Here is a 72,089-nt window from a genome sequence, read left to right as displayed (position 1 = left end):
TTCTGGTAAAGATGGGGCAGAGAGTTGCTCAGCCCTACCAACCTTTTCAGGAAGGACATCTTGAATTGGGGCTATAGCCAGTACAGCCCCACTAACCTTTCCATTGGAATTTACCATTCTAGAATGGATTTCCTGTTCAACCTCAGCCCAGGCTGAGATTTCCAAATCATTACCCAGTAGACAGTCTACAGGCAAGTTTGGTGACACTGCCACTCTCTTTGGGCCAGTGACACCTCCCCAGCTGAGACTTACTACTGCCATGGGATGATTTGTTTGGATGCCATCAATGTTTGTTACCTGGTATGTGGCACCTGGTAAAAGTTGTTTAGAGGGGACTATACAGTCAGCCACCATGGTGATGCTAGCCCCTGTGTCTCTAAAAGCTTCAACTTTCAAACCATTGATGATGGGTTCTTGTCTATATTTGCTCAAGGTATTTGGGCAAACAGAGAAGTTGGCAAACCCCATGCCAGTCTCATGAACAAGATTATTTGGGGATGGGGACCTGGATAGGCCAGGGTCCCCTTGGGCTCCAAAAGTAAACCCACCCAGATTCCTGGGTGTGCTCCCACTTCCTGGGGGATTACTGCTGACAGTAACAGGAGGTGTTGGAGCTGGCTTTGGAGGTATGTTTTCTTTATTGCCATTTTTGGGACAACAGCTGTCTGTTTTGTAATGCCCAACCTGTTTACAGGCATGGCAATAAGGCTTTTTCTCTGTTGAAGAAGTGTCTTGGGACCCACCCCCCTTCTTGGAGTTTTGGGGCCCTGGGGAAGTGTTTTCTTTACCTTTATCCCCACCCTTATCTTGAGGCTTGGTAGACTCCTTCTTCTGGTTATTGTCCTGATTCTTAGGCCTAATCCTGGTTCTGACCCACTTATCTGCCCTCTTTCCCAATTCTTGGGGAGAGGTCAAATCTGAGTCCACCAGGTGCTGGTGTAAGAGCTGGTTCTGACAATTACTAAGGATCTGCTCCCTCATAATCAAATTATACAATCCTGTGAAGTCATGTACTTTGCTGCCATTCAGCCAACCCTCCAGAGCCTTAGTTGCACAATCAACAAAATCAGTCCAGTCCTGAGTCTGTGTCTTCTGGGTATCTCTGAACTTTAACCTGTACTGTTCAGTGGTTAAGCCAAACCCATCTATCAGAACACTCTTCAGGACTTTGTAATTGCTGGCATCCTCATGTCTGACAGTGAGGAGCCTATCCCTCCCTTTCTCTGAAAAGGAGTACCATAAGATTGCTGCCCACTGTTCCTCAGGAACCTGCTGTACCATGCAGGCTCTCTCCAGAGCAGTCATCCATTTGTGGATGTCATCCCCTTCCTGATAGGGGGGCACAATCTTTGTCAGGTTTCTACTATCATAGGACCTGGGTTTCTCTTTAGGAATTTTGCTGCCACCAGTGGCATCTAAGCCACACAATTTTCTTTCTCTTGCTAAAGCAAGTTTAGCTTGAGCCAAGGCTACCTCTTCCCTTTCTATTTGGAGTTGGACAGCCCTCATCCTGGCCCTATGCTCTTTTCTCTGGGAGGAAGTCATTCCTCTTTGAGATTCTCTTGAGGCACTAGAAAGGTGAGAGTCCCTTGATAGAGATCTCTCCCTTCTATTGCCTGGGAGAATTAGGTTATGAGATCTGGGGTGGTGCTGGCCTCCTCCATTCCCATGTAGGTCCAAGTTGGCCTGGTTAAGGCTGGCAACCTGTACCTGGTTTCCCCTCTGATCCTGATCTTCAGGCTCTTCTAAATCAGAGCCTTCCTCTTCCTCTTCCTCCTCCACTACATCATCATCTGGAAGATCCTCATTCTCAGGGGAGTTTATCCCTTCACCTGATTCTAAGGGAGCCTGACTCACCTTATCTAGGTCATCCTTTTCTAGGAGAGCTATTAGGGAAGGAATGGTAGGGCCTCTGCCCTTTTTTAGCCCCCTGGCTGTGCACAAGGCACTCAGGTCTTTGTGGCTAAGGTTGTCATATCTGGATGTTGTCCCTATAGGATCAACTTCTACAGGAGCAGAGCCTGAGGGCCTACCTGTATCAGACATGACTGCTAGTGAGGTGTAAGTGGTGCACTTACCTACACTAAGTGGTTTCCTACTGTACCTTGCTAGTGAGTTGTAGTCAGGGTGTGCTAATCCCTTTAATCTACAACTACTAAGTTCAGTAGAACTTAATATGCTAAGCTTTTGATTTATATGTACCTAGAGGTACTTGATGTGATCTTTCAATTTGATAAAGATTGCAATGGTAAAACAAACAGCAAGCTCAAATCCGCACCGCTGCACACCAATGTGAGAAGTTGGCCTGATATGTAGTGTTTCCAATTCTGGAACCACTGGGTATCAGTCCAAACAAACCCCAAAGATGTCTGGTTGTAAGTCAACCTTGTTAGACAAGCTATCCTAGTGGTAGCATGGACTAAGCAGCCTAAAGGCTAAACTTAAGAGGTCGTGTTAAGCGAGCTGTTTTACCACATACAATCCTGTAATCAAATGAAAGGACACCACACAAGTATATATTGTAAAAATATATGTATTTATTTCTAAATTACTCCCCAGTACTCTTTATGAGGAAAGGGGCACAAGCGTTAAATCAAAAGCACTGTTAAACATATAAAGTTGGCACAATTATGGCTGAGGGCGGGGGGCCACTCAGACCATATACTAAAAAAATGGTATAAGTAACACTTATCGAGCAATGGTTAGGCCTAGGGCCTAGAGATTCGCTGGGAGCAGTCAGGACAAGCAATGAAGAAGTCGGGAGTAGCCCACAGGAGACGGGTGCAGCACGGAAAGTGCGGCGCGCACCAATGTAAAGTCAATGGTGCGTAAAAGTTAGTTAAAGTGTATTAAATGATACTTCCGCTGAACCTAGGAACACAAAACTTTAGACACAGACCCTAGAGGTGTGTACCAGTGTAAGGACACCGGCGTTGCAAAGTTACCTCACCCACAGGCCGTGGGTGCACAGGGTCGAAGTGGCGTCGGGTTCTGTCACGCAGGTTCTTGGTGCTTGGAGCTGTTGCAGCTGCAGGCGCTGTGAAGCAGAAGTGTCCGGTGCGATCCGAGGGTGGATCGAAGTAGAAAAGTACCTGAAAGCAGAGGGGACAGAGTCTGGGTCACTCAGCAGTGACCAGGGTGGAACCAGGACGGAACCAGGCAATGTCGGGCGCAATCAGGCGGTTGTCGATAGGCTTCTCTCCGCTGTCACGTGGGCTCTGGGGCATCTGCGACGTCCAGGAGCAGGTCACGATCTGTCCCACGTAGGCTCTCGCCGTCAGCACCGTCGGCTTCAAGATTGCAGCAAACAGCACTTGGCAAAAGCAATCCACGCGGAACCGGGAGATTGCTTATCACTCGAACCAGGAGGGTCAGAGTGGGTGCTCCTTTTCACAGGAGCTGGTGCAGATCTGGAGCAACCAGAAAAGCAAGTCGTATTTCAAGTTTCGTCGGCACAGGGGCCACAAGCCAGCTGGCAAGTGACCGGGCCAACGCGTCGAGCGCACACAAGCAGAAGGGCCCCACGCAGCACTCGTCGAGTGTGGAGGGGTGAGCTTTGGTGCAAGTGGAGCTCGGGGCTGGGGCTTCTCAAACCCCGGTGCACAGCTTCGAGGGTCACTCGTGGGCTGCACGGTCAGCGTCTCGTGGCCTTTTCAAGATGGCGTGCCCCACGCTTCCGGTCGCCTCCACGGGTCTCAGCTCTGCAGGGACTGTGGATCGGGCAGGTAGAAGGCAGGCAAGCTTGATCTCGTCGATCTCTGTCGCTCGAGTTCCGGCGGGAACTGCAACAAAGCAAGGGTCGAGGGCTGGATGGTGCCTGTTTGCACAGGGTGGTCACTCCTTGACCACAAGGGAGATTCTTCAGTCTTCTCACGTCGTGTAGAAAGTCGAAGGGTCCAGATTTCGTTTCTTATGTTTCTTCAGGATGATCTGCAGTCCGTTGGGACTGCTCCCCCTCTTATTCGAATCTAGGGGGTTGGACATCCTGCTAGGTCCCCTCCTATGGGTGGGACCCAGGAAGGGGGTGGTTACACCCCTCTCCTTTGATCCTGGCCGCGCTGGGACAGGGGCTGGGAGGCCCCAGAACCGGTTTGGCCGGATCCTGCAAGGGGCAGCCTTGTGCTCCCCAGGCAGTGTCTGGTTTCTTTGAAACCTCCCTACTCCAATCCACTATCTCCTGTCTGGGGTGGTTTGACACCGCCCTGTGACAGGAAACTCTTTGTCCAGGCCTCCTCTGCCGGGTTTCGGTCAGCAGCAGGAGGCCAGACCCGTGTCTGTGGCAGGGGCATCCATTTTGTGGATCTGAGGCTCATTTTAAATCAACCGCGTTTCAGTAAAGTAACATGTCTTCTCCCTCTAGAAGGGTGGAATGCTACCCCCGTCGCCAGAACTGGCGAGGGGGTAGTATTCCAATTCGTATGACACCTTACACGACATGTTTTGATAAAGCCAAACCAAAGTTGCTATATAACCGCGAGGATTATAAGGCGCTTAAGAGTATATGGTATGGCATTATCCCGGATCAGCTTAGGGAGTTGTTCCCGACAGCTGCAGACAGGCTCAGCTCATGCCAGAGCTCCATCTCACATAAAACCACGCACTCTGCCTCCAGGATTGATGAGGCCTTCCATAGGAGTGGCTCACAGGTTATATATGTGTCCAGATATAGGTTTAGATATAGGTATACTATATCTAAGCAAGGGGTGATTACACCCACTTGCCCCAGCTGAGTGATCAGCCAGTTGTGTCAATTTAGATAGCCAGCCAGGGGTGGCAAAAGATATGCTGCAGCCCCTGGTAGGCCTTGGATGCACCTATGCCCTGGGCACCTATAGTGCTCTGTACAGGGGCTGATAAGGTGACCCAAGCCAATCTAGTTATGCACCTAGGGTACATGGAATCCATTTTACAGAGAGAGCAGATAGCCTGGGGCCCTGATTAGCAGGGAACCAGGCCAACTAAGTCGAAAACCAGCTAAACACAGGGCAAAAAATCTGGGGTAACCATAGTCAGGTAGCCACCTTCCTACAGCAAGAGAGAGAAAATTGTGTGGCTTAGATGCCACTGGTGGCAGCAAAGTTCCTAAAGAAAAAGACAGGGCCTATGACAATAGAAACCTGACAAAAATTGTGCCCCCCTACAAGGAAGGGGATGATATCCACAAATGGATGACTGCTCTTGAGAGGGCCTGCATGGTACAGCAGGTCCCTGAGGATCAGTGGGCAGCAATTTTATGGTACTCCTTTTCTGAGAAAGGGAGGGACAGGCTCCTCACTGTTAGACCTGAGGATGCCAAAAACTACTCTGTTCTGAAGAGTGCTCTTATTGAAGGGTTTGGCCTAACCACTGAGCAATACAGGTTGTTGTTCAGAGACACCCAAAAAGCACAGACTCAGGACTGGACTGATTTTGTAGATTGTGCCACTAAGGCTCTGGAGGGTTGGCTGCAGGGAAGTAAAGTTTCAGACTATACAGGATTGTACAATCTTATGATGAGAGAACAGATCCTTAATAACTGTCAGAACCAGCTGTTGCATCAATACCTTGTTGACTCTGATTTGACCTCTCCCCAAGAATTGGGAAAGAAGGCAGACAAATGGGTCAGAACAAGGATTAAGCAGAAAAACCAGAACCAAGGTGACCAGAAGAAAACAGACCAGAAGGGTGGGAATCAGAAAGATAAAGAAAAGGACCAGAAGTCTTCAGGCCCCCAAACTAGCAATAAGGAGGGGGGTTCCCAAAATGGAAACAAGAAAAAGAAGAATGATGGCCCAAAGAAACCTTGGTGTAATACCTGCAAATCAGTTTCACACTGGGGCAGTGAATGCACTAAGAAAAATCCAGTCCCCACCACTGCAGCTCCTAAAGCAACTGCACCCCCTAGTACAGTCAGCAGTGGTGGTACACAGCCAAAGGGTTTAGTAGGGTTGACCCTGGGTACTGAGGTGGAATCTGGCCTAGTCAGAATCCCCACACAGGCAGTTCTCCTATATGATGTGGACTTATCTTTGCCCACTGCAGTAAGCCCCAGTAACCTGGGCAAATATAGGCAGACTCCCTTAATTAATGAGAAACTGGCTCAGGCCTACAGGGACACTTGTGCCAGTGTCACAATGGTGACACCTGGCTTTGTGGACCCTGGACAGATTGTACTAGGTGAAAGTTACCTAGTGACCAATGCAAGCAACTCCACTACTTCCCATAGTGTGGCTGTTGTGAACTTCTCCTGGGGGGGGGGTAGATGGCCTAAAGAAAGTTGTTGTGAGAAGTTGGCCTGATATGTAGTGTTTCCAATTCTGGAACCACTGGGTATCAGTCCAAACAAACCCCAAAGATGTCAGGTTGTAAGTCAACCTTATAGACAAGCTATCCTAATGGTAGCATGGACTAAGCAGCCTTAAAGGCTTAACTTAAGAGGTCGTGTTAAGCGAGCTGTTTTACCACATACAATCCTGTAATCAAATGAAAGGACACCACACAAGTATATATTGTAAAAATATATGTATTTATTTCTAAATTACTCCCCAGTACTCTTTATGAGGAAAGGGGCACAAGCGTTAAATCAAAAGCACTGTTAAACATATAAAGTTGGCACAATTATGGCTGAGGGCGGGGGGCCACTCAGACCATATACTAAAAAAATGGTATAAGTAACACTTATCGAACAATGGTTAGGCCTAGGGCCTAGAGATTCGCTGGGAGCAGTCAGGACAAGCAATGAAGAAGTCGGGAGTAGCCCACAGGAGACGGGTGCAGCACGGAAAGTGCGGCGCGTACCAATGTAAAGTCAATGGTGCGTAAAAGTTAGTTAAAGTGAATTAAATGATACTTCCGCTGAACCTAGGAACACAAAACTTCAGACACAGACCCTAGAGGTGTGTACCAATGTAAGGACACCGGCGTTGCAAAGTTACCTCACCCACAGGCCGTGGGTGCACAGGGTCGAAGTGGCGTCGGGTTCTGTCACGCAGGTTCTTGGTGCTTGGAGCTGTTGCAGCTGCAGGCGCTGTGAAGCAGAAGTGTCCGGTGCGATCCAAGGGTGGATCGAAGTAGAAAAGTACCTGAAAGCAGAGGGGACAGAGTCTGGGTCAATCAGCAGTGACCAGGGTGGAACCAGGACGGAACCAGGCAATGTCGGGCGCAATCAGGCGGTTGTCGATAGGCTTCTCTCCGCTGTCACGTGGGCTCTGGGGCATCTGCGACGTCCAGGAGCAGGTCACGATCTGTCCCACGTAGGCTCTCGCCGTCAGCACCGTCGGCTTCAAGATTGCAGCAAACAGCACTTGGCAAAAGCAATCCACGCAGAACCGGGAGATTGCTTATCACTCGAACCAGGAGGGTCAGAGTGGGTGCTCCTTTTCACAGGAGCTGGTGCAGATCTGGAGCAACCAGAAAAGCAAGTCGGATTTCAAGTTTCGTCGGCACAGGGGCCACAAGCCAGCTGGCAAGTGACCGGGCCAACGCGTCGAGCACACACAGGCAGAAGGGCCCCACGCAGCACTCGTCGAGTGTGGAGGGGTGAGCTTTGGTGCAAGTGGAGCTCGGGGCTGGGGCTTCTCAAACCCCGGTGTACAGCTTCGAGGGTCACTCGTGGGCTGCACGGTCAGCGTCTCGTGGCCTTTTCAAGATGGCGTGCCCCACGCTTCCGGTCGCCTCCACGGGTCTCAGCTCTGCAGGGACTGTGGATCGGGCAGGTAGAAGGCAGGCAAGCTTGATCTCGTCGATCTCTGTCGCTCGAGTTCCGGCGGGAACTGCAACAAAGCAAGGGTCGAGGGCTGGATGGTGCCTGTTTGCACAGGGTGGTCACTCCTTGACCACAAGGGAGATTCTTCAGTCTTCTCACGTCGTGTAGAAAGTCGAAGGGTCCAGATTTCGTTTCTTATGTTTCTTCAGGATGATCTCAAGTCCGTTGGGACTGCTCCCCCTCTTATTCGAATCTAGGGGGTTGGACATCCTGCTAGGTCCCCTCCTATGGGTGGGACCCAGGAAGGGGGTGGTTACACCCCTCTCCTTTGATCCTGGCCGCGCTGGGACAGGGGCTGGGAGGCCCCAGAACCGGTTTGGCCGGATCCTGCAAGGGGCAGCCTTGTGCTCCCCAGGCAGTGTCTGGTTTCTTTGAAACCTCCCTACTCCAATCCACTATCTCCTGTCTGGGGTGGTTTGACACCGCCCTGTGACAGGAAACTCTTTGTCCAGGCCTCCTCTGCCGGGTTTCGGTCAGCAGCAGGAGGCCAGACCCGTGTCTGTGGCAGGGGCATCCATTTTGTGGATCTGAGGCTCATTTTAAATCAACCGCGTTTCAGTAAAGTAACATGTCTTCTCCCTCTAGAAGGGTGGAATGCTACCCCCGTCGCCAGAACTGGCGAGGGGGTAGTATTCCAATTCGTATGACACCTTACACGACATGTTTTGATAAAGCCAAACCAAAGTTGCTATATAACCGCGAGGATTATAAGGCGCTTAAGAGTATATGGTATGGCATTATCCCGGATCAGCTTAGGGAGTTGTTCCCGACAGCTGCAGACAGGCTCAGCTCATGCCAGAGCTCCATCTCACATAAAACCACGCACTCTGCCTCCAGGATTGATGAGGCCTTCCATAGGAGTGGCTCACAGGCTATATATGTGTCCAGATATAGGTTTAGATATAGGTATACTATATCTAAGCAAGGGGTGATTACACCCACTTGCCCCAGCTGAGTGATCAGCCAGTTGTGTCAATTTAGATAGCCAGCCAGGGGTGGCAAAAGATATGCTGCAGCCCCTGGTAGGCCTTGGATGCACCTATGCCCTGGGCAACTATAGTGCACTGTACAGGGGCTGATAAGGTGACCCAAGCCAATCTAGTTATGCACCTAGGGTACATGGAATCCATTTTACAGAGAGAGCAGATAGCCTGGGGCCCTGATTAGCAGGGAACCAGGCCAACTAAGTCGAAAACCAGCTAAACACAGGGCAAAAAATCTGGGGTAACCATAGTCAGGTAGCCACCTTCCTACATAACCCCCCCCCCAAACGAAAGGAGATAAGGCTATCCTTGGCCAGGTAAGCCTATATTGCCTGAGTGGCCATATAAGGAAGTACCTGCACTAGCATGGGTACCCCCTGTCTCATGGTCCACTAAGCAGTCCCTCACCCTAGGGGTATTAGAGGGTCTCCACCATAGGGAATCACTACCTTGGGTGTGTTTATGCAAAGTTAAAGGCTGGTTTGGATATGGAGTATTGAAGTGAGGCTCCACTATTTTTGGGCTCAACTTCCTCCAATTATCTTCCACCATATGTGCCTTTCTTTCTTCAACTGAGTTGCACTGAGCTCTCAGGGTCAACCTCTGGCTGCCTAAAGCTGGAGGCTGGGTCCCTCTGTTTGGCTTGCTGGAGGGACAGTTCAGGTTTGGGCCCTTTGGGTCCCAGGTTTGGCTGTGCCCAACAGAATCCATCTGTGGGAGGTCCCTAACTGTTTTTAAGGGGGCTCCCTCAGGAGTTTTTAAAGTTTTCACCTTACTAGGCCTACTAGTTTTGGTGCCCCTAATCTGTTGATGGGGGTGCTTTATTTGACAGGGGGCCCTCTGGGTCTCACTGTCCTTCTTGTCCTCTGCAGCCCTGGGCTGACTAAGGCAAGGTAGAGAGGGGCAGGTTACCTGCTCCAGACTGGATCCCACCTGAGAAGGGTCCACTGCCATCAGAGGCTCTGTCAGGCCAGGCCTAACAACCTCTGGGGCAGTTCCTTCATCAGGGGTAAGATCAGTTCCCTGAGGAGGCTGATCCTGTCCTACTGTCTGGTGAGGGGGAGATTTCTCTTCCTCCTCCATGCTCTCAGTTTGGGTGGAGTGATCCATCATTTCAGGCTTCACAACACACATATCTGTTTGAGTTTGGGCTGTGGCCATCACAGCCCCACCAACCTTTTCAGGTGGAGACTCAGTTTGGGTTTCTGCTGTTATCATAACAGCTTTGCTATTCTGTCTTGGAAGAGCTTCTGGTAAAGATGGGGCAGAGAGTTGCTCAGCCCTACCAACCTTTTCAGGAAGGACATCTTGAATTGGGGCTATAGCCAGTACAGCCCCACTAACCTTTCCATTGGAATTTACCATTCTAGAATGGATTTCCTGTTCAACCTCAGCCCAGGCTGAGATTTCCAAATCATTACCCAGTAGACAGTCTACAGGCAAGTTTGGTGACACTGCCACTCTCTTTGGGCCAGTGACACCTCCCCAGCTGAGACTTACTACTGCCATGGGATGATTTGTTTGGATGCCATCAATGTTTGTTACCTGGTATGTGGCACCTGGTAAAAGTTGTTTAGAGGGGACTATACAGTCAGCCACTATGGTGATGCTAGCCCCTGTGTCTCTAAAGGCTTCAACTTTCAAACCATTGATGATGGGTTCTTGTCTATATTTGCTCAAGGTATTTGGGCAAACAGAGAAGTTGGCAAACCCCATGCCAGTCTCATGAACAAGATTATTTGGGGATGGGGACCTGGATAGGCCAGGGTCCCCTTGGGCTCCAAAAGTAAACCCACCCAGATTCCTGGGTGTGCTCCCACTTCCTGGGGGATTACTGCTGACAGTAACAGGAGGTGTTGGAGCTGGCTTTGGAGGTATGTTTTCTTTATTGCCATTCTTGGGACAACAGCTGTCTGTTTTGTAATGCCCAACCTGTTTACAGGCATGGCAATAAGGCTTTTTCTCTGTTGAAGAAGTGTCTTGGGACCCACCCCCCTTCTTGGAGTTTTGGGGCCCTGGGGAAGTGTTTTCTTTACTTTTATCCCCACCCTTATCTTGAGGCTTGGTAGACTCCTTCTTCTGGTTATTGTCCTGATTCTTAGGCCTAATCCTGGTTCTGACCCACTTATCTGCCCTCTTTCCCAATTCTTGGGGAGAGGTCAAATCTGAGTCCACCAGGTGCTGGTGTAAGAGCTGGTTCTGACAATTACTAAGGATCTGCTCCCTCATAATCAAATTATACAATCCTGTGAAGTCATGTACTTTGCTGCCATTCAGCCAACCCTCCAGAGCCTTAGTTGCACAATCAACAAAATCAGTCCAGTCCTGAGTCTGTGTCTTCTGGGTATCTCTGAACTTTAACCTGTACTGTTCAGTGGTTAAGCCAAACCCATCTATCAGAACACTCTTCAGGACTTTGTAATTGCTGGCATCCTCATGTCTGACAGTGAGGAGCCTATCCCTCCCTTTCTCTGAAAAGGAGTACCATAAAATTGCTGCCCACTGTTCCTCAGGAACCTGCTGTACCATGCAGGCTCTTTCCAGAGCAGTCATCCATTTGTGGATGTCATCCCCTTCCTGATAGGGGGGCACAATCTTTGTCAGGTTTCTACTATCATAGGACCTGGGTTTCTCTTTAGGAATTTTGCTGCCACCAGTGGCATCTAAGCCACACAATTTTCTCTCTCTTGCTAAAGCAAGTTTAGCTTGAGCCAAGGCTACCTCTTCCCTTTCTATTTGGAGTTGGACAGCCCTCATCCTGGCCCTATGCTCTTTTCTCTGGGAGGAAGTCATTCCTCTTTGAGATTCTCTTGAGGCACTAGAAAGGTGAGAGTCCCTTGATAGAGATCTCTCCCTTCTATTGCCTGGGAGAATTAGGTTATGAGATCTGGGGTGGTGCTGGCCCCCCCCATTCCCATGTAGGTCCAAGTTGGCCTGGTTAAGGCTGGCAACCTGTACCTGGTTTCCCCTCTGATCCTGATCTTCAGGCTCTTCTAAATCAGAGCCTTCCTCTTCCTCTTCCTCCTCCACTACATCATCATCTGGAAGATCCTCATTCTCAGGGGAGTTTATCCCTTCACCTGATTCTAAGGGAGCCTGACTCACCTTATCTAGGTCATCCTTTTCTAGGAGAGCTATTAGGGAAGGAATGGTAGGGCCTCTGCCCTTTTTTAGCCCCCTGGCTGTGCACAAGGCACTCAGGTCTTTGTGGCTAAGGTTGTCATATCTGGATGTTGTCCCTATAGGATCAACTTCTACAGGAGCAGAACCTGAGGGTCTACCTGTATCAGACATGACTGCTAGTGAGGTGTAAGTGGTGCACTTACCTACACTAAGTGGTTTCCTACTGTACCTTGCTAGTGAGTTGTAGTCAGGGTGTGCTAATCCCTTTAATCTACAACTACTAAGTTCAGTAGAACTTAATATGCTAAGCTTTTGATTTATATGTACCTAGAGGTACTTGATGTGATCTTTCAATTTGATAAAGATTGCAATGGTAAAACAAACAGCAAGCTCAAATCCGCACCGCTGCACACCAATGTGAGAAGTTGGCCTGATATGTAGTGTTTCCAATTCTGGAACCACTGGGTATCAGTCCAAACAAACCCCAAAGATGTCAGGTTGTAAGTCAACCTTATAGACAAGCTATCCTAATGGTAGCATGGACTAAGCAGCCTTAAAGGCTTAACTTAAGAGGTCGTGTTAAGCGAGCTGTTTTACCACATACAATCCTGTAATCAAATGAAAGGACACCACACAAGTATATATTGTAAAAATATATGTATTTATTTCTAAATTACTCCCCAGTACTCTTTATGAGGAAAGGGGCACAAGCGTTAAATCAAAAGCACTGTTAAACATATAAAGTTGGCACAATTATGGCTGAGGGCGGGGGGCCACTCAGACCATATACTAAAAAAATGGTATAAGTAACACTTATCGAACAATGGTTAGGCCTAGGGCCTAGAGATTCGCTGGGAGCAGTCAGGACAAGCAATGAAGAAGTCGGGAGTAGCCCACAGGAGACGGGTGCAGCACGGAAAGTGCGGCGCGTACCAATGTAAAGTCAATGGTGCGTAAAAGTTAGTTAAAGTGAATTAAATGATACTTCCGCTGAACCTAGGAACACAAAACTTCAGACACAGACCCTAGAGGTGTGTACCAATGTAAGGACACCGGCGTTGCAAAGTTACCTCACCCACAGGCCGTGGGTGCACAGGGTCGAAGTGGCGTCGGGTTCTGTCACGCAGGTTCTTGGTGCTTGGAGCTGTTGCAGCTGCAGGCGCTGTGAAGCAGAAGTGTCCGGTGCGATCCAAGGGTGGATCGAAGTAGAAAAGTACCTGAAAGCAGAGGGGACAGAGTCTGGGTCACTCAGCAGTGACCAGGGTGGAACCAGGACGGAACCAGGCAATGTCGGGCGCAATCAGGCGGTTGTCGATAGGCTTCTCTCCGCTGTCACGTGGGCTCTGGGGCATCTGCGACGTCCAGGAGCAGGTCACGATCTGTCCCACGTAGGCTCTCGCCGTCAGCACCGTCGGCTTCAAGATTGCAGCAAACAGCACTTGGCAAAAGCAATCCACGCAGAACCGGGAGATTGCTTATCACTCGAACCAGGAGGGTCAGAGTGGGTGCTCCTTTTCACAGGAGCTGGTGCAGATCTGGAGCAACCAGAAAAGCAAGTCGGATTTCAAGTTTCGTCGGCACAGGGGCCACAAGCCAGCTGGCAAGTGACCGGGCCAACGCGTCGAGCACACACAGGCAGAAGGGCCCCACGCAGCACTCGTCGAGTGTGGAGGGGTGAGCTTTGGTGCAAGTGGAGCTCGGGGCTGGGGCTTCTCAAACCCCGGTGTACAGCTTCGAGGGTCACTCGTGGGCTGCACGGTCAGCGTCTCGTGGCCTTTTCAAGATGGCGTGCCCCACGCTTCCGGTCGCCTCCACGGGTCTCAGCTCTGCAGGGACTGTGGATCGGGCAGGTAGAAGGCAGGCAAGCTTGATCTCGTCGATCTCTGTCGCTCGAGTTCCGGCGGGAACTGCAACAAAGCAAGGGTCGAGGGCTGGATGGTGCCTGTTTGCACAGGGTGGTCACTCCTTGACCACAAGGGAGATTCTTCAGTCTTCTCACGTCGTGTAGAAAGTCGAAGGGTCCAGATTTCGTTTCTTATGTTTCTTCAGGATGATCTCAAGTCCGTTGGGACTGCTCCCCCTCTTATTCGAATCTAGGGGGTTGGACATCCTGCTAGGTCCCCTCCTATGGGTGGGACCCAGGAAGGGGGTGGTTACACCCCTCTCCTTTGATCCTGGCCGCGCTGGGACAGGGGCTGGGAGGCCCCAGAACCGGTTTGGCCGGATCCTGCAAGGGGCAGCCTTGTGCTCCCCAGGCAGTGTCTGGTTTCTTTGAAACCTCCCTACTCCAATCCACTATCTCCTGTCTGGGGTGGTTTGACACCGCCCTGTGACAGGAAACTCTTTGTCCAGGCCTCCTCTGCCGGGTTTCGGTCAGCAGCAGGAGGCCAGACCCGTGTCTGTGGCAGGGGCATCCATTTTGTGGATCTGAGGCTCATTTTAAATCAACCGCGTTTCAGTAAAGTAACATGTCTTCTCCCTCTAGAAGGGTGGAATGCTACCCCCGTCGCCAGAACTGGCGAGGGGGTAGTATTCCAATTCGTATGACACCTTACACGACATGTTTTGATAAAGCCAAACCAAAGTTGCTATATAACCGCGAGGATTATAAGGCGCTTAAGAGTATATGGTATGGCATTATCCCGGATCAGCTTAGGGAGTTGTTCCCGACAGCTGCAGACAGGCTCAGCTCATGCCAGAGCTCCATCTCACATAAAACCACGCACTCTGCCTCCAGGATTGATGAGGCCTTCCATAGGAGTGGCTCACAGGCTATATATGTGTCCAGATATAGGTTTAGATATAGGTATACTATATCTAAGCAAGGGGTGATTACACCCACTTGCCCCAGCTGAGTGATCAGCCAGTTGTGTCAATTTAGATAGCCAGCCAGGGGTGGCAAAAGATATGCTGCAGCCCCTGGTAGGCCTTGGATGCACCTATGCCCTGGGCAACTATAGTGCACTGTACAGGGGCTGATAAGGTGACCCAAGCCAATCTAGTTATGCACCTAGGGTACATGGAATCCATTTTACAGAGAGAGCAGATAGCCTGGGGCCCTGATTAGCAGGGAACCAGGCCAACTAAGTCGAAAACCAGCTAAACACAGGGCAAAAAATCTGGGGTAACCATAGTCAGGTAGCCACCTTCCTACAGTTGTTGTGAGTGCAGACCTCCCAGTAGACTGTCTGTTAGGCAATGATCTTGAAAGCTCAGTTTGGTCAGAAGTGGAGTACAGGACTCATGCAGAAATGCTAGGGATTTCAGCTCATGTCCTTGCAGTGACAAGGTCTCAGGCTAAGAAGTGCCTTCCTGAACCAGTGGTGGATCTTGAAACAATAGACCAACCACAACCCAAGAGAAGGAGCAAGAGGGTTAAGGCTGTGCCTTCCCACTTGCCCCAGGTTGAGGATCAAGTTTCACAGGAAACTGATTCTGCAGTCCAAGAGGAGACTGTCTCAGATGAGCTTGAACCTGAACAGGTTGAGTTTCTGGGGACAGGGGGACCCTCAAGGGCAGACCTGGGGCAGGCCCAATTAGATTGCCCTTCACTTGAACCCCTCAGACAGCAAGCTGCTGCTGAGGCTGCAGGGAATGCTCAAGGTACCCATAAGGTGTATTGGGATGAAGGGCTCCTTTATTCAGAGGCTAGAGACCCCAAGCCTGGCACCACCAGGAGGTTGGTTATACCTTTGAAGTTTAGGGGCTTCCTTCTTACCTTGGCCCATGATATTCCCCTTGCAGGACACTTAGGCCAGAATAAGACTTGGGACAGGCTTGTTCCACACTTTCACTGGCCTCACATGTCAGAAAATGTCAAGGAGTTTTGTCGCTCCTGTGTCACTTGCCAAGCCAGTGGTAAGTCAGGTGGCACAACAAAGGCCCCCCTGATACCACTACCTGTGGTGGGGGTACCCTTTGAAAGAGTTGGAATAGACATTGTGGGTCCCATGGATCCTCAAACAGCATCTGGGCACAGATTTATACTGGTGGTAGTGGATCATGCCACCAGGTACCCAGAGGCAATTCCCCTGAGGACCACCACAGCTCCTGTGGTGGCAAAAGCCCTCATTGCAGTTTTCTCAAGAGTGGGCTTTCCAAAGGAGGTTCTTTCAGACAGAGGTACTAACTTTATGTCTGGATACTTAAAAGCAATGTGGAAAGAGTGTGGAGTAAACTATAAGTTTACCACACCCTACCATCCACAGTGCAATGGGCTTGTGGAAAGGTTCAACAAGACCCTAAAGGGAATGATAAAAGGTTTACCAGAGAAGCTTAGGCGGAAATGGGACATCCTTTTACCCTGCTTGCTCTTTGCTTACAGAGAGGTCCCACAGAAGGGGGTTGGCTACAGCCCTTTTGAACTTTTGTTTGGCCACCCTGTAAGAGGTCCATTGAGTTTGGTGAAGGAAGGATGGGAGTTACCTCTCAAAAAGCCTAAACTAGACATTGTGGACTATGTACTTGGTCTCCGCTCCAGGATGGCTGAATACATGGAGAGAGCATCCAAAAACCTTGAGGCAAGTCAGGAATTACAGAAAGCCTGGCATGACCAAAAGGCTGTTATGGTTGAGTTCCAGCCAGGACAGAAGGTGTGGGTGTTGGACCCAGTGGGGCCAGCAGCTCTCCAGGACAAATGGACTGGACCCTACCCTATCATTGAAAAGAAGGGAGAAGTCACCTACTTGGTTGACTTTGGTACCCCTAGGAGCCCCCACAGGGTGCTCCATGTGAACAGATTGAAAGCATTTGTTGACAGGGAGGACATGAGTCTCCTCATGGCCACAGATGGGGAACAGGAGGAAGAGAGTGACCCTCTCCCAGACCTGCTTTCCCAGAACCCTGATGATGGTTCAGTTGATGGAGTAGCCTTGGCAGGCAGCCTCACTGAGCAGCAACAGGTGGACTGCAGACAGGTGTTGCAGGCCCACAGACAATTGTTTTCACTCACACCCAGTCAGACTAACTGGTGCACCCATGAGGTGGACACTGGTGACAATCTGCCTGTGAAGAATAAGATCTACAGGCAACCTGACCATGTCAGGGATTGTATAAAGGCTGAGGTGCAAAAGATGTTGGAGCTTGGAGTGATTGAGCCATCAGAGAGCCCATGGGCTAGCCCAGTGGTCCTTGTGCCAAAACCTCATACCAAAGATGGGAAGAGAGAAATGAGGTTTTGTGTGGACTACAGAGGTCTCAATGCTGTCACTAGGACAGATGCTCATCCCATTCCAAGAGCAGATGAGCTCATTGATAAATTGGCTTCTGCCAAGTTTCTGAGCACATTTGATTTGACAGCTGGCTACTGGCAAATCAGACTAGCTGAGGAGTCAAAAGCCAAAACAGCATTTTCGACCCCTAGTGGACATTATCAATTTGTGGTAATGCCCTTTGGCTTGAAGAATGCACCTGCCACTTTCCAAAGGTTGGTGAACCAAGTCCTTGCTGGGTTGGATGACTTTTGTGCAGCATATCTAGATGATATTGCTGTCTTTAGCTCCACCTGGGAGGATCACCTGATCCACCTGAAGAAGGTTCTGGAGGCCCTGCAAAAGGCAGGCCTGACTATCAAGGCTACTAAGTGCCAGATAGGGCAGAGCAAGGTTGTGTACTTGGGCCACCTAGTAGGTGGGGGTCAAGTTCAACCACTGGAGAGCAAGATCCAGACCATACAGGACTGGGCTCCTCCAACTACCCAGAGACAAGTCAGAGCCTTCTTGGGCCTGACTGGGTATTACAGAAAATTTGTAAAGAACTATGGGTCCATTGTGACACCATTGAATGACTTGACATCCAAGAAGATGCCCAAAAAGGTTCAGTGGACAGTTAGCTGTCAAAAGGCATTTGATGACCTGAAGAAGGCCATGTGCTCTGCACCTATCCTGAAGAGTCCTGACTACTCCAAACAGTTCATTGTACAGACAGATGCTTCTGAGTTGGGGGTGGGAGCTGTGCTTTCACAACTTAATCAAGATGGTCAAGACCAGCCCATTGCTTTTATTAGCAGAAGGCTGACCCCCAGGGAGAAACGTTGGTCAGCTATTGAGAGGGAGGCCTTTGCTGTGGTTTGGGCCCTGAAGAAGTTGAGGCCATACTTGTTTGGTACTCACTTCCTAATTCAGACAGACCATAAGCCCCTCTTGTGGCTAAATCAGATGAAGGGTGAAAATCCCAAACTGCTCAGGTGGTCCATTTCCCTACAGGGGATGGACTTTACAGTGGAGCACCGCCCAGGGACTGACCATGGTAATGCAGATGGTCTCTCCAGGTACTTCCACTTAGAACATGAAGACTTATCTGGTCAAGGTTAAGTTTAATGTCCCTGCGTTTGGGGGGGGGTTATGTAGGAGAGTAGGGTCTGCTATCCTATGGTCACCCCAATTTTTGCTTTTTGCTTCACTGGTTTTTGACTTACTGAGGCTGTGGGTCTGCTAATCAGACCCCCAGCCTGCTGTTCTCTCTCTAAATTTATAATACATGTGCTATAGGTACATACCACAATTGGAAATGGACTCCTTGTCAGCCCCTGTACCATGCACTATAGGTGCTCAGGGCATAGGTGCCACCAAGGCCTACCAGGGGCTGAAGCATAGCTTTTGCCACCCCTGGCTGGTTCTTAAATTGACACAACTGGCTGATCACTCAGCTGGGGCAAGTGGGTGTAATCACCCCTTGCTTAGATATAGTATACCTATATCTAAACCTATATCTGGACACATATATAACCTGTGAGCCACTCCTATGGAAGGCCTCATCAATCCTGGAGGCAGAGTGCGTGGTTTTATGTGAGATGGAGCTCTGGCATGAGCTGAGCCTGTCTGCAGCTGTCGGGAACAACTCCCTAAGCTGATCCGGGATAATGCCATACCATATACTCTTAAGCGCCTTATAATCCTCGCGGTTATATAGCAACTTTGGTTTGGCTTTATCAAAACATGTCGTGTAAGGTGTCATACGAATTGGAATACTACCCCCTCGCCAGTTCTGGCGACGGGGGTAGCATTCCACCCTTCTAGAGGGAGAAGACATGTTACTTTACTGAAACGCGGTTGATTTAAAATGAGCCTCAGATCCACAAAATGGATGCCCCTGCCACAGACACGGGTCTGGCCTCCTGCTGCTGACCGAAACCCGGCAGAGGAGGCCTGGACAAAGAGTTTCCTGTCACAGGGCGGTGTCAAACCACCCCAGACAGGAGATAGTGGATTGGAGTAGGGAGGTTTCAAAGAAACCAGACACTGCCTGGGGAGCACAAGGCTGCCCCTTGCAGGATCCGGCCAAACCGGTTCTGGGGCCTCCCAGCCCCTGTCCCAGCGCGGCCAGGATCAAAGGAGAGGGGTGTAACCACCCCCTTCCTGGGTCCCACCCATAGGAGGGGACCTAGCAGGATGTCCAACCCCCTAGATTCGAATAAGAGGGGGAGCAGTCCCAACGGACTTCAGATCATCCTGAAGAAACATAAGAAACGAAATCTGGACCCTTCGACTTTCTACACGACGTGAGAAGACTGAAGAATCTCCCTTGTGGTCAAGGAGTGACCACCCTGTGCAAACAGGCACCATCCAGCCCTCGACCCTTGCTTTGTTGCAGTTCCCGCCGGAACTCGAGCGACAGAGATCGACGAGATCAAGCTTGCCTGCCTTCTACCTGCCCGATCCACAGTCCCTGCAGAGCTGAGACCCGTGGAGGCGACCGGAAGCGTGGGGCACGCCATCTTGAAAAGGCCACGAGACGCTGACCGTGCAGCCCACGAGTGACCCTCGAAGCTGTACACCAGGGTTTGAGAAGCCCCAGCCCAGAGCTCCACTTGCACCAAAGCTCACCCCTCCACACTCGACGAGTGCTGCGTGGGGCCCTTCTGCTTGTGTGGTCTCGACGCGTTGGCCCGGTCACTTGCCAGCTGGCTTGTGGCCCCTGTGCTGACGAAACTTGAAATCCGACTTGCTTTTCTGGTTGCTCCAGATCTGCACCAGCTCCTGTGAAAAGGAGCACCCACTCTGACCCTCCTGGTTCGAGTGATAAGCAATCTCCCGGTTCCGCGTGGATTGCTTTTGCCAAGTGCTGTTTGCTGCAATCTTGAAGCCGACGGTGCTGACGGCGAGAGCCTACGTGGGACAGATCGTGACCTGCTCCTGGACATCGCAGATGCCCCAGAGCCCACGTGACAGCGGAGAGAAGCCTATCGACAACCGCCTGATTGCGCCCGACATTGCCTGGTTCCGTCCTGGTTCCACCCTGGTCACTGCTGAGTGACCCAGACTCTGTCCCCTCTGCTTTCAGGTACTTTTCTACTTCGATCCACCCTTGGATCGCACCGGACACTTCTGCTTCACAGCGCCTGCAGCTGCAACAGCTCCAAGCACCAAGAACCTGCGTGACAGAACCCGACGCCACTTCGACCCTGTGCACCCACGGCCTGTGGGTGAGGTAACTTTGCAACGCCGGTGTCCTTACACTGGTACACACCTCTAGGGTCTGTGTCTAAAGTTTTGTGTTCCTAGGTTCAGCGGAAGTATCATTTAATTCACTTTAACTAACTTTTACGCACCATTGACATTACATTGGTGCGCGCCGCACTTTCCGTGCTGCACCCGTATCCTGTGGGCTACTCCCGACTTCTTCATTGCTTGTCCTGACTGCTCCCAGCGAATCTCTAGGCCCTAGGCCTAACCATTGCTCGATAAGTGTTACTTATACCATTTTTTTAGTATATGGTCTGAGTGGCCCCTGCCCTCAGCCATAATTGTGCCAACTTTATATGTTTAACAGTGCTTTTGATTTGACGCTTGTGCCCCTTTCCTCATAAAGAGTACTGGGGAGTAATTTAGAAATAAATACATATATTTTTACAATATATACTTGTGTGGTGTCCTTTCATTTGATTACAGGATTGTATGTGGTAAAACAGCTCGCTTAACACGACCTCTTAAGTTAAGCCTTTAAGGCTGCTTAGTCCATGCTACCACTAGGATAGCTTGTCTACAAGGTTGACTTACAACCTGACATCTTTGGGGTTTGTTTGGACTGATACCCAGTGGTTCCAGAATTGGAAACACTACATATCAGGCCAACTTCTCACATCATATATGTCATATGTGTCATATATGTCATATGTGTCATATGTCTCATATATGTCATATTTGTCATATGTGTCATATATCTCATATGTGTCATATGTGTTATATGTGTCATATATGTCATATGTCATATGTGTCATATATGTCTTATGTGTCATATGTGTCATATATGTCATATGTGTCATGTGTCATATGTCATGTGTGTCATATATGTCATATGTCATACGTGTCATATGTGTCATAAGTGTCATATATGTCATATATGTCATGTGCCATATAGGTCATATGTGTCATATGTCATATATGTCATATGTCATATGTGTCATGTATGTCATATGTGTCATATATGTCATATATGTCATATGTGTCATATGTCATATGTGTCATATGTTGTGTCTCATATATATCATATGTGTCATATATGTCATATGTGCGATATATGTCATGTGTGTCATATATGTCATATGTGTGATATATGTTGTGAGAAGTTGGCCTGATATGTAGTGTTTCCAATTCTGGAACCACTGGGTATCAGTCCAAACAAACCCCAAAGATGTCAGGTTGTAAGTCAACCTTGTAGACAAGCTATCCTAATGGTAGCATGGACTAAGCAGCCTTAAAGGCTTAACTTAAGAGGTCGTGTTAAGCGAGCTTGTTTTACCACATACAATCCTGTAATCAAATGAAAGGACACCACACAAGTATATATTGTAAAAATATATGTATTTATTTCTAAATTACTCCCCAGTACTCTTTATGAGGAAAGGGGCACAAGCGTTAAATCAAAAGCACTGTTAAACATATAAAGTTGGCACAATTATGGCTGAGGGCGGGGGGCCACTCAGACCATATACTAAAAAAATGGTATAAGTAACACTTATCGAACAATGGTTAGGCCTAGGGCCTAGAGATTCGCTGGGAGCAGTCAGGACAAGCAATGAAGAAGTCGGGAGTAGCCCACAGGATACGGGTGCAGCACGGAAAGTGCGGCGCGCACCAATGTAAAGTCAATGGTGCGTAAAAGTTAGTTAAAGTGAATTAAATGATACTTCCGCTGAACCTAGGAACACAAAACTTCAGACACAGACCCTAGAGGTGTGTGCCAGGACACCGGCGTTGCAAAGTTACCTCACCCACAGGCCGTGGGTGCACAGGGTCGAAGTGGCGTCGGGTTCTGTCACGCAGGTTCTTGGTGCTTGGAGCTGTTGCAGCTGCAGGCGCTGTGAAGCAGAAGTGTCCGGTGCGATCCAAGGGTGGATCGAAGTAGAAAAGTACCTGAAAGCAGAGGGGACAGAGTCTGGGTCACTCAGCAGTGACCAGGGTGGAACCAGGACGGAACCAGGCAATGTCGGGCGCAATCAGGCGGTTGTCGATAGGCTTCTCTCCGCTGTCACGTGGGCTCTGGGGCATCTGCGACGTCCAGGAGCAGGTCACGATCTGTCCCACGTAGGCTCTCGCCGTCAGCACCGTCGGCTTCAAGATTGCAGCAAACAGCACTTGGCAAAAGCAATCCACGCAGAACCGGGAGATTGCTTATCACTCGAACCAGGAGGGTCAGAGTGGGTGCTCCTTTTCACAGGAGCTGGTGCAGATCTGGAGCAACCAGAAAAGCAAGTCGGATTTCAAGTTTCGTCGGCACAGGGGCCACAAGCCAGCTGGCAAGTGACCGGGCCAACGCGTCGAGCACACACAGGCAGAAGGGCCCCACGCAGCACTCGTCGAGTGTGGAGGGGTGAGCTTTGGTGCAAGTGGAGCTCGGGGCTGGGGCTTCTCAAACCCCGGTGTACAGCTTCGAGGGTCACTCGTGGGCTGCACGGTCAGCGTCTCGTGGCCTTTTCAAGATGGCGTGCCCCACGCTTCCGGTCGCCTCCACGGGTCTCAGCTCTGCAGGGACTGTGGATCGGGCAGGTAGAAGGCAGGCAAGCTTGATCTCGTCGATCTCTGTCGCTCGAGTTCCGGCGGGAACTGCAACAAAGCAAGGGTCGAGGGCTGGATGGTGCCTGTTTGCACAGGGTGGTCACTCCTTGACCACAAGGGAGATTCTTCAGTCTTCTCACGTCGTGTAGAAAGTCGAAGGGTCCAGATTTCGTTTCTTATGTTTCTTCAGGATGATCTGAAGTCCGTTGGGACTGCTCCCCCTCTTATTCGAATCTAGGGGGTTGGACATCCTGCTAGGTCCCCTCCTATGGGTGGGACCCAGGAAGGGGGTGGTTACACCCCTCTCCTTTGATCCTGGCCGCGCTGGGACAGGGGCTGGGAGGCCCCAGAACCGGTTTGGCCGGATCCTGCAAGGGGCAGCCTTGTGCTCCCCAGGCAGTGTCTGGTTTCTTTGAAACCTCCCTACTCCAATCCACTATCTCCTGTCTGGGGTGGTTTGACACCGCCCTGTGACAGGAAACTCTTTGTCCAGGCCTCCTCTGCTGGGTTTCGGTCAGCAGCAGGAGGCCAGACCCGTGTCTGTGGCAGGGGCATCCATTTTGTGGATCTGAGGCTCATTTTAAATCAACCGCGTTTCAGTAAAGTAACATGTCTTCTCCCTCTAGAAGGGTGGAATGCTACCCCCGTCGCCAGAACTGGCGAGGGGGTAGTATTCCAATTCGTATGACACCTTACACGACATGTTTTGATAAAGCCAAACCAAAGTTGCTATATAACCGCGAGGATTATAAGGCGCTTAAGAGTATATGGTATGGCATTATCCCGGATCAGCTTAGGGAGTTGTTCCCGACAGCTGCAGACAGGCTCAGCTCATGCCAGAGCACCATCTCACATAAAACCACGCACTCTGCCTCCAGGATTGATGAGGCCTTCCATAGGAGTGGCTCACAGGTTATATATGTGTCCAGATATAGGTTTAGATATAGGTATACTATATCTAAGCAAGGGGTGATTACACCCACTTGCCCCAGCTGAGTGTTCAGCCAGTTGTGTCAATTTAGATAGCCAGCCAGGGGTGGCAAAAGATATGCTGCAGCCCCTGGTAGGCCTTGGATGCACCTATGCCCTGGGCACCTATAGTGCACTGTACAGGGGCTGATAAGGTGACCCAAGCCAATCTAGTTATGCACCTAGGGTACATGGAATCCATTTTACAGAGAGAGCAGATAGCCTGGGGCCCTGATTAGCAGGGAACCAGGCCAACTAAGTCGAAAACCAGCTAAACACAGGGCAAAAAATCTGGGGTAACCATAGTCAGGTAGCCACCTTCCTACATATGTCATATGTGTCATATATGTCATATGTGTCATGTCATATGTCATATGTGTCATATATGTCATATGTGTCCTATATGTCATACGTGTCATATATGTCATATGACATTTGTGTCATATATGTCGTGTCATATGTGTCATATGTGTCATATATGTCATATGTGTCATATATGTCACATATGTCATATATGTGTCATATGTCATATGTCTCATATTTGTCATATGTGTCATATGTGTCATATCTCTCATATGTGTCATATGTGTTATATGTGTCATATATGTCATATGTCATATGTGTCATATATGTCTTATGTGTCATATGTGTCATATATGTCATATGTGTCATGTGTCATATGTCATATGTGTCATATATGTCATATGTCATATGTGTCATATGTGTCATATGTGTCATATATGTCATATATGTCATGTGCCATATAGGTCATATGTGTCATATGTCATATATGTCATATGTCATATGTGTCATATGTCATATGTGTCATATGTCATGTGTCTCATATATGTCATATGTGTCATATATGTCATATGTGCGATATATGTCATGTGTGTCATATATGTCATATGTGTGATATATGTCATATATGTCATATATGTGATATGTGTCATATGTCATATGTGTCATATATGTCATATGTGTCATATGTCATATGTGATATGTGTCATATATGTCATATGTGTCATATGTCATGTGTGTCATATGTCATATGCGTCATATATGTCTTATGTCATATGTGTCATGTGTGTCATATATGTCATATGTGTCATATATGTCATATGTGTCATATGTCTCATGCATGTCATATTTGTCATATGTGTCATATATCTCATATGTGTCATATGTGTTATATGTGTCATATATGTCATATGTCATATGTGTCATATATGTCTTATGTGTCATATGTGTCATATATGTCATATGTGTCATGTGTCATATGTCATGTGTGTCATATATGTCATATGTCATACGTGTCATATGTGTCATAAGTGTCATATATGTCATATATGTCATGTGCCATATAGGTCATATGTGTCATATGTCATATATTTCATATGTCATATGTGTCATGTATGTCATATGTGTCATATATGTCATATATGTCATATGTGTCATATGTCATATGTGTCATATGTCGTGTCTCATATTGTGAGAAGTTGGCCTGATATGTAGTGTTTCCAATTCTGGAACCACTGGGTATCAGTCCAAACAAACCCCAAAGATGTCAGGTTGTAAGTCAACCTTGTAGACAAGCTATCCTAGTGGTAGCATGGACTAAGCAGCCTTAAAGGCTTAACTTAAGAGGTCGTGTTAAGCGAGCTGTTTTACCACATACAATCCTGTAATCAAATGAAAGGACACCACACAAGTATATATTGTAAAAATATATGTATTTATTTCTAAATTACTCCCCAGTACTCTTTATGAGGAAAGGGGCACAAGCGTTAAATCAAAAGCACAGTAAAACATATAAAGTTGCACAATTATGGATGAGGGCGGGTGGCCACTCAAACCATGTACTAAAAAAATGGTATAAGGAACACTTATCGAACAATGGTTAGGCCTAGGGCCTAGAGATTCGCTGGGAGCAGTCGGGACTAGCAATGATGAAGTCGGGAGTAGCCCACAGGAGACGGGTGCAGCACGGAAAGTGCGGCGCACACCAATGTAAAGTCAATGGTGCGTAAAGTTTGGATAAAGTGAATTAAATGATACTTCCGCTGAACCTAGGAACACAAAACTTTAGACACAGACCCTAGAGGTGTGTACCAGTGTAAGGACACCGGCGCTGCAAAGTTACCTCACCCACAGGCCGTGGGTGCACAGGGTCGAAGTGGCGTCGGGTTCTGTCACGCAGGTTCTTGGTGCTTGAAGCTGTTGCAGCTGCAGGCGCTGTGAAGCAGAAGTGTCCGGTGCGATCCAAGGGTGGATCGAAGTAGAAAAGTACCTGAAAGCAGAGGGGACAGAGTCTGGGTCACTCAGCAGTGACCAGGGTGGAACCAGGACGGAACCAGGCAATGTCGGGCGCAATCAGGCGGTTGTCGATAGGCTTCTCTCCGCTGTCACGTGGGCTCTGGGGCATCTGCGACGTCCAGGAGCAGGTCACGATCTGTCCCACGTAGGCTCTCGCCGTCAGCACCGTCGGCTTCAAGATTGCAGCAAACAGCACTTGGCAAAAGCAATCCACGCGGAACCGGGAGATTGCTTATCACTCGAACCAGGAGAGTCAGAGTGGGTGCTCCTTTTCACAGGAGCTGGTGCAGATCTGGAGCAACCAGAAAAGCAAGTCGTATTTCAAGTTTCGTCGGCACAGGGGCCACAAGCCAGCTGGCAAGTGACCGGGCCAATGCGTCGAGCGCACACAAGCAGAAGGGCCCCACGCAGCACTCGTCGAGTGTGGAGGGGTGAGCTTTGGTGCAAGTGGAGCTCGGGGATGGGGCTTCTCAAACCCCGGTGTACAGCTTCGAGGGTCACTCGTGGGCTGCACGGTCAGCGTCTCGTGGCCTTTTCAAGATGGCGTGACCCACGCTTCCGGTCGCCTCCATGGGTCTCAGCTCTGCAGGGACTGTGGATCGGGCAGGTAGAAGGCAGGCAAGCTTGATCTCGTCGATCTCTGTCGCTCGAGTTCCGGCGGGAACTGCAACAAAGCAAGGGTCGAGGGCTGGATGGTGCCTGTTTGCACAGGGTGGTCACTCCTTGACCACAAGGGAGATTCTTCAGTCTTCTCACGTCGTGTAGAAAGTCGAAGGGTCCAGATTTCGTTTCTTATGTTTCTTCAGGATGATCTGAGGTCCGTTGGGACTGCTCCCCCTCTTATTCGAATCTAGGGGGTTGGACATCCTGCTAGGTCCCCTCCTATGGGTGGGACCCAGGAAGGGGGTGGTTACACCCCTCTCCTTTGATCCTGGCCGCGCTGGGACAGGGGCTGGGAGGCCCCAGAACCGGTTTGGCCGGATCCTGCAAGGGGCAGCCTTGTGCTCCCCAGGCAGTGTCTGGTTTCTTTGAAACCTCCCTACTCCAATCCACTATCTCCTGTCTGGGGTGGTTTGACACCGCCCTGTGACAGGAAACTCTTTGTCCAGGCCTCCTCTGCCGGGTTTCGGTCAGCAGCAGGAGGCCAGACCCGTGTCTGTGGCAGGGGCATCCATTTTGTGGATCTGAGGCTCATTTTAAATCAACCGCGTTTCAGTAAAGTAACATGTCTTCTCCCTCTAGAAGGGTGGAATGCTACCCCCGTCGCCAGAACTGGCGAGGGGGTAGTATTCCAATTCGTATGACACCTTACACGACATGTTTTGATAAAGCCAAACCAAAGTTGCTATATAACCGCGAGGATTATAAGGCGCTTAAGAGTATAGGGTATGGCATTATCCCGGATCGGCTTAGGGAGTTGTTCCCGACAGCTGCAGACAGGCTCAGCTCATGCCAGAGCTCCATCTCACATAAAACCACGCACTCTGCCTCCAGGATTGATGAGGCCTTCCATAGGAGTGGCTCACAGGCTATATATGTGTCCAGATATAGGTTTAGATATAGGTATACTATATCTAAGCGAGGGGTGATTACACCCACTTGCCCCAGCTGAGTGATCAGCCAGTTGTGTCAATTTAGATAGCCAGCCAGGGGTGGCAAAAGATATGCTGCAGCCCCTGGTAGGCCTTGGATGCACCTATGCCCTGGGCACCTATAGTGCTCTGTACAGGGGCTGATAAGGTGACCCAAGCCAATCTAGTTATGCACCTAGGGTACATGGAATCCATTTTACAGAGAGAGCAGATAGCCTGGGGCCCTGATTAGCAGGGAACCAGGCCAACTAAGTCGAAAACCAGCTAAACACAGGGCAAAAAATCTGGGGTAACCATAGTCAGGTAGCCACCTTCCTACATAACCCCCCCCCCCAAACGAAAGGAGATAAGGCTATCCTTGGCCAGGTAAGCCTTTATTGCCTGAGTGGCCATATAAGGAAGTACCTGCACTAGCATGGGTACCCCCTGTCTCATGGTCCACTAAGCAGTCCCTCACCCTAGGGGTATTAGAGGGTCTCCACCATAGGGAATCACTACCTTGGGTGTGTTTATGCAAAGTTAAAGGATGGTGTGGATATGGAGTATTGAAGTGAGGCTCCACTATTTTTGGGCTCAACTTCCTCCAATTATCTTCCACCATGTATGCCTTTCTTTCTTCAACTGAGTTGCACTGAGCTCTCAGGGTCAACCTCTGGCTACCTAAAGCTGGAGGCTGGGTCCCTCTGTTTGGCTTGCTGGAGGGACAGTTCAGGTTTGGGCCCTTTGGGTCCCAGGTTTGGCTGTGCCCAACAGAATCCATCTGTGGGAGGTCCCTAACTACTTTTAAGGGGGCTCCCTCAGGAGTTTTTAAAGTTTTCACCTTACTAGGCCTACTAGTTTTGGTGCCCCTAATCTGTGGATGGGGGTGCTTTATTTGACAGGGGGCTGTGAGAAGTTGGCCTGATATGTAGTGTTTCCAATTCTGGAACCACTGGGTATCAGTCCAAACAAACCCCAAAGATGTCAGGTTGTAAGTCAACCTTGTTAGACAAGCTATCCTAGTGGTAGCATGGACTAAGCAGCCTTAAAGGCTTAACTTAAGAGGTCGTGTTAAGCGAGCTGTTTTACCACATACAATCCTGTAATCAAATGAAAGGACACCACACAAGTATATATTGTAAAAATATATGTATTTATTTCTAAATTACTCCCCAGTACTCTTTATGAGGAAAGGGGCACAAGCGTTAAATCAAAAGCACTGTTAAACATATAAAGTTGGCACAATTATGGCTGAGGGCGGGGGGCCACTCAGACCATATACTAAAAAAATGGTATAAGTAACACTTATCGAGCAATGGTTAGGCCTAGGGCCTAGAGATTCGCTGGGAGCAGTCAGGACAAGCAATGAAGAAGTCGGGAGTAGCCCACAGGATACGGGTGCAGCACGGAAAGTGCGGCGCGCACCAATGTAAAGTCAATGGTGCGTAAAAGTTAGTTAAAGTGAATTAAATGATACTTCCGCTGAACCTAGAAACACAAAACTTCAGACACAGACCCTAGAGGTGTGTGCCAGTGTAAGGACACCGGCGTTGCAAAGTTACCTCACCCACAGGCCGTGGGTGCACAGGGTCGAAGTGGCGTCGGGTTCTGTCACGCAGGTTCTTGGTGCTTGGAGCTGTTGCAGCTGCAGGCGCTGTGAAGCAGAAGTGTCCGGTGCGATCCAAGGGTGGATCGAAGTCGAAAAGTACCTGAAAGCAGAGGGGACAGAGTCTGGGTCACTCAGCAGTGACCAGGGTGGAACCAGGACGGAACCAGGCAATGTCGGGCGCAATCAGGCGGTTGTCGATAGGCTTCTCTCCGCTGTCACGTGGGCTCTGGGGCATCTGCGACGTCCAGGAGCAGGTCACGATCTGTCCCACGTAGGCTCTCGCCGTCAGCACCGTCGGCTTGAAGATTGTAGCAAACAGCACTTGGCAAAAGCAATCCACGCGGAACCGGGAGATTGCTTATCACTCGAACCAGGAGGGTCAGAGTGGGTGCTCCTTTTCACAGGAGCTGGTGCAGATCTGGAGCAACCAGAAAAGCAAGTCGGTTTTCAAGTTTCGTCGGCACAGGGGCCACAAGCCAGCTGGCAAGTGACCGGGCCAACGCGTCGAGCACACACAGGCAGAAGGGCCCCACGCAGCACTCGTCGAGTGTGGAGGGGTGAGCTTTGGTGCAAGTGGAGCTCGGGGCTGGGGCTTCTCAAACCCCGGTGTACAGCTTCGAGGGTCACTCGTGGGCTGCACGGTCAGCGTCTCGTGGCCTTTTCAAGATGGCGTGCCCCACGCTTCCGGTCGCCTCCACGGGTCTCAGCTCTGCAGGGACTGTGGATCGGGCAGGTAGAAGGCAGGCAAGCTTGATCTCGTCGATCTCTGTCGCTCGAGTTCCGGCGGGAACTGCAACAAAGCAAGGGTCGAGGGCTGGATGGTGCCTGTTTGCACAGGGTGGTCACTCCTTGACCACAAGGGAGATTCTTCAGTCTTCTCACGTCGTGTAGAAAGTCGAAGGGTCCAGATTTCGTTTCTTATGTTTCTTCAGGATGATCTGAAGTCCGTTGGGACTGCTCCCCCTCTTATTCGAATCTAGGGGGTTGGACATCCTGCTAGGTCCCCTCCTATGGGTGGGACCCAGGAAGGGGGTGGTTACACCCCTCTCCTTTGATCCTGGCCGCGCTGGGACAGGGGCTGGGAGGCCCCAGAACCGGTTTGGCCGGATCCTGCAAGGGGCAGCCTTGTGCTCCCCAGGCAGTGTCTGGTTTCTTTGAAACCTCCCTACTCCAATCCACTATCTCCTGTCTGGGGTGGTTTGACACCGCCCTGTGACAGGAAACTCTTTGTCCAGGCCTCCTCTGCCGGGTTTCGGTCAGCAGCAGGAGGCCAGACCCGTGTCTGTGGCAGGGGCATCCATTTTGTGGATCTGAGGCTCATTTTAAATCAACCGCGTTTCAGCAAAGTAACATGTCTTCTCCCTCTAGAAGGGTGGAATGCTACCCCCGTCGCCAGAACTGGCGAGGGGGTAGTATTCCAATTCGTATGACACCTTACACGACATGTTTTGATAAAGCCAAACCAAAGTTGCTATATAACCGCGAGGATTATAAGGCGCTTAAGAGTATATGGTATGGCATTATCCCGGATCAGCTTAGGGAGTTGTTCCCGACAGCTGCAGACAGGCTCAGCTCATGCCAGAGCTCCATCTCACATAAAACCACGCACTCTGCCTCCAGGATTGATGAGGCCTTCCATAGGAGTGGCTCACAGGTAGGTGTGGGCGGAAAATCCGTTCCGCTCGCGGATTTTGCGGATTTTCGGGAAATCCGCAATCCGCGAGATTTGCGAATTTCCCGCAAAATCCGCAAATCCGCGAGCAGCGGATTTTGCTCGCGCTGCTCGCACTGTTAGCGTGAGTTCGCGCCCCGCGAATAAGTGCGAAATTGCAGAAATACGATCTTGGCAAAACTGAAAGTAACTACTTACCAGGTTCAAAAGTTCAGGCACATCATTAGTAGCCATTTCCTGTAGGGCTTCCTGAGGGGCCCCTCCAGAGTTCAGTTGCCAGTTGAAACTATTATGTGACCCTGCTCTGAACCTCAGAATAGTTACACATATGCCACAAAGGTCCTGAATTACAGCTAAGGGAGACAAGCAGGAGCCAGGCTGGAAGTTAAAATCCATTAATCAGCCCCTAATTCATTATTGTCAGTTGGGGCAGGGCAGGTGTTGTAACTAATTTTGCAACAATGAAAGCACTTAGCAAGTGCAAAAGATCACTAATCAGGGCGCACTAAGGAAGCAGGTGCCAGCTAAAAAAATATTCTGTGACACATTAATCAGCCCCAAATTAATTCAGGTCACTTGAGGCAGGGAAGGTGTGCTTTGCTTTGCCGAAAATAATGTACACTGGACAACCAGAGGGTGTAGTGATGAAACAGAGGGTGGCATGGGTGGGCCAGAGGGTGGCATGAGTAGTCAGAGAGTGGCAGTGGTGACAGAGAGTGGCAGTGATGAAGAAGAGTGTCCCAAACAGGCTGGACACGTAGAAACAACAAGTTCGCAAAACTTGCGACCCGACAGGTAAGTTCGCAAATTGCGAAATTGTAAAAACCCTCGCGAACTGGCAGAAACACGGGCGAACACAAAAAAAAAAAAAATCCGCAAATTCGCGGGAATTCGCGGATTTTGCGGATTGCGAATCCGCAAATCCGCAAAATTCGCGGATTGCCAATCCGCAAAATCCGCTCATGCTTACTCACAGGTTATATATGTGTCCAGATATAGGTTTAGATATAGGTATACTATATCTAAGCAAGGGGTGATTACACCCACTTGCCCCAGCTGAGTGTTCAGCCAGTTGTGTCAATTTAGATAGCCAGCCAGGGGTGGCAAAAGATATGCTGCAGCCCCTGGTAGGCCTTGGATGCACCTATGCCCTGGGCACCTATAGTGCACTGTACAGGGGCTGATAAGGTGACCCAAGCCAATCTAGTTATGCACCTAGGGTACATGGAATCCATTTTACAGAGAGAGCAGATAGCCTGGGGCCCTGATTAGCAGGGAACCAGGCCAACTAAGTCGAAAACCAGCTAAACACAGGGCAAAAAATCTGGGGTAACCATAGTCAGGTAGCCACCTTCCTACATAACCCCCCCCCAAACGAAAGGAGATAAGGCTATCCTTGGCCAGGTAAGCCTATATTGCCTGAGTGGCCATATAAGGAAGTACCTGCACTAGCATGGGTACCCCCTGTCTCATGGTCCACTAAGCAGTCCCTCACCCTAGGGGTATTAGAGGGTCTCCACCATAGGGAATCACTACCTTGGGTGTGTTTATGCAAAGTTAAAGGCTGGTTTGGATAAGGAGTATTGAAGTGAGGCCCCACTATTTTTGGGCTCAACTTCCTCCAATTATCTTCCACCATGTGTGCCTTTCTTTCTTCAACTGAGTTGCACTGAGCTCTCAGGGTCAACCTCTGGCTACCTAAAGCTGGAGGCTGGGTCCCTCTGTTTGGCTTGCTGGAGGGACAGTTCAGGTTTGGGCCCTTTGGGTCCCAGGTTTGGCTGTGCCCAACAGAATCCATCTGTGGGAGGTCCCTAACTGTTTTTAAGGGGGCTCCCTCAGGAGTTTTTAAAGTTTTCACCTTACTAGGCCTACTAGTTTTGATGCCCCTAATCTGTTGATGGGGGTGCTTTATTTGACAGGGGGCCCTCTGGGTCTCACTGTCCTTCTTGTCCTCTGCAGCCCTGGGCTGACTGAGGCAAGGTAGAGAGGGGCAGGTTACCTGCTCCAGACTGGATCCCACCTGAGAAGGGTCCACTGCCATCAGAGGCTCTGTCAGGCCAGGCCTAACAACCTCTGGGGCAGTTCCTTCATCAGGGGTAAGATCAGTTCCCTGAGGAGGCTGATCCTGTCCTACTGTCTGGTGAGGGGGAGATTTCTCTTCCTCCTCCATGCTCTCAGTTTGGGTGGAGTGATCCATCATTTCAGGCTTCACAACACACATATCTGTTTGAGTTTGGGCTGTGGCCATCACAGCCCCACCAACCTTTTCAGGAGGAGACTCAGTTTGGGTTTCTGCTGTTATCATAACAGCTTTGCTATTCTGCTTTGGAAGAGCTTCTGTTAAAGATGGGGCAGAGAGTTGCTCAGCCCTACCAACCTTTTCAGGGAGGACATCTTGGATTGGGGCTATAGCCAGTACAGCCCCACTAACCTTTCCATTGGAATTTACCATTCTAGAATGGATTTCCTGTTCAACCTCAGCCCAGGCTGAGATTTCCAAATCATTACCCAGTAGACAGTCTACAGGCAAGTTTGGTGACACTGCCACTCTCTTTGGGCCAGTGACACCTCCCCAGCTGAGGCTTACTACTGCCATGGGATGATTTGTTTGGATGCCATCAATGTTTGTTACCTGGTATGTGGCACCTGGTAAAAGTTGCTTAGAGGGGACTATACAGTCAGCCACCATGGTGATGCTAGCCCCTGTGTCTCTAAAAGCTTCAACTTTCAAACCATTGATGATGGGTTCCTGTCTATATTTGCTCAAGGTATTTGGGCAAACAGAGAAGTTGGCAAACCCCATGCCAGTCTCATAGACAAGATCATTTGGGGATGGAGACCTGGATAGGCCAGGGTCCCCTTGGGCTCCAAAAGTAAACCCACCCAGATTCCTGGGTGTGCTCCCACTTCCTGGGGGATTACTGCTGACAGTAACAGGAGGTGTTGGAGCTGGCTTTGGAGGTATGTTTTCTTTATTGCCATTTTTGGGACAACAGCTGTCTGTTTTGTAATGCCCAACCTGTTTACAGGCATGGCAATAAGGCTTTTTCTCTGTTGAAGAAGTGTCTTGGGACCCACCCCCCTTCTTGGAGTTTTGGGGCCCTGGGGAAGTGTTTTCTTTACCTTTATCCCCACCCTTATCTTGAGGCTTGGTAGACTCCTTCTTCTGGTTATTGTCCTGATTCTTAGGCCTAATCCTGGTTCTGACCCACTTATCTGCCCTCTTTCCCAATTCTTGGGGAGAGGTCAAATCTGAGTCCACCAGGTGCTGGTGTAAGAGCTGGTTCTGACAATTACTAAGGATCTGCTCCCTCATAATCAAATTATACAATCCTGTGAAGTCATGTACTTTGCTGCCATTCAGCCAACCCTCCAGAGCCTTAGTTGCACAATCAACAAAATCAGTCCAGTCCTGAGTCTGTGTCTTCTGGGTATCTCTGAACTTTAACCTGTACTGTTCAGTGGTTAAGCCAAACCCATCTATCAGAACACTCTTCAGGACTTTGTAATTGCTGGCATCCTCATGTCTGACAGTGAGGAGCCTATCCCTCCCTTTCTCTGAAAAGGAGTACCATAAGATTGCTGCCCACTGTTCCTCAGGAACCTGCTGTACCATGCAGGCTCTCTCCAGAGCAGTCATCCATTTGTGGATGTCATCCCCTTCCTGATAGGGGGGCACAATCTTTGTCAGGTTTCTACTATCATAGGACCTGGGTTTCTCTTTAGGAATTTTGCTGCCACCAGTGGCATCTAAGCCACTTATTTTTTTCTCCCTTGCCAAGGTAAGTTTAGCTTGTTCCAAGGTAAGCTTAGCTTGAGCCAGGGCTACCTCTTCCCTCTCTATCTGGAGTTGGACAGCCCTCATTCTGGCCCTATGCTCTTTTCTCTGGGAGGAAGTCATCCCTCTTTGAGATTCTCTTGAGGCACTAGAAAGGTGAGAGTCCCCTGATAGAGACCTCTCCCTCCTATTACCTGGGAGAATTAGGTTATGAGATCTGGGGTGGTGCTGGCCCCCCCCATTCCCATGTAGGTCCAAGTTGGCCTGGTTAAGGCTGGCAACCTGTACCTGGTTTCCCCTCTGATCCTGATCTTCAGGCTCTTCTAAATCAGAGCCTTCCTCTTCCTCTTCCTCCTCCACTACATCATCATCTGGAAGATCCTCATTCTCAGGGGAGTTTATCCCTTCACCTGATTCTAAGGGAGCCTGACTCACCTTATCTAGGTCATCCTTTTCTAGGAGAGCTATTAGGGAAGGAATGGTAGGGCCTCTGCCCTTTTTTAGCCCCCTGGCTGTGCACAAGGCACTCAGGTCTTTGTGGCTAAGGTTGTCATATCTGGATGTTGTCCCTATAGGATCAACTTCTACAGGAGCAGAGCCTGAGGCTCTATCTGCATCAGACATGACTGCTAGTGAGGTGTAAGTGGTGCACTTACCTACACTAAGTGGTTTCCTACTGTACCTTGCTAGTGAGTTGTAGTCAGGGTGTGCTAATCCCTTTAATCTACAACTACTAAGTTCAGTAGAACTTAATATGCTAAGCTTTTGATTTATATGTACCTAGAGGTACTTGATGTGATCTTTCAATTTGATAAAGATTGCAATGGTAAAACAAACAGCAAGCTCAAATCCGCACCGCTGCACACCAATGTGAGAAGTTGGCCTGATATGTAGTGTTTCCAATTCTGGAACCACTGGGTATCAGTCCAAACAAACCCCAAAGATGTCAGGTTGTAAGTCAACCTTGTTAGACAAGCTATCCTAGTGGTAGCATGGACTAAGCAGCCTTAAAGGCTTAACTTAAGAGGTCGTGTTAAGCGAGCTGTTTTACCACATACAATCCTGTAATCAAATGAAAGGACACCACACAAGTATATATTGTAAAAATATATGTATTTATTTCTAAATTACTCCCCAGTACTCTTTATGAGGAAAGGGGCACAAGCGTTAAATCAAAAGCACTGTTAAACATATAAAGTTGGCACAATTATGGCTGAGGGCGGGGGGCCACTCAGACCATATACTAAAAAAATGGTATAAGTAACACTTATCGAGCAATGGTTAGGCCTAGGGCCTAGAGATTCGCTGGGAGCAGTCAGGACAAGCAATGAAGAAGTCGGGAGTAGCCCACAGGATACGGGTGCAGCACGGAAAGTGCGGCGCGCACCAATGTAAAGTCAATGGTGCGTAAAAGTTAGTTAAAGTGAATTAAATGATACTTCCGCTGAACCTAGAAACACAAAACTTCAGACACAGACCCTAGAGGTGTGTGCCAGTGTAAGGACACCGGCGTTGCAAAGTTACCTCACCCACAGGCCGTGGGTGCACAGGGTCGAAGTGGCGTCGGGTTCTGTCACGCAGGTTCTTGGTGCTTGGAGCTGTTGCAGCTGCAGGCGCTGTGAAGCAGAAGTGTCCGGTGCGATCCAAGGGTGGATCGAAGTCGAAAAGTACCTGAAAGCAGAGGGGACAGAGTCTGGGTCACTCAGCAGTGACCAGGGTGGAACCAGGACGGAACCAGGCAATGTTGGGCGCAATCAGGCGGTTGTCGATAGGCTTCTCTCCGCTGTCACGTGGGCTCTGGGGCATCTGCGACGTCCAGGAGCAGGTCACGATCTGTCCCACGTAGGCTCTCGCCGTCAGCACCGTCGGCTTGAAGATTGTAGCAAACAGCACTTGGCAAAAGCAATCCACGCGGAACCGGGAGATTGCTTATCACTCGAACCAGGAGGGTCAGAGTGGGTGCTCCTTTTCACAGGAGCTGGTGCAGATCTGGAGCAACCAGAAAAGCAAGTCGGTTTTCAAGTTTCGTCGGCACAGGGGCCACAAGCCAGCTGGCAAGTGACCGGGCCAACGCGTCGAGCACACACAGGCAGAAGGGCCCCACGCAGCACTCGTCGAGTGTGGAGGGGTGAGCTTTGGTGCAAGTGGAGCTCGGGGCTGGGGCTTCTCAAACCCCGGTGTATAGCTTCGAGGGTCACTCGTGGGCTGCACGGTCAGCGTCTCGTGGCCTTTTCAAGATGGCGTGCCCCACGCTTCCGGTCGCCTCCACGGGTCTCAGCTCTGCAGGGACTGTGGATCGGGCAGGTAGAAGGCAGGCAAGCTTGATCTCGTCGATCTCTGTCGCTCGAGTTCCGGCGGGAACTGCAACAAAGCAAGGGTCGAGGGCTGGATGGTGCCTGTTTGCACAGGGTGGTCACTCCTTGACCACAAGGGAGATTCTTCAGTCTTCTCACGTCGTGTAGAAAGTCGAAGGGTCCAGATTTCGTTTCTTATGTTTCTTCAGGATGATCTGAAGTCCGTTGGGACTGCTCCCCCTCTTATTCGAATCTAGGGGGTTGGACATCCTGCTAGGTCCCCTCCTATGGGTGGGACCCAGGAAGGGGGTGGTTACACCCCTCTCCTTTGATCCTGGCCGCGCTGGGACAGGGGCTGGGAGGCCCCAGAACCGGTTTGGCCGGATCCTGCAAGGGGCAGCCTTGTGCTCCCCAGGCAGTGTCTGGTTTCTTTGAAACCTCCCTACTCCAATCCACTATCTCCTGTCTGGGGTGGTTTGACACCGCCCTGTGACAGGAAACTCTTTGTCCAGGCCTCCTCTGCCGGGTTTCGGTCAGCAGCAGGAGGCCAGACCCGTGTCTGTGGCAGGGGCATCCATTTTGTGGATCTGAGGCTCATTTTAAATCAACCGTGTTTCAGCAAAGTAACATGTCTTCTCCCTCTAGAAGGGTGGAATGCTACCCCCGTCGCCAGAACTGGCGAGGGGGTAGTATTCCAATTCGTATGACACCTTACACGACATGTTTTGATAAAGCCAAACCAAAGTTGCTATATAACCGCGAGGATTATAAGGCGCTTAAGAGTATATGGTATGGCATTATCCCGGATCAGCTTAGGGAGTTGTTCCCGACAGCTGCAGACAGGCTCAGCTCATGCCAGAGCTCCATCTCACATAAAACCACGCACTCTGCCTCCAGGATTGATGAGGCCTTCCATAGGAGTGGCTCACAGGTTATATATGTGTCCAGATATAGGTTTAGATATAGGTATACTATATCTAAGCAAGGGGTGATTACACCCACTTGCCCCAGCTGAGTGTTCAGCCAGTTGTGTCAATTTAGATAGCCAGCCAGGGGTGGCAAAAGATATGCTGCAGCCCCTGGTAGGCCTTGGATGCACCTATGCCCTGGGCACCTATAGTGCACTGTACAGGGGCTGATAAGGTGACCCAAGCCAATCTAGTTATGCACCTAGGGTACATGGAATCCATTTTACAGAGAGAGCAGATAGCCTGGGGCCCTGATTAGCAGGGAACCAGGCCAACTAAGTCGAAAACCAGCTAAACACAGGGCAAAAAATCTGGGGTAACCATAGTCAGGTAGCCACCTTCCTACAGGGGCCCTCTGGGTCTCACTGTCCTTCTTGTCCTCTGCAGCCCTGGGCTGACTAAGGCAAGGTAGAGAGGGGCAGGTTACCTGCTCCAGACTGGATCCCACCTGAGAAGGGTCCACTGCCATCAGAGGCTCTGTCAGGCCAGGCCTAACAACCTCTGGGGCAGTTCCTTCATCAGGGGTAAGATCAGTTCCCTGAGGAGGCTGATCCTGTCCTAATGTCTGGTGAGGGGGAGATTTCTCTTCCTCCTCCATGCTCTCAGTTTGGGTGGAGTGATCCATCCTTTCAGGCTTCACAACACACATATCTGTTTGAGTTTGGGCTGTGGCCATCACAGCCCCACCAACCTTTTCAGGAGGAGACTCAGTTTGGGTTTCTGCTGTTATCATAACAGCTTTGCTATTCTGCTTTGGAAGAGCTTCTGTTAAAGATGGGGCAGAGAGTTGCTCAGCCCTACCAACCTTTTCAGGGAGGACATCTTGGATTGGGGCTATAGCAAGTACAGCCCCACTAACCTTTCCATTAGAGTTTACCATTCTAGAATGAATTTCCTGTTCAACCTCAGCCCAGGCCGAGATTTCTAAATCATTGCCCAGTAGGCAGTCTACAGGCAAGTTTGGTGACACTGCCACTCTCTTTGGGCCAGTGACACCTCCCCAGCTGAGACTTACTACTGCCATGGGATGATTTGTTTGGATACCATCAATGTTTGTTACCTGGTATGTGGCACCTGGTAAAAGTTGCTTAGAGGGGACTATACAGTCAGCCACCATGGTGATGCTAGCCCCTGTGTCTCTAAAAGCTTCAACTTTCAAACCATTGATGATGGGTTCTTGTTTATATTTGCTCAAGGTATTTGGGCAAACAGAGAAGTTGGCAAACCCCATGCCAGTCTCATAAACAAGATCATTTGGGGATGGGGACCTGGATAGGCCAGGGTCCCCTTGGGCTCCAAAAGTAAACCCACCCAGATTCCTGGGTGTGCTCCCACTTCCTGGGGGATTACTGCTGACAGTAACAGGAGGTGTTGGAGCTGGCTTTGGAGGTATGTTTTCTTTATTGCCATTCTTGGGACAACAGCTGTCTGTTTTGTAATGCCCAACCTGTTTACAGGCATGACAATAAGGTTTTTTCTCAGTTGATGAAGTGTCTTGGGACCCACCCCCCTTCTTGGAGTTTTGGGGCCCTGGGGAAGTGTTTTCTTTACTTTTATCCCCACCCTTATCTTGAGGCTTGGTAGACTCCTTCTTCTGGTTATTGTCCTGATTCTTAGGCCTAATCCTGGTTCTGACCCACTTATCTGCCCTCTTTCCCAATTCTTGGGGAGAGGTCAAATCTGAGTCCACCAGGTGCTGGTGTAAGAGCTGGTTCTGACAATTACTTAGGATCTGCTCCCTCATAATCAAATTATACAATCCTGTGAAGTCATGTACTTTGCTGCCATTCAGCCAACCCTCCAGAGCCTTAGTTGCACAATCAACAAAATCAGTCCAGTCCTGAGTCTGTGTCTTCTGGGTATCTCTGAACTTTAACCTGTACTGTTCAGTGGTTAAGCCAAACCCATCTATCAGAACACTCTTCAGGACTTTGTAATTGCTGGCATCCTCATGTCTGACAGTGAGGAGCCTATCCCTCCCTTTCTCTGAAAAGGAGTACCATAAGATTGCTGCCCACTGTTCCTCAGGAACCTGCTGTACCATGCAGGCTCTCTCCAGAGCAGTCATCCATTTGTGGATGTCATCCCCTTCCTGATAGGGGGGCACAATCTTTGTCAGGTTTCTACTATCATAGGACCTGGGTTTCTCTTTAGGAACTTTGCTGCCACCAGTGGCATCTAAGCCACACAATTTTCTTTCTCTTGCTAAAGCAAGTTTAGCTTGAGCCAAGGCTACCTCTTCCCTTTCTATTTGGAGTTGGACAGCCCTCATCCTGGCCCTGTGCTCTTTTCTCTGGGAGGAAGTCATCCCTCTTTGAGATTCTCTTGAGGCACTAGAAAGGTGAGAGTCCCTTGATAGAGATCTCTCCCTCCTATTACCTGGGAGAATTTGGTTATGAGATCTGGGGAGGTGCTGGCCCTCTCCATTCCCATGTAGGTCCAAGTTGGCCTGGTTAAGCCTGGCAACCTGTACCTGGTTTCCCCTCTGATCCTGATCTTCAGGCTCTTCTACATCAGAGCCTTCCTCTTCCTCTTCCTCCTCCTCTTCTTCTGGAAGATTCTCATTCTCAGGGGAGTTTATCCCTTCACCTGATTCTAAGGGAGCCTGACTCACCTTATCTAGGTCATCCTTTTCTAGGAGAGCTATTAGGGAAGGAATGGTAGGGCCTCTGCCCTTTTTTAGCCCCCTGGCTGTGCACAAGGCACTCAGGTCTTTGTGGCTAAGGTTGTCATATCTGGATGTTGTCCCTATAGGATCAACTTCTACAGGAGCAGAGCCTGAGGCTCTACCTGTATCAGACATGACTGCTAGTGAGGTGTAAGTGGTGCACTTACCTACACTAAGTGGTTTCCTACTGTACCTTGCTAGTTAGTTGTAGTCAGGGTGTGCTACTCCCTTTAATCTACAACTACTAAGTTCAGTAGAACTTAATATGCTAAGCTTTTGATTTATATGTACCTAGAGGTACTTGATGTGATCTTTCAATTTGATAAAGATTGCAATGGTAAAACAAACAGCAAGCTCAAATCCGCACCGCTGCACACCAATGTGAGAAGTTGGCCTGATATGTAGTGTTTCCAATTCTGGAACCACTGGGTATCAGTCCAAACAAACCCCAAAGATGTCAGGTTGTAAGTCAACCTTGTAGACAAGCTATCCTAGTGGTAGCATGGACTAAGCAGCCTTAAAGGCTTAACTTAAGAGGTCGTGTTAAGCGAGCTGTTTTACCACATACAATCCTGTAATCAAATGAAAGGACACCACACAAGTATATATTGTAAAAATATATGTATTTATTTCTAAATTACTCCCCAGTACTCTTTATGAGGAAAGGGGCACAAGCGTTAAATCAAAAGCACAGTAAAACATATAAAGTTGCACAATTATGGATGAGGGCGGGTGGCCACTCAAACCATATACTAAAAAAATGGTATAAGGAACACTTATCGAACAATGGTTAGGCCTAGGGCCTAGAGATTCGCTGGGAGCAGTCGGGACTAGCAATGATGAAGTCGGGAGTAGCCCACAGGAGACGGGTGCAGCACGGAAAGTGCGGCGCACACCAATGTAAAGTCAATGGTGCGTAAAGTTTGGATAAAGCGAATTAAATGATACTTCCGCTGAACCTAGGAACACAAAACTTTAGACACAGACCCTAGAGGTGTGTACCAGTGTAAGGACACCGGCGTTGCAAAGTTACCTCACCCACAGGCCGTGGGTGCACAGGGTCGAAGTGGCGTCGGGTTCTGTCACGCAGGTTCTTGGTGCTTGAAGCTGTTGCAGCTGCAGGCGCTGTGAAGCAGAAGTGTCCGGTGCGATCCAAGGGTGGATCGAAGTAGAAAAGTACCTGAAAGCAGAGGGGACAGAGTCTGGGTCACTCAGCAGTGACCAGGGTGGAACCAGGACGGAACCAGGCAATGTCGGGCGCAATCAGGCGGTTGTCGATAGGCTTCTCTCCGCTGTCACGTGGGCTCTGGGGCATCTGCGACGTCCAGGAGCAGGTCACGATCTGTCCCACGTAGGCTCTCGCCGTCAGCACCGTCGGCTTCAAGATTGCAGCAAACAGCACTTGGCAAAAGCAATCCACGCGGAACCGGGAGATTGCTTATCACTCGAACCAGGAGGGTCAGAGTGGGTGCTCCTTTTCACAGGAGCTGGTGCAGATCTGGAGCAATCAGAAAAGCAAGTCGTATTTCAAGTTTCGTCGGCACAGGGGCCACAAGCCAGCTGGCAAGTGACCGGGCCAACGCGTCGAGCGCACACAAGCAGAAGGGCCCCACACAGCACTCGTCGAGTGTGGAGGGGTGAGCTTTGGTGCAAGTGGAGCTCGGGGCTGGGGCTTCTCAAACCCCGGTGTACAGCTTCGAGGGTCACTCGTGGGCTGCACGGTCAGCGTCTCGTGGCCTTTTCAAGATGGCGTGCCCCACGCTTCCGGTCGCCTCCACGGGTCTCAGCTCTTCAGGGACTGTGGATCGGGCAGGTAGAAGGCAGGCAAGCTTGATCTCGTCGATCTCTGTCGCTCGAGTTCCGGCGGGAACTGCAACAAAGCAAGGGTCGAGGGCTGGATGGTGCCTGTTTGCACAGGGTGGTCACTCCTTGACCACAAGGGAGATTCTTCAGTCTTCTCACGTCGTGTAGAAAGTCGAAGGGTCCAGATTTCGTTTCTTATGTTTCTTCAGGATGATCTGAGGTCCGTTGGGACTGCTCCCCCTCTTATTCGAATCTAGGGGGTTGGACATCCTGCTAGGTCCCCTCCTGTAGGAGAGTAGGGTCTGCTATCCTATGGTCACCCCAATTTTTGCTTTTTGCTTCACTGGTTTTCGACTTACTGAGGCTGTGGGCCTGCTAATCAGACCCCCAGCCTGCTGTTCTCTCTCTAAATTTATGATACATGTGCTATAGGTACATACCACAATTGGAAATGGACTCCTTGTCAGCCCCTGTACCATGCACTATAGGTGCTCAGGGCATAGGTGCCACCAAGGCCTACCAGGGGCTGAAGCATAGCTTTTGCCACCCCTGGCTGGTTCTTAAATTGACACAACTGGCTGATCACTCAGCTGGGGCAAGTGGGTGTAATCACCCCTTGCTTAGATATAGTATACCTATATCTAAACCTATATCTGGACACATATATAACCTGTGAGCCACTCCTATGGAAGGCCTCATCAATCCTGGAGGCAGAGTGCGTGGTTTTATGTGAGATGGAGCTCTGGCATGAGCTGAGCCTGTCTGCAGCTGTCGGGAACAACTCCCTAAGCTGATCCGGGATAATGCCATACCATATACTCTTAAGCGCCTTATAATCCTCGCGGTTATATAGCAACTTTGGTTTGGCTTTATCAAAACATGTCGTGTAAGGTGTCATACGAATTGGAATACTACCCCCTCGCCAGTTCTGGCAACGGGGGTAGCATTCCACCCTTCTAGAGGGGGAAGACATGTTACTTTACTGAAACGCGGTTGATTTAAAATGAGCCTCAGATCCCCAAAATGGATGCCCCTGCCACAGACACGGGTCTGGCCTCCTGCTGCTGACCGAAACCCAGCAGAGGAGGCCTGGACAAAGAGTTTCCTGTCACAGGGCGGTGTCAAACCACCCCAGACAGGAGATAGTGGATTGGAGTAGGGAGGTTTCAAAGAAACCAGACACTGCCTGGGGAGCACAAGGCTGCCCCTTGCAGGATCCGGCCAAACCGGTTCTGGGGCCTCCCAGCCCCTGTCCCAGCGCGGCCAGGATCAAAGGAGAGGGGTGTAACCACCCCCTTCCTGGGTCCCACCCATAGGAGGGGACCTAGCAGGATGTCCAACCCCCTAGATTCGAATAAGAGGGGGAGCAGTCCCAACGGACTTCAGATCATCCTGAAGAAACATAAGAAACGAAATCTGGACCCTTCGACTTTCTACACGACGTGAGAAGACTGAAGAATCTCCCTTGTGGTCAAGGAGTGACCACCCTGTGCAAACAGGCACCATCCAGCCCTCGACCCTTGCTTTGTTGCAGTTCCCGCCGGAACTCGAGCGACAGAGATCGACGAGATCAAGCTTGCCTGCCTTCTACCTGCCCGATCCACAGTCCCTGCAGAGCTGAGACCCGTGGACGCGACCGGAAGCGTGGGGCACGCCATCTTGAAAAGGCCACGAGACGCTGACCGTGCAGCCCACGAGTGATCCTCGAAGCTGTGCACCGGGGTTTGAGAAGCCCCAGCCCCGAGCTCCACTTGCACCAAAGCTCACCCCTCCACACTCGACGAGTGCTGCGTGGGGCCCTTCTGCTTGTGTGCGCTCGACACGTTGGCCCGGTCACTTGCCAGCTGGCTTGTGGCCCCTGTGCCGACGAAACCTGAAATACGACTTGCTTTTCTGGTTGCTCCAGATCTGCACCAGCTCCTGTGAAAAGGAGCACCCACTCTGACCCTCCTGGTTCGAGTGATAAGCAATCTCCCGGTTCTGCGTGGATTGCTTTTGCCAAGTGCTGTTTGCTGCAATCTTGAAGCCGACGGTGCTGACGGCGAGAGCCTACGTGGGACAGATCGTGACTTGCTCCTGGACGTCGCAGATGCCCCAGAGCCCACGTGACAGCGGAGAGAAGCCTATCGACAACCGCCTGATTGCGCCCGACATTGCCTGGTTCCGTCCTGGTTCCACCCTGGTCACTGCTGAGTGACCCAGACTCTGTCCCCTCTGCTTTCAGGTACTCTTCTACTTCGATCCACCCTTGGATCGCACCGGACACTTCTGCTTCACAGCGCCTGCAGCTGCAACAGCTCCAAGCACCAAGAACCTGCGTGACAGAACCCGACGCCACTTCGACCCTGTGCACTCACGGCCTGTGGGTGAGGTAACTTTGCAACGCCGGTGTCCTTACACTGGTACACACCTCTAGGGTCTGTGTCTAAAGTTTTGTGTTCCTAGGTTCAGCGGAAGTATCATTTAATTCACTTTAACTAACTTTTACGCACCATTGACAGTACATTGGTGCGCGCCGCACTTTCCGTGCTGCACCCGTCTCCTGTGGGCTACTCCCGACTTCTTCATTGCTTGTCCTGACTGCTCCCAGCGAATCTCTAGGCCCTAGGCCTAACCATTGTTCGATAAGTGTTACTTATACCATTTTTTTAGTATATGGTCTGAGTGGCCCCCCGCCCTCAGCCATAATTGTGCCAACTTTATATGTTTAACAGTGCTTTTGATTTAACGCTTGTGCCCCTTTCCTCATAAAGAGTACTGGGGAGTAATTTAGAAATAAATACATATATTTTTACAATATATACTTGTGTGGTGTCCTTTCATTTGATTACAGGATTGTATGTGGTAAAACAAGCTCGCTTAACACGACCTCTTAAGTTAAGCCTTTAAGGCTGCTTAGTCCATGCTACCACTAGGATAGCTTGTCTACAAGGTTGACTTACAACCTGACATCTTTGGGGTTTGTTTGGACTGATACCCAGTGGTCCCAGAATTGGAAACACTACATATCAGGCCAACTTCTCACATTGGTGTGCAGCGGTGCAGATTTGAGCTTGCTGTTTGTTTTACCATTGCAATCTTTATCAAATTGAAAGATCACATCAAGTACCTCTAGGTACATATAAATCAAAAGCTTAGCATATTAAGTTCTACTGAACTTAGTAGTTGTAGATTAAAGGGAGTAGCACACCCTGACTACAACTCACTAGCAAGGTACAGTAGGAAACCACTTAGTGTAGGTAAGTGCACCACTTACACCTCACTAGCAGTCATGTCTGATGCAGATAGAGCCTCAGGCTCTGCTCCTGTAGAAGTTGATCCTATAGGGACAACATCCAGATATGACAACCTTAGCCACAAAGACCTGAGTGCCTTGTGCACAGCCAGGGGGCTAAAAAAGGGCAGAGGCCCTACCATTCCTTCCCTAATAGCTCTCCTAGAAAAGGATGACCTAGATAAGGTGAGTCAGGCTCCCTTAGAATCAGGTGAAGGGATAAACTCCCCTGAGAATGAGGATCTTCCAGATGATGATGTAGTGGAGGAGGAAGAGGAAGAGGAAGGCTCTGATTTAGAAGAGCCTGAAGATCAGGATCAGAGGGGAAACCAGGTACAGGTTGCCAGCCTTAACCAGGCCAACTTGGACCTACATGGGAATGGGGGGGGGCCAGCACCACCCCAGATCTCATAACCAAATTCTCCCAGGTAATAGGAGGGAGAGGTCTCTATCAGGGGACTCTCACCTTTCTAGTGCCTCAAGAGAATCTCAAAGAGGGATGACTTCCTCCCAGAGAAAAGAGCATAGGGCCAGAATGAGGGCTGTCCAACTCCAGATAGAGAGGGAAGAGGTAGCCCTGGCTCAAGCTAAGCTTACCTTGGAACAAGCTAAACTTACCTTGGCAAGGGAGAAAAAATTGGGGTGACCATAGGATAGCAGACCCTACTCTCCTACATAACCCCCCCCCAAACGCAGGGACATTAAACTTAACCTTGACCAGATAAGTCTTCATGTTCTAAGTGGAAGTACCTGGAGAGACCATCTGCATTACCATGGTCAGTCCCTGGGCGGTGCTCCACTGTAAAGTCCATCCCCTGTAGGGAAATGGACCACCTGAGCAGTTTGGGATTTTCACCCTTCATCTGATTTAGCCACAAGAGGGGCTTATGGTCTGTCTGAATTAGGAAGTGAGTGCCAAACAAGTATGGCCTCAACTTCTTCAGGGCCCAAACCACAGCAAAGGCCTCCCTCTCAATAGCTGTCAAAAGGCATTTGATGACCTGAAGAAGGCCATGTGCTCTGCACCTATCCTGAAGAGTCCTGACTACTCCAAACAGTTCATTGTACAGACAGATGCTTCTGAGTTGGGGGTGGGAGCTGTGCTTTCACAACTTAATCAAGATGGTCAAGACCAGCCCATTGCTTTTATTAGCAGAAGGCTGACCCCCAGGGAGAAACGTTGGTCAGCTATTGAGAGGGAGGCCTTTGCTGTGGTTTGGGCCCTGAAGAAGTTGAGGCCATACTTGTTTGGCACTCACTTCCTAATTCAGACAGACCATAAGCCCCTCTTGTGGCTAAATCAGATGAAGGGTGAAAATCCCAAACTGCTCAGGTGGTCCATTTCCCTACAGGGGATGGACTTTACAGTGGAGCACCGCCCAGGGACTGACCATGGTAATGCAGATGGTCTCTCCAGGTACTTCCACTTAGAACATGAAGACTTATCTGGTCAAGGTTAAGTTTAATGTCCCTGCGTTTGGGGGGGGGTTATGTAGGAGAGTAGGGTCTGCTATCCTATGGTCACCCCAATTTTTGCTTTTTGCTTCACTGGTTTTCGACTTACTGAGGCTGTGGGCCTGCTAATCAGACCCCCAGCCTGCTGTTCTCTCTCTAAATTTATGATACATGTGCTATAGGTACATACCACAATTGGAAATGGACTCCTTGTCAGCCCCTGTACCATGCACTATAGGTGCTCAGGGCATAGGTGCCACCAAGGCCTACCAGGGGCTGAAGCATAGCTTTTGCCACCCCTGGCTGGTTCTTAAATTGACACAACTGGCTGATCACTCAGCTGGGGCAAGTGGGTGTAATCACCCCTTGCTTAGATATAGTATACCTATATCTAAACCTATATCTGGACACATATATAACCTGTGAGCCACTCCTATGGAAGGCCTCATCAATCCTGGAGGCAGAGTGCGTGGTTTTATGTGAGATGGAGCTCTGGCATGAGCTGAGCCTGTCTGCAGCTGTCGGGAACAACTCCCTAAGCTGATCCGGGATAATGCCATACCATATACTCTTAAGCGCCTTATAATCCTCGCGGTTATATAGCAACTTTGGTTTGGCTTTATCAAAACATGTCGTGTAAGGTGTCATACGAATTGGAATACTACCCCCTCGCCAGTTCTGGCGACGGGGGTAGCATTCCACCCTTCTAGAGGGGGAAGACATGTTACTTTACTGAAACGCGGTTGATTTAAAATGAGCCTCAGATCCACAAAATGGATGCCCCTGCCACAGACACGGGTCTGGCCTCCTGCTGCTGACCGAAACCCAGCAGAGGAGGCCTGGACAAAGAGTTTCCTGTCACAGGGCGGTGTCAAACCACCCCAGACAGGAGATAGTGGATTGGAGTAGGGAGGTTTCAAAGAAACCAGACACTGCCTGGGGAGAACAAGGCTGCCCCTTGCAGGATCCGGCCAAACCGGTTCTGGGGCCTCCCAGCCCCTGTCCCAGCGCGGCCAGGATCAAAGGAGAGGGGTGTAACCACCCCCTTCCTGGGTCCCACCCATAGGAGGGGACCTAGCAGGATGTCCAACCCCCTAGATTCGAATGAGAGGGGGAGCAGTCCCAACGGACTTCAGATCATCCTGAAGAAACATAAGAAACGAAATCTGGACCCTTCGACTTTCTACACGACGTGAGAAGACTGAAGAATCTCCCTTGTGGTCAAGGAGTGACCACCCTGTGCAAACAGGCACCATCCAGCCCTCGACCCTTGCTTTGTTGCAGTTCCCGCCGGAACTCGAGCGACAGAGATCAACGAGATCAAGCTTGCCTGCCTTCTACCTGCCCGATCCACAGTCCCTGCAGAGCTGAGACCCGTGGAGGCGACCGGAAGCGTGGGGCACGCCATCTTGAAAAGGCCACGAGACGCTGACCGTGCAGCCCACGAGTGACCCTCGAAGCTGTGCACCGGGGTTTGAGAAGCCCCAGCCCCGAGCTCCACTTGCACCAAAGCTCACCCCTCCACACTCGACGAGTGCTGCGTGGGGCCCTTCTGCTTGTGTGCGCTCGACGCGTTGGCCCGGTCACTTGCCAGCTGGCTTGTGGCCCCTGTGCCGACGAAACCTGAAATACGACTTGCTTTTCTGGTTGCTCCAGATCTGCACCAGCTCCTGTGAAAAGGAGCACCCACTCTGACCCTCCTGGTTCGAGTGATAAGCAATCTCCCGGTTCTGCGTGGATTGCTTTTGCCAAGTGCTGTTTGCTGCAATCTTGAAGCCGACGGTGCTGACGGCGAGAGCCTACGTGGGACAGATCGTGACTTGCTCCTGGACGTCGCAGATGCCCCAGAGCCCACGTGACAGCGGAGAGAAGCCTATCGACAACCGCCTGATTGCGCCCGACATTGCCTGGTTCCGTCCTGGTTCCACCCTGGTCACTGCTGAGTGACCCAGACTCTGTCCCCTCTGCTTTCAGGTACTCTTCTACTTCGATCCACCCTTGGATCGCACCGGACACTTCTGCTTCACAGCGCCTGCAGCTGCAACAGCTCCAAGCACCAAGAACCTGCGTGACAGAACCCGACGCCACTTCGACCCTGTGCACTCACGGCCTGTGGGTGAGGTAACTTTGCAACGCCGGTGTCCTTACACTGGTACACACCTCTAGGGTCTGTGTCTAAAGTTTTGTGTTCCTAGGTTCAGCGGAAGTATCATTTAATTCACTTTAACTAACTTTTACGCACCATTGACAGTACATTGGTGCGCGCCGCACTTTCCGTGCTGCACCCGTCTCCTGTGGGCTACTCCCGACTTCTTCATTGCTTGTCCTGACTGCTCCCAGCGAATCTCTAGGCCCTAGGCCTAACCATTGTTCGATAAGTGTTACTTATACCATTTTTTTAGTATATGGTCTGAGTGGCCCCCCGCCCTCAGCCATAATTGTGCCAACTTTATATGTTTATTAGTGCTTTTGATTTAACGCTTGTGCCCCTTTCCTCATAAAGAGTACTGGGGAGTAATTTAGAAATAAATACATATATTTTTACAATATATACTTGTGTGGTGTCCTTTCATTTGATTACAGGATTGTATGTGGTAAAACAAGCTCGCTTAACACGACCTCTTAAGTTAAGCCTTTAAGGCTGCTTAGTCCATGCTACCACTAGGATAGCTTGTCTACAAGGTTGACTTACAACCTGACATCTTTGGGGTTTGTTTGGACTGATACCCAGTGGTCCCAGAATTGGAAACACTACATATCAGGCCAACTTCTCACACCTCCTATGGGTGGGACCCAGGAAGGGGGTGGTTACACCCCTCTCCTTTGATCCTGGCCGCGCTGGGACAGGGGCTGGGAGGCCCCAGAACCGGTTTGGCCGGATCCTGCAAGGGGCAGCCTTGTGCTCCCCAGGCAGTGTCTGGTTTCTTTGAAACCTCCCTACTCCAATCCACTATCTCCTGTCTGGGGTGGTTTGACACCGCCCTGTGACAGGAAACTCTTTGTCCAGGCCTCCTCTGCCGGGTTTCGGTCAGCAGCAGGAGGCCAGACCCGTGTCTGTGGCAGGGGCATCCATTTTGTGGATCTGAGGCTCATTTTAAATCAACCGCGTTTCAGTAAAGTAACATGTCTTCTCCCTCTAGAAGGGTGGAATGCTACCCCCGTCGCCAGAACTGGCGAGGGGGTAGTATTCCAATTCGTATGACACCTTACACGACATGTTTTGATAAAGCCAAACCAAAGTTGCTATATAACCGCGAGGATTATAAGGCGCTTAAGAGTATATGGTATGGCATTATCCCGGATCGGCTTAGGGAGTTGTTCCCGACAGCTGCAGACAGGCTCAGCTCATGCCAGAGCTCCATCTCACATAAAACCACGCACTCTGCCTCCAGGATTGATGAGGCCTTCCATAGGAGTGGCTCACAGGCTATATATGTGTCCAGATATAGGTTTAGATATAGGTATACTATATCTAAGCGAGGGGTGATTACACCCACTTGCCCCAGCTGAGTGATCAGCCAGTTGTGTCAATTTAGATAGCCAGCCAGGGGTGGCAAAAGATATGCTGCAGCCCCTGGTAGGCCTTGGATGCACCTATGCCCTGGGCACCTATAGTGCTCTGTACAGGGGCTGATAAGGTGACCCAAGCCAATCTAGTTATGCACCTAGGGTACATGGAATCCATTTTACAGAGAGAGCAGATAGCCTGGGGCCCTGATTAGCAGGGAACCAGGCCAACTAAGTCGAAAACCAGCTAAACACAGGGCAAAAAATCTGGGGTAACCATAGTCAGGTAGCCACCTTCCTACACATATATATCATATGTGTCATATATGTCATATGTGCGATATATGTCATGTGTGTCATATGTGTGATATATGTCATATGTGTCATATATGTCATATGTGTCATGTCATATGTCATATGTGTCATATATGTCATATGTGTCATATATGTCATATATGTGATATGTGTCATATGTCATATGTCATATGTCATATGTGTCATATGTCATATGTGTCATATGTGTCATATATGTCATATGTGTCATATGTCATATGTCATATGTGTCATATATGTCATATATGTCATATGTGTCATATATGTCATATATGTGATATGTGTTATATCTTGTAGGAAGGTGGCTACCTGACTATGGTTACCCCAGATTTTTTGCCTTGTGTTTAGCTGGTTTTTGACTTAGTTGGCCTGGTTCCCTGCTAATCAGGGCCCCAGGCTATCTGCTCTCTCTGTAAAATGGATTCCATGTACCCTAGGTGCATAACTAGATTGGCTTGGGTCACCTTACACAACTGGCTGATCACTATGTGAGAAGTTGGCCTGATATGTAGTGTTTCCAATTCTGGAACCACTGGGTATCAGTCCAAACAAACCCCAAAGATGTCAGGTTGTAAGTCAACCTTATAGACAAGCTATCCTAGTGGTAGCATGGACTAAGCAGCCTTAAAGGCTTAACTTAAGAGGTCGTGTTAAGCGAGCTGTTTTACCACATACAATCCTGTAATCAAATGAAAGGACACCACACAAGTATATATTGTAAAAATATATGTATTTATTTCTAAATTACTCCCCAGTACTCTTTATGAGGAAAGGGGCACAAGCGTTAAATCAAAAGCACAGTAAAACATATAAAGTTGCACAATTATGGATGAGGGCGGGTGGCCACTCAAACCATATACTAAAGAAATGGTATAAGGAACACTTATCGAACAATGGTTAGGCCTAGGGCCTAGAGATTCGCTGGGAGCAGTCGGGACTAGCAATGCTGAAGTCGGGAGTAGCCCACAGGAGACGGGTGCAGCACGGAAAGTGCGGCTCGCACCAATGCAAAGTCAATGGTGCGTAAAAGTTGGATAAAGTGAATTAAAAGATACTTCCGCTGAACCTAGGAACACAAAACTTTAGACACGGACCCTAGAGGTGTGTACCAGTGTTAGGACACCGGCGTTGCAAAGTTACCTCACCCACAGGCCGTGGGTGCACAGGGTCGAAGTGGCGTCGGGTTCTGTCACGCAGGTTCTTGGTGCTTGGAGCTGTTGCAGCTGCAGGCGCTGTGAAGCAGAAGTGTCCGGTGGATCCAAGGGTGGATCTGAAGTGGTGAAGACCTGAAAGCAGAGGGGACAATGTTCAAAGTCACTGACCAGTGACCACCGTGGAACCAGATTGGAACCAGGCAAAGTCGGGTGCAAACAGGTGATCAGGGGTTGTTTCTCTCTGCAGCTGCGTGGACACGAAGAGGTCAAAGACGTCCAGGAGTCGATCACGAGCTGTCCCTCGAAGGCTCTAGCTGATGGCGGTGTCGGCAACTCGATTGAAGCAAACAAGCCTTGGCTAATGCAAGCCACGGGGAAAGTGAAAAAGGCTTATTACTCGGACCAGCAAGGTCAGAGTGGGTACTCCTTTCTACAGGAGCGAGGGCAGGTCTGGAGCAACCAGACCCACAGTGTAAATTGTAGGTTTTGTCGCCAAGATGGCCGCTGACCACGTGACAAGCGGACAGGATGGCGAGTCGAGTGGCACAAAACAAAAGGGCCCCACGCAGATCGTAGAGATGCTGGAGGGCTGGTCTTTAGTGCAAATGCTGCTCGGTTGTGGGGCTTCTCAAACCCCAAAGCACAGAGTCGAGGGTGCCTCGGGTGCTGCGCAGTCAGCGTCTCGGGGGTCTTTCAAGATGGCCGCTCCCACGTCTCTCGGTGCCTCCACGGGTCCCTTCTTTGCAGGGACTGCGGATCGGGCTGGGAGAAGACTGGGAAGCTGGGTCTTGTCAGGCTCTGCACTCGGACTCCGGCGGGAGGCGGCGGCAAAGCAGACGTCGAGGTGCTGGGTGATGCCTGTGTTCACAGGGTGGCCCCTCCTAGGCCACAAGGGAGATGCTCTTCAGTCTTCTGTCATCAGAATGTCGAAGTCCAGTCGTCTTCTTAGTTTAAAGTTGATTTCAGGATGATCTGAGTTGCATTGGCACTGCTCCCCCTCTTATTCCAATCTGAGGGGTGGATCTCCTGCTAGGTCCCTCCCCTATGGGTGGGACCAGGAAGGGGCGTGGTTACACCCCCTTTCCTTTGTCCAGGTCTCACTGGAGCTGGGGCTGGGCTGCCCCAGAACCGGTTTGACCGGATTATGCAAGGGGAAGCCTTGTGCTCCCCAGGCACTGTCTGGTTTCATTCAAACCTCCCTGCTTCAATCCACTATCTCCTGTCTGGGGTGGTGTCACACCTCCCTGTGACAGGAAATCCTTTGTCCAGGCCTCCTCTGCTGAGTTTAGGTCAGCAGCAGGAGGTCAGACATGTGTCTGTGGCAGAAGCATCCATTTTGTGGATCTGAGGCTCTTTTAAAAATCAACCACGTTTTAGCAAAAGTAACATGTCGTCCCCTCTAGAGGGGTGGAATGCTACCCCCGTCGCCAGGACTGGCGAGGGGGTAGTATTCCAAATCGTATGACACCTTACACGACATGTTTTGATAAAGCCAAACCAAAGTTGACATATAACCGCGAGGATTATAATGCACTTAATAGTATATGGTTTGGCATTATCCCGGATCAGCTTAGGGAGTTGTTCCCGACAGCTGCAGACAGGCTCAGCTCATGCCAGAGCACCATCTCACATAAAACCACGCACTCTGCCTCCAGGATTGATGAGGCCTTCCATAGGAGTGGCTTACAGGCTATATATGTGTCCAGATATAGGTTTAGATATAGGTATACTATATCTAAGCAAGGGGTGATTACACCCACTTGCCCCAGCTGAGTGATCAGCCAGTTGTGTCAATTTAGATAGCCAGCCAGGGGTGGCAAAAGATATGCTGCAGCCCCTGGTAGGCCTTGGATGCACCTATGCCCTGGGCACCTATAGTGCTCTGTACAGGGGCTGATAAGGTGACCCAAGCCAATCTAGTTATGCACCTAGGGTACATGGAATCCATTTTACAGAGAGAGCAGATAGCCTGGGGCCCTGATTAGCAGGGAACCAGGCCAACTAAGTCGAAAACCAGCTAAACACAGGGCAAAAAATCTGGGGTAACCATAGTCAGGTAGCCACCTTCCTACAGCTTGGGTCACCTTACACAACTGGCTGATCACTCAGCTGGGGCAAGGTGGTGTAATCACCCCTTGCTTAGATATAGTATGCCTATATCTAAACCTATCTGGACACATATAAACCTGTGAGCCACTCCTATGGCAGGCCTTAACAATCCTGAAGGCAGAGTGCGTGGTTTAATGTGAGATGGTGCTCTAGCATGAGCTGAGCCTGTCTGCAGCTGTCGGGACCAATTCCCTTAGCTGTTCCGGGATAATGCCAAACCATATACTATTACGTGCATTATAATCCTCGCGGTTATATGTCAACTTTGGTTTGGCTTTATCAAAACATGTCGTGTAAGGTGTCATACGATTTGGAATACTACCCCCTCGCCAGTTCTGGCGACGGGGGTAGCATTCCACCCTTCTAGAGGGATAAGACATGTTACTTTGCTGAAACGCGGTTGATTTAAAATGAGCCTCAGATCCACAAAATGGATGCCTCTGCCACAGACACGGGTCTGGCCTCCTGCTGCTGACCGAAACTCAGCATATGGTGGCCTGGACAAAGAGTTTCCTGTCGCAGGGCGGTGTCAAACCACCCCAGACAGGAGATAGTGGATTGTAGTAGGGAGGTTTCAAAGAAACCAGACACTGCCTGGGGAGCACAAGGCTGCCCCTTGCATAATCCGGCCAAACAGGTTCTGGGGCCTCCCAGCCCCTGTCCCAGCGCGGCCTGGATCAAAGGAAAGGAGTGTAACCACCCCCTTCCTGGGTCCCACCCATAGGAGGGGACCTAGCAGGATGTCCAGCCCACCAGATTCGAATAAGAGTGGGAGCAGTGCCAATGCAACTCAGATCATCCTGAAGAAACATAAGAAACGAATTCTGGACCCTTCGACTTTCTACTCGACGTTAGAAGACTGAAGAATCTCCCTTGTGGTCAAGGAGTGACCACCCTGTGCAAACAGGCAACATCCAGCCCTCGACCCTTGCTCTGTTGCAGTTCCCGCCGGAACTCGAGCGACAGAGATCGACGAGATTAAGCTTGCCTGCCTTCTCCCTGCCCGATCCACAGTCCCTGCAGAGCTGAGACCTGTGGAGGCGACCGGAAGCGTGGGTCACGCCATCTTGAAAAGGCCACGAGACGCTGACCGTGCAGCCCACGAGTGACCCTCGAAGCTGTACACCGGGGTTTGAGAAGCCCCAGCCCCGAGCTCCACTTGCACCAAAGCTCACCCCTCCACACTTGACGAGTGCTGCGTGGGGCCCTTCTGCTTGTGTTGGCCTCGACGCGTTGGCCCAGTCACTTGCCAGCTGGCTTGTGGCCCCTGTGCCGACGAAAACTGAAATACAACTTGCTTTTCTGGTTGCTCAAGATCTGCACCAGCTCCTGTGAAAAGGAGCCCCCACTCTGACCCTCCTGGTTCGAGTGATAAGCAATCTCCCGGTTCCGCGTGGATTGCTTTTGCCAAGTGCTGTTTGCTGCAATCTTGAAGCCGACGGTGCTGACGGTGAGAGCCTCTGTGGGACAGATCGTGACCAGCTCCTGGACGTCGCAGATGCCCCATAGCCCACGTGACAGCGGAGAGAACCCTATCGAAAACCACCTGATTGCGCCCGACATTGCCTGGTTCCGTCCTGGTTCCATCCTGGTCACTGCTGAGTGACCCAGACTCTGTCCCCTCTGCTTTCAGGTACTTTTCTACTTCGATCCACCCTTGGATCGCACCGGACACTTCTGCTTCACATCGCCTGCAGCTGCAACAGCTTCAAGCACCAAGAGCCTGCGTGTCAAAACCCGACGCCACTTCGACCCTGTGCACCCACGGCCTGTGGGTGAGGTAACATTGCAACGCCGGTGTTCCCACACTGGTACACACCTCTAGGGTCTGTGTCTAAAGTTTTGTTCCTCTAGGTTCAGCGGAAGTATCTTTTAATTCACTTTATCTAACTTTTATGCACCTTTGACATTGCATTGGTGCGAGCCGCACTTTCCGTGCTGCACCCGTCTCCTGTGGGCTACTCCCGACTTCAGCATTGCTAGTCCTGACTGCTCCCAGCGAATCTCTAGGCCCTAGGCCTAACCACTGTTCGATTGGTATCTCTTATACCACTTTTTTAGTATATGGTTTAAGTGGCCACCGGCCCTTATCCAAAATTGTGCAACTTTGTATGTTATACTGTGCTTTTGATTTAACGCTTGTGCCCCTTTCCTCATAAAGAGTACTGGGGAGTAATTTAGAAATAAATACATATATTTTTACAATATATACTTGTGTGGTGTCCTTTCATTTGATTACAGGATTGTATGTGGTAAAACAGCTCGCTTAACACGACCTCTTAAGTTAAGCCTTTAAGGCTGCTTAGTCCATGCTACCAATAGGATAGCTTGTCTAACAAGGTTGACTTACAACCAGACATCTTTGGGGTCTGTTTGGACTGATACCCAGTGGTTCCAGAATTGGAAACACTACATATCAGGCCAACTTCTCACATTGGTGTGCAGCGGTGCGGATTTGAGCTTGCTGTTTGTTTTACCATTGCAATCTTTACATCAAATTGAAAGATCACATCAAGTACCTCTAGGTACATATAAATCAAAAGCTTAGCATATTAAGTTCTACTGAATTTAGTAGTTGTAGATTAAAGGGATTAGCACACCCTGACTACAACTCACTAGCAAGGTACAGTAGGAAAACACTTAGTGTAGGTAAGTGCATCACTTACACCTCACTAGCAGTCATGTCTGATACAGGTAGAGCCTCAGGCTCTGCTCCTGTAATAGTTGATCCTATAGGGACAACATCCAGATATGACAACCTTAGCCACAAAGACCTGAGTGCCTTGTGCACAGCCAGGGGGCTAAAAAAGGGCAGAGGCCCTACAATTCCTTCCCTAATAGCTATCCTAGAAAAGGATGACTTAGATAAGGTGAGTCAGGCTCCCTTAGAATCAGGTGAAGGGTTAAACTCCCCTGAGAATGAGAATCTTCCAGAAGATGAAGAGGAGGAGGAAGAAGAGGAAGAGGAAGGCTCAGATGTAGAAGAGCCTGAAGATCAGGATCAGAGGGTGAACCAGGTACAGGTTGCCAGGCTTAACCAGGCCAACCTAGACCTACATGAGAATGGAGAGGGCCAGCACCACTCCAGATCTCATAACCAAATTCTCCCAGGCAACAGGAGGGTGAGGTCTCCATCAGGGGACTCTCATCTTTCTAGTGCCTCAAGAGAATCTCAAAGAGGGATGACTCCCTCCCAGAGAAAAGAGCATAGGGCCAGGATGAGGGCTGTCCAACTCCAAATAGAAATGGAAGAGGTAGCCTTGGCTCAAGCTAAACTTGCTTTAGCAAGAGAAAGAAAATTGTGTGGCTTAGATGCCACTGGTGGCAGCAAAGTTCCTAAAGAAAAAGACAGGGCCTATGACAATAGAAACCTGACAAAAATTGTGCCCCCCTACAAGGAAGGGGATGATATCCACAAATGGATGACTGCTCTTGAGAGGGCCTGCATGGTACAGCAGGTCCCTGAGGACCAGTGGGCAGCAATTTTATGGTACTCCTTTTCTGATAAAGGGAGGGACAGGCTCCTCACTGTTAGACCTGAGGATGCCAAAAACTACTCTGTGCTGAAGAGTGCTCTTATTGAAGGGTTTGGCCTAACCACTGAGCAATACAGGTTGTTGTTCAGAGATACCCAAAAAGCACAGACTCAGGACTGGACTGATTTTGTAGATTGTGCCACTAAGGCTCTGGAGGGTTGGCTGCAGGGAAGTAAAGTTTCAGACTATACAGGATTGTACAATCTTATGATGAGAGAGCAGATCCTTAATAACTGTCAGAACCAGCTGTTGCATCAATACCTTGTTGACTCTGATTTGACCTCTCCCCAAGAATTGGGAAAGAAGGCAGACAAATGGGTCAGAACAAGGATTAAGCAGAAAAACCAGAACCAAGGTGACCAGAAGAAAACAGACCAGAAGGGTGGGAATCAGAAAGATAAAGAAAAGGACCAGAAGTCTTCAGGCCCCCAAACTAGCAATAAGGAGGGGGGTTCCCAAAATGGAAACAAGAAAAAGAAGAATGATGGCCCAAAGAAACCTTGGTGTAATACCTGCAAATCAGTTTCACACTGGGGCAGTGAATGCACTAAGAAAAATCCAGTACCCACCACTGCAGCTCCTAAAGCACCTGCACCCCCTAGTACAGTTAGCAGTGGTGGTACACAGCCAAAGGGTTTAGTAGGGTTGACCCTGGGTACTGAGGTGGAATCTGGCCTAGTCAGAATCCCCACACAGGCAGTTCTCCTATATGATGTGGACTTACCTTTGCCCACTGCAGTAAGCCCCAGTAACCTGGGCAAATATAGGCAGACTCCCTTAATCAGTGAGAAACTGGCTCAGGCCTACAGGGACACTTGTGCCAGTGTCACTATGGTGACACCTGACTTTGTGGACCCTGGTCAGATTGTACTAGGTGAAAGTTACCTAGTGACCAATGCAAGCAACTCCACTACTTCACATAGTGTGGCTGTTGTGAACTTCTCCTGGGGAGGGGTAGATGGCCTAAAGAAAGTTGTTGTGAGTGCAGACCTCCCAGTAGACTGTCTGTTAGGCAATGATCTTGAAAGCTCAGTTTGGTCAGAAGTGGAGTACAGGACTCATGCAGAAATGCTAGGGATTTCAGCTCATGTCCTTGCAGTGACAAGGTCTCAGGCTAAGAAGTGCCTTCCTGAACCAGTGGTGGATCTTGAAACAATAGACCAACCACAACCCAAGAGAAGGAGCAAGAGGGTTAAGGCTGTGCCTTCCCACTTGCCCCAGGTTGAGGATCAAGTTTCACAGGAAACTGATTCTGCAGTCCAAGAGGAGACTGTCTCAGATGAGCTTGAACCTGAACAGGTTGAGTTTCTGGGGACAGGGGGACCCTCAAGGGCAGACCTGGGGCAGGCCCAATTAGATTGCCCTTCACTTGAACCCCTCAGACAGCAAGCTGCTGCTGAGGCTGCAGGGAATGCTCAAGGTACCCATAAAGTATATTGGGATGAAGGACTCCTTTATTCAGAGGCTAGAGACCCCAAGCCTGGCACAACCAGGAGGTTGGTTATACCTTTGAAGTTTAGGGGCTTCCTTCTCACCTTGGCCCATGATATTCCCCTTGCAGGACACTTAGGCCAGAATAAGACTTGGGACAGGCTTGTTCCACACTTTCACTGGCCTCACATGTCAGAAAATGTCAAGGAGTTTTGTCGCTCCTGTGTCACTTGCCAAGCCAGTGGTAAGTCAGGTGGCACAACAAAGGCCCCCCTGATACCACTACCTGTGGTGGGGGTACCCTTTGAAAGAGTTGGAATAGACATTGTGGGTCCCATGGATCCTCCAACAGCATCTTGGCACAGATTTATACTGGTGGTAGTGGATCATGCCACCAGGTACCCAGAGGCAATTCCCCTGAGGACCACCACAGCTCCTGTGGTGGCATAAGCCCTCATTGCAGTTTTCTCAAGAGTGGGCTTTCCAAAGGAGGTTCTTTCAGACAGAGGTACCAACTTTATGTCTGGATACTTGAAAGCAATGTGGAAAGAGTGTGGAGTAAACTATAAGTTTACCACACCCTACCATCCACAGTGCAATGGGCTTGTTGAAAGGTTCAACAAGACCCTAAAGGGAATGATAAAAGGGTTACCAGAGAAGCTTAGGCGGAAATGGGACATCCTTTTACCCTGCTTGCTCTTTGCTTACAGAGAGGTCCCACAGAAGGGGGTTGGCTACAGCCCTTTTGAACTTTTGTTTGGCCACCCTGTAAGAGGTCCATTGAGTTTGGTGAAGGAAGGATGGGAGTTACCTCTCAAAAAGCCTAAGCTAGACATTGTGGACTATGTACTTGGTCTCCGCTCCAGGATGGCTGAATACATGGAGAGAGCATCCAAAAACCTTGAGGCCAGTCAAGAATTACAGAAAGCTTGGCATGACCAAAAGGCTGTTCTGGTTGAGTACCAGCCAGGGCAGAAGGTGTGGGTGTTGGACCCAGTGGGGCCAGCAGCTCTCCAGGACCAATGGACTGGACCCTACCCTATCATTGAAAAGAAGGGAGAAGTCACCTACTTGGTTGACTTTGGCACCCCTAGGAGCCCCCACAGGGTGCTCCATGTAAACAGAGTGAAAGCATTTGTTGACAGGGAGGACATGAGTCTCCTCATGGCCACAGATGGGGAACAGGAGGAAGAGAGTGACCCTCTCCCAGACCTGCTTTCCCAGAACCCTGATGATGGTTCAGTTGATGGAGTAGCCTTGGCAGGCAGCCTCACTGAGCAGCAACAGGTGGACTGCAGACAGGTGTTGCAGGCCCACAGACATATGTTTTCTCTCACACCCAGCCAGACTAATTGGTGCACCCATGAGGTGGACACTGGTGACAGTCTGCCTGTGAAGAATAAGATCTACAGGCAACCTGACCATGTCAGGGATTGTATAAAGGCTGAGGTGCAAAAGATGTTGGAGCTTGGAGTGATTGAGCCATCAGAGAGCCCATGGGCTAGCCCAGTGGTCCTTGTGCCAAAACCTCATACCAAAGATGGGAAGAGAGAAATGAGGTTTTGTGTGGACTACAGAGGTCTCAATGCTGTCACTAGGACAGATGCTCATCCCATTCCAAGAGCAGATGAGCTCATTGATAAATTGGCTTCTGCCAAGTTTCTGAGCACATTTGATTTGACAGCTGGCTACTGGCAAATCAGACTAGCTGAAGAGTCAAAAGCCAAAACAGCATTCTCTACCCCTAGTGGACATTATCAATTTGTGGTAATGCCCTTTGGTTTGAAGAATGCACCTGCCACCTTCTAAAGGTTGGTGAATCAAGTCCTTGCTGGGTTGGATGACTTTTGTGCAGCATATCTAGATGATATTGCTGTCTTTAGCTCCACCTGGGAGGATCACCTGATCCACCTGAAGAAGGTTCTGGAGGCTCTGCAAAAGGCAGGCCTGACTATCAAGGCTACTAAGTGCCAGATAGGGCAGAGCAAGGTTGTGTACTTGGGCCACCTAGTAGGTGGGGGTCAAGTTCAACCACTGGAGAGCAAGATCCAGACCATACAGGACTGGGCTCCTCCAACTACCCAGACACAAGTCAGAGCCTTCTTGGGCCTGACTGGGTATTACAGAAAATTTGTAAAGAACTATGGGTCCATTGTGACACCATTGAATGACTTGATGTAGGAAGGTGGCTACCTGACTATGGTTACCCCAGATTTTTTGCCTTGTGTTTAGCTGGTTTTCGACTTAGTTGGCCTGGTTCCCTGCTAATCAGGGCCCCAGGCTATCTGCTCTCTCTGTAAAATGGATTCCATGTACCCTAGGTGCATAACTAGATTGGCTTGGGTCACCTTATCAGCCCCTGTACAGAGCACTATAGGTGCCCAGGGCATAGGTGCATCCAAGGCCTACCAGGGGCTGCAGCATATCTTTTGCCACCCCTGGCTGGCTATCTAAAATTGACACAACTGGCTGATCACTCAGCTGGGGCAAGGTGGTGTAATCACCCCTTGCTTAGATATAGTATACCTATATCTAAACCTATATCTGGACACATAAATAGCCTGTGAGCCACTCCTATGGAAGGCCTCATCAATCCTGGAGGCAGAGTGCGTGGTTTTATGTGAGATGGAGCTCTGGCATGAGCTGAGCCTGTCTGCAGCTGTCGGGAACAACTCCCTAAGCTGATCCGGGATAATGCCATACCATATACTCTTAAGCGCCTTATAATCCTCGCGGTTATATAGCAACTTTGGTTTGGCTTTATCAAAACATGACGTGTAAGGTGTCATACGAATTGGAATACTACCCCCTCGCCAGTTCTGGCGACGGGGGTAGCATTCCACCCTTCTAGAGGGAGAAGACATGTTACTTTACTGAAACGCGGTTGATTTAAAATGAGCCTCAGATCCACAAAATGGATGCCCCTGCCACAGACACGGGTCTGGCCTCCTGCTGCTGACCGAAACTCAGCATATGGTGGCCTGGACAAAGGGTTTCCTGTCGCAGGGCGGTGTCAAACCACCCCAGACAGGAGATAGTGGATTGTAGTAGGGAGGTTTCAAAGAAACCAGACACTGCCTGGGGAGCACAAGGCTGCCCCTTGCATAATCCGGCCAAACCGGTTCTGGGGCCTCCCAGCCCCTGTCCCAGCGCGGCCTGGATCAAAGGAAAGGGGTGTAACCACCCCCTTCCTGGGTCCCACCCATAGGAGGGGACCTAGCAGGATGTCCAACCCCCCAGATTCGAATAAGAGGGGGAGCAGTGCCAATGCAACTCAGATCATCCTGAAGAAACATAAGAAACGAATTCTGGACCCTTCGACTTTCTACACGACGTGAGAAGACTGAAGAATCTCCCTTGTGGTCAAGGAGTGACCACCCTGTGCAAACAGGTACCATCCAGCCCTCGACCCTTGCTTTGTTGCAGTTCCCGACGGAAATCGAGCGACAGAGATCGACGAGATCAAGCTTGCCTGCCTTCTACCTGCCCGATCCACAGTCCCTGCAGAGCTGAGACCCGTGGAGGCGACCGGAAGCGTGGGGTACGCCATCTTGAAAAGGCCACGAGACGCTGACCGTGCAGCCCCCGAGTGACCCTCGAAGCTGTACACCGGGGTTTGAGAAGCCCCAGCCCCGAGCTCCATTTGCACCAAAGCTCACCCCTCCACACTCGACGAGTGCTGCGTGGGGCCCTTCTGCCTGTGTGCGCTCGACGCGTTGGCCCGGTCACTTGCCAGCTGGCTTGTGGCCCCTGTGCCGACGAAAACTGAAATACGACTTGCTTTTCTGGTTGCTCCAGATCTGCACCAGCTCCTGTGAAAAGGAGCCCCCACTCTGACCCTCCTGGTTCGAGTGATAAGCAATCTCCCGGTTCTGCGTGGATTGCTTTTGCCAAGTGCTGTTTGCTGCAATCTTGAAGCCGACGGTGCTGACGGCGAGAGCCTACGTGGGACAGATCGCGACCTGCTCCTGGACGTCGCAGATGCCCCAGAGCCCACGTGACAGCGGAGAGAAGCCTATCAACAACCGCCTGATTGCGCCCGACATTGCCTGGTTCCGTCCTGGTTCCACCCTGGTCACTGCTGAGTGACCCAGACTCTGTCCCCTCTGCTTTCAGGTACTTTTCTACTTCGATCCACCCTTGGATCGCACCGGACACTTCTGCTTCCCAGCGCCTGCAGCTGCAACAGCTTCAAGCACCAAGAACCTGCGTGACAGAACCCGACGCCACTTCGACCCTGTGCACCCACGGCCTGTGGGTGAGGTAACTTTGCAACGCCGGTGTCCTTACACTGGTACACACCTCTAGGGTCTGTGTCTAAAGTTTTGTGTTCCTAGGTTCAGCGGAAGTATCATTTATTTCACTTTATCCAACTTTTACGCACCATTGACCTTGCATTGGTGCGAGCCGCACTTTCCGTGCTGCACCCTTCTCCTGTGGGCTTCTCCCGACTTCAGCATTGCTAGTCCTGACTGCTCCCAGCGAATCTCTAGGCCCTAGGCCTAACCACTGTTCGATAAGTGTTCCTTATACCATTTTTTTAGTATATGGTCTGAGTGGCCACCCGCCCTCATCCATAATTGTGCAACTTTATATGTTTTACTGTGCTTTTGATTTAACGCTTGTGCCCCTTTCCTCATAAAGAGTACTGGGGAGTAATTTAGAAATAAATACATATATTTTTACAATATATACTTGTGTGGTGTCCTTTCATTTGATTACAGGATTGTATGTGGTAAAACAGCTCGCTTAACACGACCTCTTAAGTTAAGCCTTTAAGGCTGCTTAGTCCATGCTACCATTAGGATAGCTTGTCTACAAGGTTGACTTACAACCTGACATCTTTGGGGTTTGTTTGGACTGATACCAAGTGGTTCCAGAATTGGAAACACTACATATCAGGCCAACTTCTCACAGTATGCCTATATCTAAACCTATCTGGACACATATAAACCTGTGAGCCACTCCTATGGCAGGCCTCATCAATCCTGGAGGCAGAGTGCGTGGTTCTATGTGAGATGGAGCTCTGGCATGAGCTGAGCCTGTCTGCAGCTGTCGGGAACAACTCCCTAAGCTGATCCGGGATAATGCCATACCATATACTCTTAAGCGCCTTATAATCCTCGCGGTTATATAGCAACTTTGGTTTGGCTTTATCAAAACATGTCGTGTAAGGTGTCATACGAATTGGAATACTACCCCCTCGCCAGTTCTGGCGACGGGGGTAGCATTCCACCCTTCTAGAGGGAGAAGACATGTTACTTTACTGAAAAGCGGTTGATTTAAAATGAGCCTCAGATCCACAAAATGGATGCCCCTGCCACAGACACGGGTCTGGCCTCCTGCTGCTGACCGAAACTCAGCATATGGTGGCCTGGACAAAGGGTTTCCTGTCGCAGGGCGGTGTCAAACCACCCCAGACAGGAGATAGTGGATTGTAGTAGGGAGGTTTCAAAGAAACCAGACACTGCCTGGGGAGCACAAGGCTGCCCCTTGCATAATCCGGCCAAACCGGTTCTGGGGCCTTCCAGCCCCCGTCCCAGCACGGCCTGGATCAAAGGAAAGGGGTGTAACCACCCCCTTCCTGGGTCCCACCCATAGGAGGGGACCTAGCAGGATGTCCAGCCCCCCAGATTCGAATAAGAGGGGGAGCAGTGCCAATGCAACTTAGATCATCCTGAAGAAACATAAGAAACGAATTCTGGACCCTTCGACTTTCTACACGACGTTAGAAGACTGAAGAATCTCCCTTGTGGTCAAGGAGTGACCACCCTGTGCAAACAGGTACCATCCAGCCCTCGACCCTTGCTTTGTTGCAGTCCCCGCCGGGACTCGAGCAACAGAGATCGACGAGATTAAGCTTGCCTGCCTTCTCCCTGCCCGATCCACAGTCCCTGCAGAGCTAAGACCCGTGGAGGCGACCGGAAGCGTGGGGCACGCCATCTTGAAAAGGCCACGAGACACTGACCGTGCAGCCCACCAGTGATCCTCGAAGCTGTACACTGGGGTTTTCAGAAGCCCCAGCCCCAAGCTCCACTTGCACCAAAGCTCACCCCTCCACACTCGACGAGTGCTGCGTGGGGCCCTTCTGCTTGTGTTGGCTCGACGCGTTGGCCCGGTCACTTGCCAGCTGGCTTGTGGCCCCTGTGCCGACGAAAACTGAAATACGACTTGCTTTTCTGGTTGCTCCAGATATGCACCAGCTCCTGTGAAAAGGAGCCCCCACTCTGACCCTCCTGGTTCGAGTGATAAGCAATCTCCCGGTTCCGTGTGGATTGCTTTTGCCAAGTGCTGTTTGCTGCAATCTTGAAGCCGACGGTGCTGACGGCGAGAGCCTACGTGGGACAGATCGTGACCTGCTCCTGGACGTCGCAGATGCCCCAGAGCCCACGTGACAGCGGAGAGAAGCCTATCGACAACCACCTGATTGCGCCCGACATTGCCTGGTTCCGTCCTGGTTCCACCCTGGTCACTGCTGAGTGACCCAGACTCTGTCCCCTCTGCTTTCAGGTACTTTTCTACTTCGATCCACCCTTGGATCGCACCGGACACTTCTGCTTCACAGCGCCTGCAGCTGCAACAGCTCCAAGCACCAAGAGCCTGCGTGTCAGAACCCGACGCCACTTCGACCCTGTGCACCCACGGCCTGTGGGTGAGGTAACATTGCAATGCCGGTGTTCTTACACTGGTACACACCTCTAGGGTCTGTGTCTAAAGTTTTGTTCCTCTAGGTTCAGCGGAAGTATCTTTTAATTCACTTTATCTAACTTTTACGCACCATTGACATTGCATTGGTGCGCACCGCACTTTCCGTGCTGCACCCGTCTCCTGTGGGCTACTCCCGACTTCAGCATTGCTAGTCCTGACTGCTCCCAGCGAATCTCTAGGCCCTAGGCCTAACCACTGTTCGATAAGTGTTCCTTATACCACTTTTTTAGTATATGGTCTGAGTGGCCACCCGCCCTCATTCATAATTGTGCAACTTTATATGTTTTACTGTGCTTTTGATTTAACGCTTGTGCCCCTTTCCTCATAAAGAGTACTGGGGAGTAATTTAGAAATAAATACATATATTTTTACAATATATACTTGTGTGGTGTCCTTTCATTTGATAACAGGATTGTATGTGGTAAAACAGCTCGCTTAACACGACCTCTTAACTTAAGCCTTTAAGGCTGCTTAGTCCATGCTACCTCTAGGATAGCTTGTCTAACAAGGTTGACTTACAACCTGACATCTTTGGGGTTTGTTTGGACTGATACCAAGTGGTTCCAGAATTGGAAACACTACATATCAAGCCAACTTCTCACATGTCATATATGTCATGTGTCATATATGTCATATGTGTCATATATGTCATATGTCATATGTGTGATATATGTCATATGTGCCATATATGTCATATGTGTGATATATGTCATATGTGTCATATATGTCATGTGTCATATATGTCATATGTGTCATATATGTTGTAGGAGAGTAGGGTCTGCTATCCTATGGTCACCCCAATTTTTGCTTTTTGCTTCACTGGTTTTCGACTTACTGAGGCTGTGGGCCTGCTAATCAGACCCCCAGCCTGCTGTTCTCTCTCTAAATTTATAATACATGTGCTATAGGTACATAACACAATTGGAAATGGACTCCTTGTCAGCCCCTGTACCATGCACTATAGGTGCTCAGGGCATAGGTGCCACCAAGGCCTACCAGGGGCTGAAGCATAGCTTTTGCCACCCCTGGCTGGTTCTTAAATTGACACAACTGGCTGATCACTCAGCTGGGGCAAGTGGGTGTAATCACCCCTTGCTTAGATATAGTATACCTATATCTAAACCTATATCTGGACACATATATAACCTGTGAGGAACTCCTATGGAAGGCCTCATCAATCCTGGAGGCAGAGTGCGTGGTTTTATGTGAGATGGAGCTCTGGCATGAGCTGAGCCTGTCTGCAGCTGTCGGGAACAACTCCCTAAGCTGATCCGGGATAATGCCATACCATATACTCTTAAGCGCCTTATAATCCTCGCGGTTATATAGCAACTTTGGTTTGGCTTTATCAAAACATGTCGTGTAAGGTGTCATACAAATTGGAATACTACCCCCTCGCCAGTTCTGGCGACGGGGGTAGCATTCCACCCTTCTAGAGGGAGAAGACATGTTACTTTACTGAAACGCGGTTGATTTAAAATGAGCCTCAGATCCACAAAATGGATGCCCCTGCCACAGACACGGGTCTGGCCTCCTGCTGCTGACCGAAACCCGGCAGAGGAGGCCTGGACAAAGAGTTTCCTGTCACAGGGCGGTGTCAAACCACCCCAGACAGGAGATAGTGGATTGGAGTAGGGAGGTTTCAAAGAAACCAGACACTGCCTGGGGAGCACAAGGCTGCCCCTTGCAGGATCCGGCCAAACCGGTTCTGGGGCCTCCCAGCCCCTGTCCCAGCGCGGCCAGGATCAAAGGAAAGGGGTGTAACCACCCCCTTCCTGGGTCCCACCCATAGGAGGGGACCTAGCAGGATGTCCAACCCCCCAGATTCGAATAAGAGGGGGAGCAGTCCCAACGGACCTCAGATCATCCTGAAGAAACATAAGAAACGAAATCTGGACCCTTCGACTTTCTACACGACGTGAGAAGACTGAAGAATCTCCCTTGTGGTCAAGGAGTGACCACCCTGTGCAAACAGGCACCATCCAGCCCTCGACCCTTGCTTTGTTGCAGTTCCCGCCGGAACTCGAGCGACAGAGATCGACGAGATCAAGCTTGCCTGCCTTCTACCTGCCCGATCCACAGTCCCTGCAGAGCTGAGACCCGTGGAGGCGACCGGAAGCGTGGGGCACGCCATCTTGAAAAGGCCACGAGACGCTGACCGTGCAGCCCACGAGTGACCCTCGAAGCTGTACACCGGGGTTTGAGAAGCCCCAGCCCCGAGCTCCACTTGCACCAAAGCTCACCCCTCCACACTCGACGAGTGCTGCGTGGGGCCCTTCTGCTTGTGTGCGCTCGACGCGTTGGCCCGGTCACTTGCCAGCTGGCTTGTGGCCCCTGTGCCGACGAAACTTGTAATACGACTTGCTTTTCTGGTTGCTCCAGATCTGCACCAGCTCCTGTGAAAAGGAGCATCCACTCTGACCCTCCTGGTTCGAGTGATAAGCAATCTCCCGGTTCTGCGTGGATTGCTTTTGCCAAGTGCTGTTTGCTGCAATCTTGAAGCCGACGGTGCTGACGGCGAGAGCCTACGTGGGACAGATCGTGACCTGCTCCTAGACGTCGCAGATGCCCCAGAGCCCACGTGACAGCGGAGAGAAGCCTATCGACAACCGCCTGATTGCGCCCGACATTGCCTGGTTCCGTCCTGGTTCCACCCTGGTCACTGCTGAGTGACCCAGACTCTGTCCCCTCTGCTTTCAGGTACTTTTCTACTTCGATCCACCCTTGGATCGCACCGGACACTTCTGCTTCACAGCGCCTGCAGCTGCAACAGCTCCAAGCACCAAGAACCTGCGTGACAGAACCCGACGCCACTTCGACCCTGTGCACCCACGGCCTGTGGGTGAGGTAACTTTCCAACGCCGGTGTCCTTACACTGGTACACACCTCTAGGGTCTGTGTCTAAAGTTTTGTGTTCCTAGGTTCAGCGGAAGTATCATTTAATTCACTTTATCCAACTTTTACGCACCATTGACTTTGCATTGGTGCGCGCCGCACTTTCCGTGCTGCACCCATCTCCTGTGGGCTACTCCCGACTTCATCATTGCTAGTCCTGACTGCTCCCAGCGAATCTCTAGGCCCTAGGCCTAACCATTGTTCGATAAGTGTTCCTTATACCATTTTTTTAGTATATGGTTTGAGTGGCCACCCGCCCTCATCCATAATTGTGCAACTTTATATGTTTTACTGTGCTTTTGATTTAACGCTTGTGCCCCTTTCCTCATAAAGAGTACTGGGGAGTAATTTAGAAATAAATACATATATTTTTACAATATATACTTGTGTGGTGTCCTTTCATTTGATTACAGGATTGTATGTGGTAAAACAGCTCGCTTAACACAACCTCTTAAGTTAAGCCTTTAAGGCTGCTTAGTCCATGCTACCACTAGGATAGCTTATCTAACAAGGTTGACTTACAACCTGACATCTTTGGGGTTTGTTTGGACTGATACCCAGTGGTTCCAGAATTGGAAACACTACATATCAGGCCAACTTCTCACATTGGTGTGCAGCGGTGCGGATTTGAGCTTGCTGTTTGTTTTACCATTGCAATCTTTATCAAATTGAAAGATCACATCAAGTACCTCTAGGTACATATAAATCAAAAGCTTAGCATATTAAGTTCTACTGAACTTAGTAGTTGTAGATAAAAGGGATTAGCACACCCTGACTACAACTCACTAGCAAGGTACAGTAGGAAACCACTTAGTGTAGGTAAGTGCACCACTTACACCTCACTAGCAGTCATGTCTGATACAGGTAGAGCCTCAGGCTCTGCTCCTGTAGAAGTTGATCCTATAGGGACAACATCCAGATATGACAACCTTAGCCACAAAGACCTGAGTGCCTTGTGCACAGCCAGGGGGCTAAAAAAAGGGCAGAGGCCCTACCATTCCTTCCCTAATAGCTCTCCTAGAAAAGGATGACCTAGATAAGGTGAGTCAGGCTCCCTTAGAATCAGGTGAAGGGATAAACTCCCCTGAGAATGAGGATCTTCCAGATGATGTAGTAGAGGAGGAGGAAGAGGAAGAGGAAGGCTCTGATTTAGAAGAGCCTGAAGATCAGGATCAGAGGGGAAACCAGGTACAGGTTGCCAGCCTTAACCAGGCCAACTTGGACCTACATGGGAATGGGGAGGGCCAGCACCACCCCAGATCTCATAACCAAATTCTCCCAGGTAATAGAAGGGAGAGGTCTCTATCAGGGGACTCTCACCTTTCTAGTGCCTCAAGAGAATCTCAAAGAGGGATGACTTCCTCCCAGAGAAAAGAGCATAGGGCCAGAATGAGGGCTGTCCAACTCCAGATAGAGAGGGAAGAGGTAGCCCTGGCTCAAGCTAAGCTTACCTTGGAACAAGCTAAACTTACCTTGGCAAGGGAGAAAAAAATAAGTGGCTTAGATGCCACTGGTGGCAGCAAAATTCCTAAAGAAAAAGACAGGGCCTTTGACAATAGAAACCTGACAAAAATTGTGCCCCCCTACAAGGAAGGGGATGATATCCACAAATGGATGACTGCTCTTGAGAGGGCCTGCATGGTACAGCAGGTCCCTGAGGATCAGTGGGCAGCAATTTTATGGTACTCCTTTTCTGAGAAAGGGAGGGACAGGCTCCTCACTGTTAGACCTGAGGATGCCAAAAACTACTCTGTTGTGAAGAGTGCTCTTATTGAAGGGTTTGGCCTAACCACTGAGCAATACAGGTTGTTGTTCAGAGACACCCAAAAAGCACAGACTCAGGACTGGACTGATTTTGTAGATTGTGCCACTAAGGCTCTGGAGGGTTGGCTGCAGGGAAGTAAAGTTTCAGACTATACAGGATTGTACAATCTTATGATGAGAGAACAGATCCTTAATAACTGTCAGAACCAGCTGTTGCATCAATACCTTGTTGACTCTGATTTGACCTCTCCCCAAGAATTGGGAAAGAAGGCAGACAAATGGGTCAGAACAAGGATTAAGCAGAAAAACCAGAACCAAGGTGACCAGAAGAAAACAGACCAGAAGGGTGGGAATCAGAAAGATAAAGAAAAGGACCAGAAGTCTTCAGGCCCCCAAACTAGTAATAAGGAGGGGGGTTCCCAAAATGGAAACAAGAAAAAGAAGAATGATGGCCCAAAGAAACCTTGGTGTAATACCTGCAAATCAGTTTCACACTGGGGCAGTGAATGCACTAAGAAAAATCCAGTCCCCACCACTGCAGCTCCTAAAGCACCTGCACCCCCTAGTACAGTTAGCAGTGGTGGTACACAGCCAAAGGGTTTAGTAGGGTTGACCCTGGGTACTGAGGTGGAATCTGGCCTAGTCAGAATCCCCACACAGGCAGTTCTCCTATATGATGTGGACTTATCTTTGACCACTGCAGTAAGCCCCAGTAACCTGGGCAAATATAGGCAGACTCCCTTAATTAATGAGAAACTGGCTCAGGCCTACAGGGACACTTGTGCCAGTGTCACAATGGTGGCACCTGGCTTTGTGGACCCTGGACAGATTGTACTAGGTGAAAGTTACCTAGTGACCAATGCAAGCAACTCCACTACTTCCCATAGTGTGGCTGTTGTGAACTTCTCCTGGGGAGGGGTAGATGGCCTAAAGAAAGTTGTTGTGAGTGCAGACCTCCCAGTAGACTGTCTGTTAGGCAATGATCTTGAAAGCTCAGTTTGGTCAGAAGTGGAGTACAGGACTCATGCAGAAATGCTAGGGATTTCAGCTCATGTCCTTGCAGTGACAAGGTCTCAGGCTAAGAAGTGCCTTCCTGAACCAGTGGTGGATCTTGAAACAATAGACCAACCACAACCCAAGAGGAGGAGCAAGAGGGTTAAGGCTGTGCCTTCCCACTTGCCCCAGGTTGAGGATCAAGTTTCACAGGAAACTGATTCTGCAGTCCAAGAGGAGACTGTCTCAGATGAGCTTGAACCTGAACAGGTTGAGTTTCTGGGGACAGGGGGACCCTCAAGGGCAGACCTGGGGCAGGCTCAATTAGATTGCCCTTCACTTGAACCCCTCAGACAGCAAGCTGCTGCTGAGGCTGCAGGGAATGCTCAAGGTACCCATAAGGTGTATTGGGATGAAGGGCTCCTTTATTCAGAGGCT

The sequence above is a fragment of the Lissotriton vulgaris genome, chromosome 2_2, assembly GCF_964263255.1.
Source record: "Lissotriton vulgaris chromosome 2_2, aLisVul1.2, whole genome shotgun sequence".
Lineage (NCBI taxonomy): Eukaryota > Metazoa > Chordata > Amphibia > Caudata > Salamandridae > Lissotriton > Lissotriton vulgaris.
Note: the sequence above shows the minus strand (reverse complement) of the source record.